The sequence below is a fragment of the Caloenas nicobarica genome, chromosome 2 (genome assembly GCF_036013445.1).
Source record: "Caloenas nicobarica isolate bCalNic1 chromosome 2, bCalNic1.hap1, whole genome shotgun sequence".
In the NCBI taxonomy this organism is placed as follows: domain Eukaryota; kingdom Metazoa; phylum Chordata; class Aves; order Columbiformes; family Columbidae; genus Caloenas; species Caloenas nicobarica.
In genome coordinates this window covers 95,640,354-95,712,442 of record NC_088246.1, presented here as the reverse complement: position 1 = coordinate 95,712,442, position 72,089 = coordinate 95,640,354, and the positions used below count along the sequence as shown (strand labels likewise).

Here is a 72,089-nt window from a genome sequence, read left to right as displayed (position 1 = left end):
TGTGTTTCTACCTGGAAAACAGATAAGCCATTTCTTAGCTGGATCTGGTTAATAACTAAACCAAATAAAATAAAAGGGACAGTGATGTATTGTAAACAAAATCCTCCTGACTGGAGGTCACTGTTTCTGCTCCATGTATGTTCATTGATAAAGTCACATTGCACATTAGAAGACCTCAGTTTGTGTGAGTTTTGGGAGGACAATACTGACATGGATTACAGACTTTTAAACATAACCATATAAAAATAAAAAAACAAACTGAAAATTTTCTTCAGAGAAGACTCGAATGATGATAGTTGTGGTACCAAACCTCTACTATATGGACACTGGAATTAATTCAGATTATCAAGGAGTAATGAATCTTGTTTAAATGAATAAAATAAACATGCTTTTAAAACTCCACATAAGGTGCTTCTAATTGCTGCTGCTAAGACTACAGGCTGTTAGCCAGGGAACATCTGATTGATTGTTCATTAAAATGTCAAGAAAGGAAGAAGGGGGATGATAAGACAAGAAAAAGTGCGTCCACGGTTGGTTTGCTCAGCACTTGAGATGTGTTGTTCTGAAAAAGCTTTCCAGGGAAGAACTGACCTCATTTGTGACCTCTGTGACCCCTGGTGATAATCGCAGGGCTCTGCTGCTTCAATCTGCTTAAAAGGTAGTAAAGAGCCCAGGAGAAAAACTACTATGGGCAGGGGCAGCAGGGGGGCAAAACAACACAGATGGTAAATATGTAATATGTCACTCCTTGAAGGATGAGGTGTTGATACAAGCACCTATCTACATCACCAGGTGGTGGAGTGGGGAGGGAGTTGAGGTCAGATTCTCATGTTTAAAATGGAGATTCAGTTTTACGTGGAGCTAGAAGCATACATTTTACGTTCCATAGTTCTTTGGGCGTAAAATTCAGCATGGTATGCAATTTATAACTTATGCCATGTTCCAGTAAATAGTTTGCATTATTTAATTTAAAAACCAAGTATTAATAAGAATATTACAAGGGAGGAGGGAGGCTTCTAATTATTATTGTAGTGCTAGCTTTCATTAAAGTAACACAGCTAGAGTTACAGTGCTGACAACAATAAAATAGGTAAGCAATTAGAAAAAAATCATGCCAGCATTGTCTATCCTGGGGTTATATATATATATGTTTGTGGTGGGTTGACCTTAAATCTGTTTTTGACCTTTTAAAAATTTGCTCATCCAGATATCCCCTACAGGCCAGGATTTCCAAAAAGTTAAAAGCTACAAGTCTGTCTGAATGACCGCAGCTGACCCTGTCTCCATTACAGAAAAAAAAAAAATAAATAGCCAAACACCAACAGAGTAAGTTCTGTGAGCTGCGAGGAGGCTCTACTGAGTCAAAAACGCTCTTTCACAAGCTCATATTCTGGAGGGCGCTCTCAGTTTCATACTCAGAATGAGTGTCATAACCAGCACATCTGCTCCCTGGGCTGACCTCTGTAGAGCTAAGATTTTATAAACTGAAATGAAAGTGAGTACACTGTTCTGAGCATGGTCTGCCCCTCCTTTGCTTTTGCTCCATTGCAGTTCTGTCAGTGAGACTTAGCTACTGTAAGCCGCAGGTTTCTTCCCATAGTCTGAGGACAATTTAGTCATTTATCGGTGTAATGGAGCTTAAACAGAAGATTCAGTCTTTTAAAGTTGAAGCTTGGTAGCATTGAGCACTTTCATTTCCTCCTTTCAAACATGCCATCACTTCTCAAAAGCCCTTTGTGGGAAATTCTTCATCTCTTTTTATGTGATCTGAGTAAGAAGATATGGCCCGAGTCTATCATCAAGTTAATATATGAGAGGTGTAATTTCATCTACATAATTTGTGTGCCTGCAAGAAGTCACTTTCCTAGGAGTATCAGAGGCAGTTCTAGGCAGCAGTACCTTAAGGCCTGTGCTTTCTAATTTAAAGATAAAGAACAAAGGCACTTGGTGGCAATTTGTGCCTTAAAGCTAGTACTTCAAAGGACAGAGAAATCCTTAATGTCATAAGACTCTCAGGACTCATCCCTTTGTGTAATATTAAGTGTTTATTCTTGCAATACGTTTTACTTTATATGTATAAATACATGTACATTTGTACGTATGTATTTGCAGCAAAGGATGCTGAAAAGATGAAGGTCTGTGGACTTCAGATAATTAAACTATAAAAAGACCATAACACCTCGCATTCACGTTATCACCGTCTCAAAGCCAAAAATATATAAAAGAAAACAAACCAAGAATGCTGCAAATTTCTCTTAGTCTTGGCTCAAGTACTAACTTTGGAGTTTTTCAGAGGCCCCTATTAATAAAAAGTTTATGTAGCTTTTTCTTCTTCAAGTAAGTTCTCATTTCTTGATGGTTTTATCTTAAGAGGTAACTGTTAGAGAGCCTCCACCACCCTCATCCTCTGGAAAAAGAGACCACGGCAACCTGAACTTCCAGCCTCATATCGTTACCAAATTCTAGGTGTTGTGAAACGACCCAAGTACTTTTACAGAGCTTTTGAAGGGTGTGCAAATAGAAATGAAGGAGCTGAGCGAATTCAGAGAAACAGCCCTGCTAAAGTGAACTCCTGCCCCTGTCTTGATTCAGTCCTGCTGATATGCAGGGCAGGAGCAGCAGGGGTCTTTGCCGGGCAGGACATCCTGAGCATCACCAGACCTCAGCTCCAGGGGGTTGCTGGGGAGGATCCCATCCCTGCATGAGGCTGTTGCTGCTATTCTGTGGCAAAAGCACTCCCATCTCACAGAAAGCACAGCACACAGGTCAGCCTGAACCTACCCAGCTTCATATTTGCATCAATCTGGCCGTTTAAACCTTGGCTGTAAAGGCTCCGCCAGGAATTAGCTGGGCTGGGTGTGATGCTTGAGCTGGCTTGCTTGCCTGTGACCCATATAAATTGCAGTCTCAGCATTCCTGCAGCACACAAAGCTAGAAATCACCGAATCTGCTTCTAATGAATGCAGGCTCTGTCCACACTTGGCAGATTTCTTCAACTCTGCCCGTTAGACTAATAAAAGATATTATCTCTCTCTCTGAGTTTTACCTTGCTTATTTCCTGAGATTATTGCAGCTCTGCCACTTGGAGGTCAGACAGAGTAACTCTTTGAGATTAGGTAAAGCTATGGTGGTACCAGAAGAAATAACTTGAGAATTATGCTCTTAAACTGGTATAAAGTTTTAAGGCCAGGGAGTGGGAAGTTTACAGGGCTTTGCAGCCCCTAAGTGTGTTCTGCTTTCATTTAGTGACACGATGCACTGCCAGAGGTTTCCTACCCGTGAAGTCCTTTGGCATCATGCTACGCAATGTTTCCTCCTGGGCTGTGTGCTGTGCCTGCTCGTGGGCAGGGGCAGCTGCTTCTTTTATAACACCCTGACTATTTCTGCTAGACTTTCAAGTAAGCTGGTCTTCTTAGAGCAATGCCAGCATGATCTCTTGGAAGCACTTCTGTGGACTGAGTGTGATTTTGAAAGCTATTTTGTGCATTTCTTGCATGGATTTTTACCTCTCTCCACTTCTTACTTGCTAAATCGTAAAAAAAAATGAGGATTGTGTTTCATACTCTTTACTGACTTGGTCAGTATTATAAACAAACGAAACAACCTGCCTTGCCTTTTCATATCTACACCCCACCTCTCCCAAAGTTTGCAAAACACTGCAGCAGCCTAACAAAATATAGCATGTGATGTTTCCTGCTGTGACCTGAAATACTCACTCATGTGCTCTAGCCCAGCCGTGATCCTTTGCTGCTTTTGGCTATGAACAGTGGATGCTTTATAGCAGTTAACTATTACATTCTGTATATGCGCATTATCCTATCCACATTCCTTGCCAAGGCAGTTTCCTCTTGCAAAACTTCCTTCATCATTTTCCCTCATCTTTTCCATATTTTTTTTTTGTTTCCTCTTATCCAGCACGATTATCCGGTGTTTTGAAAAGCAAAACAAGCCCAATCCTCGTAAACTGTTCTTTCTTTTTCTCTTCTGGCGCACCTCGGTTGGATTTCATATTTGTAAGTCCTCATTTCCTATGTTTGATTTGTCATATTTCATTTCTGAAATACCCATGGTTCATGTCTCCTCTAGATGCCATGTACTATTTGTGTTATTTTTACACTTCCCACTTCTGTCTTTGCCCACTTGATCTTTAGCAATAAACAGTTGTTTGCAAGCATTGCAATAAAGATTCAGCTAAATTCCCAGTATTATCTGGCTAAGAAATGGTTGGATTTCCAGACATGTTCTTACATTAGGCAGTATGTCTCAATATTCTGGTAAAAGTCTTTATAGTACAATGTGTCATACAAATGACATCCTGCTTTTCCATTCCATGCCAATATCCATTGTCCATTAAAAAAAAAAAAAAAAAATCAAAACCAGCTCTTACTGAGTTTAATGCAAGTTAGCAGTAAACAAACCTCATACAGTGCAACAACTTGTAATGTCTTTTTTAGGATACAAAGTTTTTTGCAGGAGTGCTTTCTTTTGAGTCAAGTTAGGCAATAACAAGGGACTTGGTGGATAAAATAATTTGCCCTGTTACAGTGAGTTGCAGAGGTCTAAGCCACATTCAGTGCTCCGCACTGGGAAGGGTGCGGGAGGACTGTCTCTACTGGACGGGGAGTTGCCTAAGTGGCAGCTTGGGTAGTCTGACATAAGGTTTTGCTGGTGTCTCTCCAGTCCTCTCTATTTCTTTAAATTTATTGATATAGTTCTTTGAGTTACAAAATAAAACCCCTTCCTCAAACTTTTTATATGTGTTACGAAGCTGCTAGAGTACATAGAGTCTATCAGGCTTATGTAATAAGTAAGAGGAGGGGGAGAAGAAGAGGGAGGAAGATGTAACCACAAATACATTTCAAATTTGTCCATTAATGTATAAAATATTTCAAGAGATTTGTAATAGCGTGCAGACTGAAAAGTCAAACTGAATCATAAGAAAAACTTTGAAATATTTTGTAAAACATATATTTTGTAAAACATATATGAGCTTGAGTTCGTAAGTGGTGAGAAAGTTAATGTCGTACCAGCTTGCAATTGACTGCAGAGCAATGGTGTTACAAAGTCTGCAGATGTAAGTCAGCAGGACTGATACGGACATGGCACTTGCCAGAACTGTTCCAGTTTCTGAGCAGAAAATAGATCGTTTTGTAACACACAAACCCTCTGCAAATTCAGCTAAGCAGTAAAACCAGAGATCAATGAAAGGAATGCCTGAGTTCTAGTTACCTTGTATCCTGTGTCATTTGCACTGGTACTAAATCACATTAAAAATGTCACAGTTTGGACTATTCTGTCCACTTCTCAGAGCTGGAGCAAGTAACACAGGGTGTGATACACCAGAAGTTTCTGCAGAAGGACATTTAGTTTAATTGTGCCTTGCCAGTGAATTGTGCTTAGTCTTTGACATGGGATCACTGATTCTGGATCCCTGTTTACAGAGAATTGAGGTGCCCTACAAAATAAGATTAGACTTCCCTGTTCATCAGCTTTGTTCCATTCAGTTTCAGCGATCAAGAAAAGGCGGGGTGAAGCAGCTTCTTTTTGTTTGTTTGCACATCCCAACCAGATGTGCAAGGAGGTCAAACCCCCAGTACTATCAAAACCCTTGCTGGCCTTACTGGCAGAAGGGGCAGAAGAGAGGCACACCATGCAAGTGGTATCACATCAACCTCAGTAAGACCTGGGATCACCAGAGAAATTTGCAGAGTGGCTGAAAGTCAACACGTGCTCCCCTCTGTACTGTGGGTCTTACATGTGGCAGGAGTGCCAGTCACTGTATGTGCAGGCTGATGTACTAAATTTGCTTGCCAGGTATTTAAGGTTTTGTAAAACTTCAAGGCTTCTGGGTTTCACTCCAAAGTACCTTTCACGTATTTCAGGGCACAATTTACATTTATCAACAGGCTCTTCTTGGAAGAGCTGAGTAGGAGCTGGAAGTGACCCGCAAGGACAAGAGCAGTTTCTCCTCCCCAGAGCACAGGTCACCGGCAAGGAAACAGAAGATGTGAGTGGCCATAGCCCAAGTGGCCCTGCCTGGTCCTGAGTGACCAGGCAGCGGGACTCTGGCTCTGTCCCAGCTGCTCCTTTCTCCTTCATCACCTCGTGCTTCCATGGAAAAATAATTTCATACAAATTTTAGAGGCACATCCAGTTAACCAAAACATAGCAGGCTGCCAGCGCAGGTGGTGCTATCACACACTGTGGCACTTTCAATTCTGCTGCTTCATTCTCTTGACAGAAATATTAACAGAAAGAGGAAACGGGCTATTACCGTGACAGAGGCTTTGACAGCACGGGGAAAATGGCATGTTAACTCATCATCAGGGCAGTCGGCAGGCAGGCTGGAGCTGGCTGGTAACAACTACACTTCCCACTCTGTGCAGCTCCCGGCTCTCGAAACCTTCCTCTACTCCGTGTGGGTTTGCCTGCTGTGGTGCAGGGCACATTTTTCCATGCAGCGATACCCACCTGAATGCTTAGGCGCAGCAGCCAAGACCCCCACTTTTAATAGCACAGGCTATTAAAAGATCATTTTCAGTCTGTTTTGTTTCAGATCTCAAGCCCTGCAAGTTACATCCACTGATGTACGTATCAAGCAAGTGAAAAGTTACACTCTATTTAATGAAGGGGTGCTTTTATTTTAAGGGGAGTCAGCTTGCACTGTACATGTAGAAGCGCCGTCATCTGCTTTTATTGCGAGCAGATGTTGGAGTGTGTTTGACTTGGAAAAACCCACGAGACTCAGAATTAGCTACATTAATAGAGGTCATTTGGTAAACCGAGTATATTTTCCTTATTTCAAGGTCCAAATCAGATTGCAACACATGAGGATCAGTCTTCTCTGGGGTTCTAAGCAAGCTCTAGAAGAATGGTCACTCTCCCGTTCATTTCTCCCTGTTTGAGACCCGCTGATGATAGGTGTTTGGGAGGCTGCTGTGTTTGGTCTCTGCCCTTTCCATGCCATGGGCTGTGTGCTGTAGCAGTGACACACTATAGTTAGCTCTGATGTTGTGTGTTTAGCTAAAGGTGCACCGGGCAGCATCTCTCCACCCATGATCTGCCAAATCTCTATCATTGAACTAGATAAAAAATGAGCAATTATAGCTTTGGATGGTACTCTGGCCATCTTTCAGTTATGACTTCCATTGCTGTTGCTGTTCTCTGAAGTTCAATATCCAAAATAATTTTTCTGATCTCTTCTCTTCCAGTCTATTTGGGTCCTGAATTCCTTAAGCTAGAATCTGCTTTTCAGCCCATGGGCATAACTAGGCTTGCTGTCTTCTTTGTCAGTGTGAATAGTAACAGAGAGACTGCCTTCATATGAAAGTGTAACGTCTTATCTTACATCAGGTGATGTAAATGGAAAAGGTAGACAAGTCTTGAGATGTTTATCAGGTGATGTTGCTGACAAAGCAACAACAACAAAAAAGTTTATAAGCTCACGTTCACTGGAGGCTATTCAGCTGGCCAATCTTTATAAGTGATTTTTCTGGAAAATGAGTAAATGAACACAACCAGTAAGTCTGTTCTTGTTCTTTTTTGAAGTTCATTTGATTAAGGCAAACCAAGTCCAGGCTGCTGGCCTGGCCCTCTTCCCCTACCTTGTGTTCCTGCTTCCTCCACTGTGCAGGCACTGGTGCAGAGATGGACAACTTGAGACCTTGTTCAAGGAGCTGATCTGTCTCGAAAGCAATCACAATGGGCCCCACCTACTTGTTCCTGACCCTGGAGCAAATCTAATGTTAGTAGAAGTATTTCTGTGGCCATCCCATGGACCAAGTTGGGAAACTGATCCAGCTGAAAAATAATCAGAGAAACATAATGCTTTTTTCTCCCAGATGAAACAGTTTCTTAATCTGATGTGGTGAGCTGCTGCAAAAACACAGTTGCTGGCAGAATACGGTGCAGGGGAAAGAATGAGATCATTAGAGAAGAGGACAAAGTGAACCTGAAGACAAGTGGGTTGAGCTGTGTCCTCGGAGCTACAAGCAGACCTAGGCTAGGGGAGAAAGCAGGGCACTGTGACAGCTCTGGCTCACCCCAGGACGAGAGGGGAGTCTCCCACAGCAGCTCTGCGAGGAGATGCAATCTCTTCGGGAGACCCAATAATAGTTACACGCTCAGAGGCGAGGTCTTCAGAGCGGCTGTGGATGCGAGCAGAGAGGTGGTGATCCCAAGTAGGATCTCTACATAACACTGCCTTTTCTCCGTGTCACTGCCTGCACCTCACAGCTGTGTGCTTGGGGAATCAGATGTGTTAACACTCCCGCAAGGGAGGATGCTGTGGCATGACTCCCAGCTGCAGCTGGCCGGTGGCTTTGCTGCTGTCCCCAGGGCTATGAGGGGGAGCTCCTGTCAGTTTTGGTTTGCTTTCTTAGGCCCTGAAACAAGCAGGAGAGAGAGGGAACACCATCGGAGAAAGGTTTTGTGAACATAAGGAAGAAATAGGAACAGCCTTTGCTAGAGATGGCAGCAAATTCTTGGATCTAGAGAGGAGTTGGGCTCTGGCGTTAAGGTCTGATGTGGTGCCACCACCTCCCCTCTGCCCCCGGTGCTCTGTAGGGCAGCATGGGGCAGCAGGTATGTGGGTGCTGGCCACGGGTCTCCTTACACCCTTGGTACCCAAAAGGAGCTCACAAAGTTTCCATTAGCCCATGTGAGAAGCTTGGGCTTGCTGCTTTTTTGAAAAAGGAACCAAGCAGCTGAAAACTAGGTCTCACCTTCTTTTGGCAGCTGTGTTGGCTGCCAGCGTTGTCCTCTTAATATCATCTTATTCCAACCCAGCACAACTGCAGTTCAGGCAACAATGTCCAGCGTAACAATCAGAAACCTGTAGCTCCATGTTTTGTAAAAAATAAATAAATGGATAAAAAATACAAACCACAAAGGATAGAGCTAAGGCTTGGCTTTTGAAGTTTTTTCTGAATGTCACTCCCAAAAAGGAAAGTTTAACTCAGAGATAAATAGTGTTAATGATTGCACAATTACATGAATTACAAAGCAGGAGCCCATAAGATGTATTATAACATGAATGTTCATCTGGAAAGTATGTCAGGATCTTACAGGAAATCTGTCTATGGCAGGGTATTTCCCCAGACTGCTAAAATTCAACATGTAACTAGTAGCGTTTTCTTTTTATCTGCTTTTTACTTATACCACAAAAATAAAATATGGCAGAGACAATATTGACTGTTCAGAAATATAGCTACAGCTATCAATATAAGAAGAAAGATTAGTAGGAAACTTCCTTCTTGAATGTGAGCTTTGAGTGCCTGCAAAATATTTAATAACATTGACACTCAGATGGTCACAGTGAAGCTTCAGCGTGAATGTCTTCTGGAGAAGAATGAAGCTGTTTATGATTCAGAAATATTATTTCAGCTTATGAGAGGTGTTGTTTTCAGACACTATATCAATTACACCTTTTCTCCTGATAGAGATTTTCCTCTCAAGAAAAAGCATAAAGACTACACAAACCATCAATCAAAAAAAAGGTGATTCTATTTAAAAAAAAAAAAAAAAAAGACAGTGCCAAAGGGAAAAAAAATACTGGGGAGTTTTATTTTACTTTGGAGGAAAGTTTTGTTTAGCTATAATAAATGCTCTGCTAGCAAGTATATTCTCTCTACTTTCCTGCTGACACTGTATCCCCTATTTTACTTCTGTGGTCTTCCATCTAAAAGTTTGTCTTTATGGTTTTGCCTGGTTCTGTAGCTGCTCCAGGGTGTTGCAGAAATTTTGTGTCTGCCTGTTTCTGGTTAGTGATCCTGTGTTACCTGGAGCATGTGGGAACACCATCAAGCTTTCACCATTCCTTCTTTTTTTGTGTATCGTATTGTCTGTTTCTGTATAAAAAACAGTTTGCAAGTTAGTCATACAAAACCTAAAATTATAAAACGCTGTTGAAAGAAATTGCCCTGGCAGCCCCAAGTACCTGTTGTCCTGCCCTGCTGACTCAGGGTTACTCACCGGTGCAGGAGGGTGTGAAGTTCTCAGAAAAATAGTAAATGCGCTGCCTGCGACCTCTACGCAGCAGCCACTGCCCGAGGGTTTCGAGATGCTCATTCCAAATGTGTGTACAAAAGTTAGACTCCTAATGGCTATGAAACACTGTATATGTGCTATAAATATGGCCATGTGACAATGGAAAAGTATCTCTCCTTAGGATAGTTTTCCAAGGAGGAAAGAGGAGTACAGAATTCTCGGAGTTGGCATCCACAAGAAATATTGCTTTGAGTTATGCCATGAAAACCTGAACTGAGCAGCTAGGCTGTCTGCATATCGAAGAATAAGCAATTAAGGTGCACTTTGTTTTGAGTTGTCTGTTTCTGGATATTCTGTTTGGTTTGGGTTTTTTATGCAATCAGTGCATCTGCAAGGGATTGAATGCTGATGGTCGATGAAGCTATATTTACATGATACGAAATTACTTATTCAACAGGAAGGCAACCTAACCAATTCATCATTGTTAAAATTTTAATTCAGTTAAAATGTGACCTCTGGAAAACACTGTTTGCCTCTATAATTAATAGATTGTTATGCTCTGTAGTTTACAATTTGATGTAGTTTCCTCAAACTCTAAAAAGAAGTGTTTCTCTTTCTGAATGCATAACAGATGAAAATGGCCTGGCTGGTTTCATACAAAGAGGATCATTTGCAGGGAGATGCAGATCCAGTTTGCTGTTTGCAGTCTAATGCAATTTAGGCAGAGCAGCGCAGCACTCCCTTTTCCTCTCGACAGTGATTTTCCCTCCAAAATGTGGTTCTGGCAGTCTGCTTCCGTACAAAGTAGACTCAAATGTAATTATGCTGCTATGACAACTTAGTCTTACAGCACTCACAGTCCTTTTTCTTCTCATTTTTGTAGTGCTGCTATGGGTAGAAAGCGATTCTGTTTTTTCTTCTTCCAATATAAATAGAAGTGCACATCAATGAAGCCTAAGTTGTACTGGTATAAGGTCGTGGTCAGCCCCAGTATATTAACCACTTCTCTCTTAAAAACAGAGGAGTGAAAAGAAGGGAAATATGTAAAGTGGTTGGTCCCCCAGCTTCATGTAATGTAAGCCAGGTTAACCACCCCTACCCATGCGGCTACACATGGAAGGAAAACTTCTCTGAGCCTCCATGGCCACATGAGAAGAGAGCAGCCATGGCCACATCTCTCCCCTCCTCAGTTCCCTCAGGAATAACCCACGTCATTTCTTCAGAGCCCCTCTGTGCAGTGTTCGGGCACTGCCAAGGGGTCCTGTTCGTGCCATCGCCCAGGCTGCTCCAAACAAATTTTTCTGGCCAGTGCACGAGGCCTCTGAAGGAAGGCAGACCAAGGGGCTGGGTTACACATGGGAAGAGTTGGTGAGGGGAAGCCGGCTTGAAGAATCACGCTGGTCACTCGGGTTGCTGGAGGGAGCAGCTGCTCTGGTGGGAGGACATCACGGGAAATGTTTGATAGCTGAGCAGTGCTTTACAGAGCATGGGTTCCCGCTTTCTGTTCCCTGCTGCCTGCGTCCAGTCCTCACATGGGGTCTGAGCCTGCTAGCGCCTGCTATAAAAGCAGAACCTCTGTTCCATCAAGCTTTAGGTTCCCCTTCGATCCTCTCGTCCAGCCTTTGAGGCAGGCGGTAGAAAGTGTCATTTGAGGGTCACTTCAAAATTAGGCTCCTGGTGTGGGCACACTAATGCAGAATGCCTAGGGCCAGCCCTGAGGGAACATGTGGTTTCACGATCAAGATGTCTCCCTTAATTGCTACCAAAGCCAGAGGTTTTCTGTGGGTTTACCTTTGATGAGTTATGTTCAGCAAAAAATCGTAAGTGTAGCCAACATAACTTAATTTGCAGTGACACCCAGGGAGCTGTGGAGAGGCGCTAGAGGTGTGATAGAGAGCATTTTAGTTTCATGTGGCTTCCTGAAGCTCCCCAGAGCACACTGAAAAGAGTCCAGCCTTTTTTTTTTGTTTTCTTTAAGGCAAAAAATATTCCCCTTCCAGCTGTGAAAGCAACTGCATAGGCCAGAACAGAAGGTGTTTGTGGTAAAAAGACACACAGGCTTAGCCAGACTATTTTGAATTTTTTTCCTCCCTGAATTCTCCAGGGAGGAGAGAGGCCGGCATCACATGCTAGAAGAGAGACCCAGGACTTCTACTTAATTTCTTCCTTCTGTGCTGTGCCCTGGAAGAATTAGGGACTTCTGTTTGCCTTATGTCCTCTCTTGTCATTTAGGCTGAGACCTGAGGCCAGAAGAAGACTTTTCCTAGTCAGCATGGCTGAGAGAGCTGCCAGACCCAGAGGGGCAGGAGGGACTCTGTGGGTCACCACCTCTGAAACAGGCTCTCATTTAGAAGCAATGACCCACACCTTACTTGCTCCAGAGCCCCTGATGCCCCGTGTCCCTCGCCCTCATGTGCTCCCTCCTCACCACCTTGCTGTGGAGATATAATTCCCCAGCTACTCCCTGCCCCACCGCACCCACCCAACAGCTGACATTTTTGGAACTGGGTACAAGCACGATGAGCACCCAGGGTCTTATACAGTTGGAGGAAGCCCCTTCTACAGCTACCTGGGGTGCCACAATACAGCCTCAAAAACCAGCTAAGGAATAGATAACATAAATGGCGAGGAAGTCGTGGGCCTGGGTAAGCCGTGTGGATTGCCACCTTGCCTGCGCAGGGCTGTTTCTAGGTTTAGGTCTCCAGAGCCCTGGAGCAGTGGTGGGACCTATTTCCCCAGACGAGAGAACTGTGACAGCCACAGTGGGTCTGGATCTCTTCTGACACGCTTCCCCACCCCGAGTGCTTGACTCCGGGTGATCCTGGGCGCTGTGACACCCGTGCCTCCTTCCCTGGCTTGACCCCTCAGCGAGGCCTGTCAGCATGGCTGCAGCCTGGGGCCCTGTATGTCTGGTAACACCAGACACAGAAAAGCTGCTTTCAAAATGGCATCTGGCAGCCCTTTCTCTTCCCCTCTGCCCTTGCCTCGCAAACAGAGAACAGACACCACCGCAGGTGTTTTGCCTCTGTCATTTCGACAGCTTTGAAGTGGCAGCCTCGGAGAGACGCCTTTTCTGTGAAGAAACACCTCCTTTTCTGCTCGATCCTTGACATTTAAAAGATGTATAGATGAGGCTCTTAGGGACATGGTTTAGTGCTAGATTTAGGTTATGGTTGGACTCAATGACCCTAAAGGTCTTTTCCAACCAAAATGACTCTATGATTTCCATGGATGAACTGAGGAGGTTCTGGCCTCTATTTTAATCAAGCAAAGCAGATTTCATATACAGGCTGGTCGCCCTAGAGCTCATGAGAGCATATGAGAGATTTAATGTCTGAAACAGCAACCCAAACCCTGACTTCACAAACACTGTTTTTGTCTCAAGCCCCACGTTTGCTTGGGCAGGTGTTTCTGGTCAGCCATGCTGCTGTCTGCTAAGCACCTCCTGGCTGAGACCTCACGTTTTCTCTAGTGGGTGGCTCTTTCACTGTCTTGCTGTCTAGATTTCTTGTGTCTTGCAGGTTAAGAGTTTGTCTGAGACTCTTACTAAAGCCCACGCAAATCCCTGATAAAGTAATGTTGGTTGTGGGACTTGTCTGTAGCTGGTTGAAATGGAACGGGAAGGGTAACTTTCTGTGTTTCCACTGACCTCCTGGTGAGACAGTTGCCAGCTACAGCCTTCCTGCTGTAGAGGTTCCTGGGGAACCTTTCCTGGGGGAAAGTCTTAATGCACCTCTACTTGCATGGCAGCTGCTCTCCCCTAGGCAATCAGTTTTCCAAAGACAATTTTATATCATGTCCATATTCCACTCAACCTCTCTCCCCTCTTGCACATACTGCTCCCCACACATCCCTATTCCCAACGGATGTCCTGCTCAGCACCAGTCTGCTTTACTTCTCCAGTTTGTCCTCAGCTCTGAGGGTGCTTGTGCTGTAGCACGCTAGGTCTCCCAAATTGGGATCTGCGTGTGCCCCCACACTTGGTAGCAGGTCACTGCTGTACTGCCCATCCGCCCCAGGCATTGGCTGCTTGAAACTGTTCACCCTCTGATGTTTCTCTCAGAAGTAAACCCCCTGCTCCTGCTTCTGTCTGGGATGAAAACACCTGAGCATGTTCATCACTAAAAGTAAGCCAAGTTCACAAGAAAAAAAAAAAAAAGGCATATGAAAGCTTTATGTTCTCACAGTCCAGTTTCTTATGCAGTAAACTCTCTTGTGCCATCAGTCATACCCCCGCAGAGAGTGCAAAACAATGCTCGATGCTGTCTCTTGGATTTACTTTGTGAAGATGCTAATGACTGTGGGACCGAAATGAAGTGGGCTGTCCCTGAGAAGATAACACCATTTTGTTCTGAGAGGCAGGGCATAGCAGATGGGATGTATGTGCTTGCTTTCTCATGTACACTTCTCATTTCTTCTTTCCTGTTTTCTTACAGAAGCAAAGACTCACTCATACTGACTGGTTGTTGTCAGTAGGATAAACACTCTGTTTTGAAGGTTTCATAAGAGACAAAATGGGACTCACACTCTTCCCTCCTTCCCTGTATCTCACATCACAGGCTTTTGGGAAGTGGTGTCGTTCTTCTAGGTGATGCTCAAACGATAAAGATTTGCTATTGATAAACTAGAAGTTGAGTGATTCAGCATCATAAAAAGAGCTTAGAGGTCATTTGGATCCTTGTTTCATCTCCTTTGTTGGCTTATATAGTGGTTGGACAAACCATGTTGCCTGGTTCCTGATTCCATATTAGATTCTATGGCTCTGTATTTCACAGCTCCTATAAAAGCAGGTACAGCAGTGATGGGAGCCATATAAGTACCTGGATAGATGATAAAAATATTGTTGCTGAGCCCTTCAGGGCGTGCTTTGTGAGAGAAGACACTTAATCTAAAGAATAAGGGATTGTTAAATTTTACTATATAGCATATGCAATACTAGAATTTATTGGTCTGTTGTTCAATACAGTAACTGATGTGCTGTGTAAGTGGTTTTTTTTAAATCTGTGAGATGAAAGAATTTCCCAAACCTGCTGCCTCAGTTTTCTGGTGCACAATATGTGAATGCTGGTGATACTAAGTCAAAGTGTTGCAAATTAAACACCAGTATACATATAGAGCCCACACGTGGAACATTATTCACATGTGTCCTTGAGAAGGCTTAGGCTTTTCCTGGATCAATAAAAGACTGATTTCTAGTTTAGCTACAGTAATGTAACTGAGTACAGTGGACACCACCCATACCACGCCACAATTGCTGCACTTGAGACCTGGTAGGAGGCTTGGTCAGGGTTATTGCACTGTAGCACTCTTCAAGCAGTTTGTAACAAATAACAAAACACTGTTGTGTTGATGTCCAGCCCTGTCCCCAACAAAATAACCTGCATGAAGGAATAACACAATCCCTTTTTGTGTTCACACAGGCCCTGAAGCGGGTTAGGACTGCTGCACGGCCAGGTGTGGTCACTGCTGGGAGGAGCTCACTGCGGCCTGTGCAGGGCCATGACGGTGGGTGACAAACAGAAAGAAAATAAACATAAAGAAGGTGGTGTCGCCACTAGAGAAGATTCAGGAGTGCAATTTCAGGGAGCTGTGCATTCATTACTTGCCATATATAAAGGTAATTAGTAGAAAGTATTGACAATCCTTTGTGTGTGTGTCATCCAATATATTTTGTATTTTTGCATTTATATTCAGTTTCTTTTTTAAACTGAGTAGGAAATGACAGGTTTATCCCATAGCTGCTTTCAGCACACTGGGAGGGAGAATGCCATTTCTTTACCTTTCCGCTGTTTGAGGAAAAAGCAGCCATTCTTTACACAAAATCTGCATCAGCGGCAGCTTTTATAGACTTCCTTGTTTGATGTCTGCATTTAGTTTTTAAAAATTTTGAAGTGCCAGCTTTTTCTGCACAAAAGCTGCTTATCCCTCAACTGCAAGAACTTCAAACAGTTTGCTGACAGCACCTAGACAGCCCCAACTAAAATAACTTGAGATGGTTGGCAAGTGGGGGAGATTACGAGCGAAATCCTACGGCGATGAAGATCGTTACTCTCAAGTCCATCTCTGCTGTTGATCTCTGCACATCTTCAGGCATGATTGCCACTTTCCACGTTTTCCCCGCCGTGCAGTGAGCACATGTTGCCGCTGTGCAGATCCATCTGCAGGAGCAGCCTGTCCCGCTGAGCTCTCTTGATGTTGGATCTCGGCTCAGCCGAGAGGCAGCCTGTGCTCCGCAGCGGTGCTTACACGTGGCTGGTGGTTGTCTCACGCTGCTTCACACCAGTTTGCGAAGCCGAAGTGGCTGCTTCTCCCATTTCAGCCTCTGACATTAATTTGTCTCTCCTCCATGCCTCCAGAGTAGTAGAGGAGCACAGTGCATTTGTGCTTTGTTAAATCTGTACAACGGGCAGTGAGATGCATTTTCAGCGTTTTCATCTGGATCTGTGCAGCATGGAGAGACAGTGTATTGGTTTTTCCGTTTATTTTCTCATCTCTCAGCAAACAAATGTTGTTTGCTGAGCAGCTGTAGGCTGATAACCTCAGATTCGTGGACAATGGTCTTTTCAGTTGATTCATCCTTGCAGCTTTCACTTAGCTATTGCATACCTCGGACATGTAACTTTACTCTAGATGGTACTGGGAGGCATGAAATTAAGATCCATGTTAGGATACACATTGATACCTGTTTGCTAGGATCTGAAAGGAGAAAGCCACTACAAGAATAGCGGTCTGGGGCAGTTAGGAAGCTGACCCCTGTGACTGCACCTTGTACAAAACGCCAGAGTACCTTTGGAATATGAACCCTGGTGTCTGTGTAAATGGCCTGCTGCAATACCCATACCAGGGTCTACAGCATCTGTCTGTCCATCCGTGCCCAGTTTCTACTGTAATAAACAGAAGCTACATCAGTCAGTGGATCCAGGCAAGGAATTTTTACTGTGGGCTTTTGGAGGCAGCTTTTGGATGCAGAGCTCCACATATTAGGCAAAAACAAGGCCGGAACTAACATAACACATTTTCAAGTGGTAGGTGCTGTGATCCTTCTGCATCTTTCCATCCTTTCAGCAGCTCAACCCTGCATGTGCACACAGGCAGCGGGTAACAAAACAGCATTGCAGGCTCGGGGCAAGTTGTTAGTCTCTTTTTTAACACAGTGCAAGCACTGTATGTCTAAGGAAATGGAAACTCCTTTCTTATAGCTGGCTTAGTCTCAAAATACTGTTTATATGGATCCTAATTATAGGAACTGTATTTTTCACCTGGCTCTGGTTTTTGTGCTCAAGCTGATGGACTAGACTGAGAATATCTGATGGTCCTTGCCTAGCTCCAAGACCTCCTGCAAGCTCCAGCAGTTTTGCTGCAAGCTGTTGCTTTAAACCTGGAGGAAAGGAGCACCTGCAGCCTTTTGGGGCTTATTTTGTAACAGCTGCTATTTGCTGGGGCGCTCTGTTTTCCAAATTGCAAGTACTCCTTTCCTTCTCACCCGCCTTCCCTCCCTGTCCTGAGGTTACTTTGAGCTCCTTTCTGCTTCCCTTTTCATGCCCTCTGTGTTTTAAAATAATTGCTCATGAGAAAGGTTGGGTGAAGAACTCCAGCAACTTTCTTCCCAGCACCCTTTTGCATGACACTGTGCTGGGAAACCTATGTGAAGCCCTTTAGCCCTGTCAGAAGGTAAAGATTTGCAAAGCACCAAGTCTTACCGTGCTCCCCTATTTTATCTTCTTCCACCCTATGCATGCTATGAGGTCATGGGTATGAAGGTGGCCCCACGAGCAAAATCTCCTTCCCTTTCTCCCCCATTTGCTGGCACCCCACGTGCAGACATCCCCAGGCACAGCCGTGCCAATGCCACCACAGGGGAAATCTCTGTGCTGGCAGAAGATGTTTTGGCAGCAGCTTTCCTTGCCAAGGCCCTACACATGCCAGTCACTGGTGGCAGCTCGGTTTTGATTTGCTTTTCCTCTCTTTCTGCCAGCTCAACATATGAGATTGTGGTACTTTTTGTGATATTTTAGTAGTTAACAAACGTTACGTGCATACCGTGAGGAAAATCCTACATGGAAATGAGACAGATGAGTGTGCAATATATGTCTTCCTTCCTTTACAGCACCTTTTACATTATTTTTTTTTTTTTAAGAAGCCTGTGGAACTGGAGCATAACAGAGAAAGAAAGGACAGGCTGAGAAGAAACCACGGAGAGGAAAATCTTTGAGTTTGTGGCCATCAGAGTGAAAGGCAAAAAGGTAGGATTGCATCTATGTAATTGTTAATCCTTCATCCGCTCAGACCGGCTGTAAAACGTTGGTTCGGTTTGTACCACTGCCCATATACTGTCATTGGACCTCCGCTTCATAAAGGTGCAAGTGGACATTAGAAAGCTCCAGAAGATCAGGGAGAGAGGAGGGATATTCAGGCAGACTTTAGCAGGCTTGTACTCCAAAGGGCTTGGCTCTGGGTGAGCAAGCAAGGGGCTGTACTGCTCTGCACCTGAGTTGGCCCTCACAACCCCTTTCCCCCACCCCAAAGTGTAACTACCTCATTGAGACCAGCCCAATTTCACCACCACCTCACATACAAATACATTAAAAAGAGCGGACCCTGGGTTTATTTGCTGAAGCAGCTACCTGCTTAGTGTTTAAAACCACGGTTTCATTTCCACAGTATTATATGGCAACATCATAACCTTTAGCAGCCCATGAATCAAAAGTTGTCGGCTTTTCCCCTTCTGCCATGAGCCTTGTGATTCTTGCCGTGTGCTTTAGTTTCTTGTGGTTAGCCAAAGCTTGCTTGCAAATTTTTCCGGTTTAGAAATGTCCATCGTTTCCTGTGCTTTTCAACAACAGAGGAATGCCAGCCAAGCCAGGCAGCCTTTCCGCGCAGCTCCTGGCTTGCACGCACCGAGGGTGCTCTTGGTAAACAGGGTCACTGCCTCTCCCTGTTTGGAAGCAGACTGCAGCGAGACTCCGCTTTATGCCTTTCTTCTGGTGGGAGTGAGGGATTGGGAGGCTGGAGGGGGAAACTGGCCTGAAAATGTCAAAAAAACAAACCAAATCCCAAACAACTGCAGAGAACCCCACAACTATTTGACCAGTTGTTGAAAAAAAGTCGTATATATACTTAGGTGGAAATTTTCCTATTATTGTTATTATTTCAGCTTGTAGTTGGCCATGGGAACATTTCCAAAGAAACCAGTACTCTGGGAAACCTTTTGTTTTCCAGAAAGGCTGTTATTCAAAAGCAATTAACATAAAAACATTAAAATTGTCTAACTTCAGAGATGGGGGAATGGAGGAAGGAAATCTGAGAGTGTGCGTGTGTGTGTGCAGGAGGGAATACCGCAGGCTGGGGTAATGTAAGAGGCAGAGGGGGAGGCCAGGGGGCTCAGGTCAGGACGTGGCTGGGCACAATTGCCCAGGAGGGTCAGGATGGGGAGACCACACGCACGGGGGATGCAGGAGCAGAGAGGACATCCGGGGGCTGCAGTGACCTTGGAGGGCAAGACAAACTGAGGAGAGGTGCAAGGTCAGGGGCAGCAGTAGACCCAGGAGCGAGAGTGGAGATACCCAAGTGTCTCTACTTTCTTCAGACCAGGTATGAAATCTGTGCTATGTGTTTTGGCAGCTCTGGGTGCCTGTTGTGATAAGGAGCAGCTGTGCGTTCAAGACCAGGCTTGTGCTCTGGCAGCCCAGGGAAATGCTCCCGAGTCGGCTCGCTTGCCACCCCGAAATCTGGGTGAGGGCAGCAGCAGCTACAGTGCAGGTGGTTTTATTTTACATAGTGCAACTTTTATCCACCATTTCTCCAGTGGGTTTTGAACCAGCTGGCTGATTTCAGTCTCACTTGAAAGGGCAGAGGGTCACTAGATATTAAGGTAGTGTCTAGTTGTGTAGAAATGGAGGTCAACCAGAGGGACTTTCCAGTTACCCCGAGGCAGAACTCTCTGCCTTCCTCAAAAGAGCACAACTATTTTAAATTCTGAACTGCACCACATGCAGCCTGAAGTTAGGCACTTTCTTTTGCAAGGGGTTGTGCCAGCTGTAAATTTACAGATTATCTTTTTAGGCCTTTTGACCTTTCTAGCCGTCTTTCCTCTCACAGTTTTTCCTCATCTCTTACCCTGCTCATGTCCACATGCGTCACACTCAGCCAGCCAGAAATGTGGAAGAGAGCTCAGTTCTCTTCAGGGGGGACCTAGGGGACTTGGGAGGCAGCCAGAGGTAACTTTGGAGGCAGGAGACCTGTGGAAAAGGAGAAGTGACAGTAAATACTGTGAAGGCTGAGATTGCCGGGGATGGGAGAGATGAACTGGAGTCACTGCGGTGGAGGGAAAGGGCATGGAAATTGACTAAATATCCCAAACCAGCCAGGATTCCCGAGCTCAGCAACAGTCAGAAGAACCTACCTGTGTCCCAAAAACATATTTGAAACAGAAATCCTCAAAGGCTTTTGCTTAAAGAAAAGTCTGAAATAGGAAATCTTGTCCTAGAGAGTGGTCTCGGATTCTGAAAATCCCAGAGAACTGGCGCAAGAAGCATTGCATGAGAAGGCAAAAGGCGTGTGAAGGGCAGGGAAGTGACTCCCAACAGGCAGAGGTTTTGGGGAGCACTGTGCACCGGGGTCGTAGCAGGAGGTATCCAGGACTGTTCTCCTGCTGCAGAAGGCTTTCCAGGTTTTTGCGGCAGTCTCTCTGTGCTGGTGTTTTCCTGCAAGCCTTCTCTTCCATTCAAAGTGCAGCACAAACTTTTAATAGATCATCAGTAGCCGGTGCCACAGGGTCGCCCCACTTGCATCCTTCTGTCTTGTTTCAAGATCAGATTTTAATTGAAATAAGATGTGGCAGACAGGATGAGTTTCTATAAATAGGCTCCAAAATGTCACCTTAAGAGGAATGTATGTGACCCAGTTCAAATGCCAATATTAAGAAAAAAATTGTTAAACACATAGCCCCATTAGACACAGGAAGATCTGTTTGTAAATTGTTTTATTATTTGGCAGATATTTTTTTAGGCTGGTTCCAGCAAATGATAACATTTTTTCTGCTTTGGTGCCCAGTAAATGTATTTTACTAAGACTTTCCATCCATATTACACTTTGTATTGTCATTGAATTTGTTTCACAGATAACATGCTCTCTTACTAGTTTCTTCTTCTTCCACAATTTTTAAAGAGTTTAATTTATGTAATCTATTACCCGGTATGCCGAAGAGATTTTGTTTGGGTTTTTAACCAAATCATAATTTAAAATGTGTAATTTTTCATGATATATCATTCTAGGCTGACCGTATGATTTATCTGAGAAACCACTTAGGACACGGTAGAGGTGGAGACGGAGGATTTGAAACCTATGTAGGGTATTGAAACTTCCAGTGGCATTTATGTAACGCAGTATTTAAGTAGTCTGAGCCCTCCCCCCCTCCAAAAAAATTTACCTGTATAAGTAGCAGAAGCAGCCAAGATTCAGCTTTTGTTATTCAATTTCTTTTCAACATATGACATGCTCTCAAACAGCTGGTTGTGTAAGTCGAGGTTTGGTGAGGTTATGTTTTTCAGTACTTGCTTCTCTACACTGCATGTTTTCTCATTTGGTTTGGGGGTTTTTGCCTCACTTTCTGAGGGGCTGCACGTATTATCCGTATTGCTGAAGTTCTGCAGCAGCATGTGTATTTTGAGGAACGTGTATGTTAGTAGTGTAAATATGTTTTCACTATAAAAATATAAAGTTAAGAGTGGCTAAAATAAGAGCCCAATGTACCATTCACTCACTGAGCTTGACAAAGTATTACTTATAGATAGCACTCAGAGCCGGCTACCTGTTAAAGACCAGTAACAACAGTACTGTGTTTCTAGGCGTTATATTAAAAATGAACTGCTCCTTATCTGTTCTGGGAGGTTGAAAGAAAACTTTACCCCATACAGCAGTGCTGGCTGTTTATGTACATGCCACAGAACTTTCCCCATATTTTGAAACCTGTGTTATATCTGTGTGAAAGCCATTAGTACCACATCAAGGTTAAGAAACAACACATTCGCCAGTCATAAATGCAGAGTGCAGGCTGTAATGTTCAAAATATAGTTGCTTCATTTTCTTCTTCTTTTTTTTTTTTTTTTTTTTCCAAACTGGTGGGTTTAGACATAACACACTAGTGGAAATTTTGAGTTTAAATATCCTAGGCAGTCTCTAGCATGAGAAGTCACAGAGACTATATTACAAAATGAAATATAAAGTTGCCTCAAGCCACAGACAATGAGCAGTTTGTTTTGATAAGGTTTTGGGGACAGTCTGATAGTTTAGTTCACTGTGGCATTGCTATTGCTTGAATTTGGACATTAATCTTGCTATCTAGTGGATACATCTTAAAACGTGTTTTAAAACTTGTTATCCTGAGTACCAGGATATAGGAAAGCAGCATAAGCGGCTGAGGGAACTGGGGCTGTTTAGCCTGGACAAAAGGAGGCTGAGAGGAGACCTGATCGCTGTCTACAGCCACCTGAAAGGAGGTTGTAGCATGGAGTGTGTTGGTCTCTTCTCCCAAGCAGCAAGTGATAGGACAAGAGGAAATGGCCTCAAGTCGTGCCAGGAGAGGTTTAGATCGGATATTAGGAAAAAAATGTTCACGGAAAGTGTTGTCAGGCATTGGAACAGGCTGCCCGGGGAAGTGGTGGAGTCACCATCCCTGCAGGGGTTTAAAAGGCAATTAGACGAGGTTCTTAGGGACACGGTTTAGTGCTAGAGTTAGGTTATGGCTGGACTCGATGATCCTGAGGGTCTCTTCCAACTGAAATGATTTTATGATTCTCTGATAGCGGGTTTTGGTTGTGGAGGAGCGAAAGAGAGGTCTTCTGCCTAAGAGCATGTGGTATGTCTCCTCTCCCTTGAGCATGTTCTTCAATAGCATAACTCTGAGGACAGAAACCTCAGGAGAAAACCACGTGCCTGTCACAGGCCTCCTGTTTGGCTTTCTCACCAGTTTGGAGACTTCTGTCTGGGCACAACATCAAAGAGCCTCAGTTGCTTCCATCTCATTGTGGTTCTTCGTGGTGGCAAGAAGTGGGTGATAGAGGAAGGTGACAGGTGACGCCTGAAGGTCCCAGGAACCAAGCAGGTCCCCAGGCTCCTGGACCATCTTGTGCCCTTTACACACCTGGAGTGCTGTACTCAACCAGCCACACCACAATATACAGCAAACATGACCCACATGTTGAACCAGTAATTACATGAAATAATATGAGGTACGTGCCATATGGAAGTATGCATCTCTGTGAACCTTCGAGTTGGCATTTAGAATTTAAAGCAGTAAACTGAGCCAAACGAGACCTGTCCACACCTTTTGCAATAAAATACTCAAAGCATACGTGCACAAGGCAGGACTTGGAGTAGATGTGCTGAGTAAAACACCATCTAGACAGGTCTATCTGCAAATGGGGAAAGAATATAAATTAAAGCCTGAACTGCACATGTACAGCCTTATATGAGGTACTTTGTTTTGCAAGAGGAGAGAAGATTGCTGAATTTTCTAAATTTGCCTCTCTCCCTATATCCCTTTTCAATGGCTTTTTGATTTTTTCCAGATAGTCCTGGCCTTTATGGGAATCTGGTTAGGGAATAGAAACAATATTGTTTAACATGGGTGACCAGTCACACAGCATATTCGAATCCTGAACAAAAATGTTTGGAGATATTGGTACATTCAGCAGCCCATAGACAAAAATTGCTTTTATTGAACCTCTTCACTACATGGTTATAAGAACAGACTGTAAAAAATGTTATCCATTTGTGGTCAGAAGAAGTATCAAGTACAACAAATTGCTCTTACTGAATACTTCAGTTACTGTACTTGTCAGTGAATTTGCCTTAACTCCAGAAGAGCATTGCAAATGAAATCTTTAGCAGAGGCGCAAACCAGTTGTGCAATACTGGGCTTTCTATTCCTTGTGCCACAGTCCCGCTCCCAGTCCCAGATTTACTATGCCGACCAAGAAATATGTTCTATTGAGGCAGCAGAAACTTTAAGCAGCTCCTAACTGCAAAAGCCAGCATAGCAGCTGAGCTATTTGGGATGAAATCACCATGAGACAACCGCAGTTCCAGCAGGTTTTGGCTCAGGGATCATGTGGGAAGCCTTTCCACTGCCAGACCAGTGATGAAAAAGAGAGAAGGAGTGAGGGTGACACGAGCTCCAAGTTGTGAATCACCGCTCGTGTTGGCCAAGGAGGGTTCGAGTCTGCAGACAGAAAGGAGGGGGGAAGCAACCGCTGAAGCTGAGCTCTGCAGCCTCACCTCCTCTGCTCCCTGCTAGGAGCAACTGCTTTTTTTTATTTTTCCCTCTCTGAGATACACCTTCTCATATGGCATTTGCCATCATTAATCGGAGCATTTCCCTCCTGCATCCTGATCAAATGGCGATGTCACTGCAGAGTCAGTGTTAAGAGCAGCTTCTGACATGCTGGCCAAGTCAGCCGGTGGGTTGTTTGCCTCAGGCCTGGTGAGTAGAGGTCTCCATCTAATTTTAGTCAGGATAAAGGGATTAACAGCAATGAAGCACGTGCAGACTGTCGAGTAAAGGAAAGAGCTTCATATTGTTGAGGGAGAGCTTGACTCTAGGCTTTTCTTTTTTCCCTCAAATGCATTTAAAACATTGACTCTCTTCTCCCACTGGAGCAAAATACCACCAGGTAAAAGATGTCAGTGAACACACTAAAATGGGTGTTACACCAAAAGTCAACAAGAGATTGAAAAAAACAGCTGAGGAAGAGGAGTTTAAAATCAAAACTGCATGCATCCTGAGATGTCCCTCATCCTAGTGAGTACATCTTTCAGCTAGCTACTTTGGAAGTGATTTCCTACTGCAAAGGACAGGAATCTGTCCAGCTCTACACCAGACCCAAACATCCTGCACCTGCAGTCGGGCAGGAGTGGGATTTTGGCTGAGCCTGCAGTGAAAATGCATATCAGCCACAAAGTCACTTCCAAATCGGGGTTGTAATTTTCACCCAATGTGGTACAGAAGAGAGATTTTTACCTCTCCCTGATGTTGGGGCCTGGGCTGATTTATCAAGAAACGCCAGGGAGCTGCACACATACCCATGGCGTGAACTTTAATATAATTTAATTCCAGCGAGGGACCTGCTTTTCACCCTGTTTCCTGGTCCCTAAGGAAACAACGGGGGAAAGCAGGACCCTTTGCAGCAGGCTCGACCCTGTGTCGCAATAGATGGAGCCACCTGTGTCTGTGTCACTGTGCCCGCGTCCAAGTCAAACAGCTCGTTTCCTGGAGTCCCCGGCCGGAGGGGAATGTCGCGGTGCGTCATGGCTTGGAGCGGAAAGCGGATGGTGCTGCGGGGAGCACACGCTGTGACCGGCTGGGATTGCTCCTGTCAGCTCACAGCAGCAGATGGCTTGTTCCTCTACTTGACAGCAGGAGAGACGCAGGGAAGCAGGAGGGAGAGAGGGGGGAGCAATTTTTCCCCGGAAACCTATCTCTCTGGCAGGTATCAAGCCCAGCACCTGCGTGTCCTGGGAAGTTCAGATAGACATGTTACGCCGCTGATGCAGCCCCTGAGCTCCCCAGCTGCTTGGCTGGGGGTGGGTTTGGCAGACAGTCCTATTGAAAAAGTTAAGAAGTTATTTTCTCAGCTCGTCCCTCTTCCCCATCCCCTGCCGAGGCACCAAACCTCTGTTTTTTTTCTCAGAAACCAATTAAAGCTTTGCTGCACCAAAGCTTGGCCACCATGGAAAAAAAGTTTTAAAAATATAACGCTCAATACAATAAAATGGATTTTCTCTACAGAAGTATGTTGCACATTGGATGACAGTCATGTTTCTTTCCCTTTTCAGTATTTCTCCCTTTTTGCAGTGCACACACGTTTTCTCTGCGATGGGGTTCCCGTCAGGGCAGGTCTGGGCAAGCTCCGTCGCGCAGCGCAGTGCTGGGACTGGGCTCAGACAGCCGGCAGCACATCAGCTGCCCTTTGTGTTCCCCCCCAGGTCAAGAGAGAGAGAAGCGGGACAACACGCCTCTTTACTTGTCTAAATTGGCTGATCTGTGGTGATAGAAAACGATAAGGCATGCTGAATAAGCATGGAAGTCTTTTCATCCAAGATTACCACTACGCGTTTGTGAAATAGCAGCTTTAATGAGCTGCACTGGCTCTGGGTGGAAGAGAGGAGGTTTTTCAGTACTTCTGCCTACCCCCGCTCATCCAGCCTGGCTTCCTGCAGGATAATGTGTGTTCGGGGTGTATGAATGGAGATGCCACCTCCTTCCTCCAAAGCTCAGTAGCTGGCTGATTGCTTTTTCAGTGTGAGTGTTCAGAAAAACATTTTAAACCATGGTGTCTCCAGAGGTTTGTGGTAAGAAAACAATGTTAAATTGCCCAGTCTAGAAGAAGAAAGATGAAAAAGGAGTAAAATACACTGTGTTCTTTGTTCTAAATACCTGGGATTACAGTCCTTGCTGGAAACAAGTGCCCAAAATGGCTTTAATGTTTGGGTTTTTTTCTTTTATTTATGGAGCAATGCAGTATTGCTGCTACAGCACTGGTGTGCTGTACAGCACAATCCACCTATTTTCACTTTTTAATGAGCAATGACTTTAATTACATGGGTGTGCACCCATTCTTTATTGCATTTTCCAAAGGGGAGCGTGTCATATCAGCTTCTAGAAAAGTTCAGGATAGTTCCCTGTGTCACGGAAAAATAAGACTTGATTAGCAGAGCGTGTAGGAAGCCAAAGTAAATACTAGAAATGTGTAAAGCAGTTAAGGTGGTGTAGATTAGTACATATGAAGGGATATGTAAATCTGAGCACTTGACATGACTCATTTTACATTGAAAGGGAAGTCATTGTGTTACTGCATTTTTAGATGGAGGTCCCTCCTGACAGCATTGGAGCTGTTTCAATATCCCACTCAACTCAAAATCTCAGACGTCATGAAGATTAAGACCTGCATTCGGATCTTTCCTGACCTGCACATATAGAAGGACGAGTAACGAGAGAGTAAAATGAAACTTTAAAAAGTGTGCCCATCAGCAAAAAGTGCTGGTGTACACACACAGCACCTCTTGGTTGAACCACATAAGCAGTGCTTAAAAAAATCCATCCCCATGAGAGGCAGGGACGATGGCAGCTGGATAACAGGACCGGCCAAAAGGGAGGAGGAGCACTGTGCAAGCCTTTGAGTCTTGCCTTGGAGCTGCTCTTACCCCTTTTTTTGTCTTTGTTAGCGGGTTGGCAGAGACAGCTGCAGTAAACACATTGCAAAGAAGCAGGTGACAAGCTGCAGTTATTGAAATCAGTCACTGAGACACAGTCAGTTAACTCAGTTATACAGAAAACACGAATTTTCGTGTTCTTACCGTGTCATTTAAAGACAAATGTTTTACAGCACAAACCCCATCATTATGTGTACATTTTAAAAAAATAAGGTTGGTTGGTTGGTTTGCCTTTTTTTTTTTTTTCAGCAATCGTAAGACTTTTAGACTTGCTAAGAGGTGAGTCCAACTTGTGGTTAAATCCTACAGACGACAGTCTTGCTGATCTCAGGATTTTCCAAAGATTAAAATGCAGATGTCTGGATTTCTCAAAAGGCCACAAAACTTCAAAAGCATTAGGCCCATTTCACTCTTCCCCATATATCTGAGATGGCCATAAACCACCTGAGCATCCTGGCAAGTTTTCCTGTAAAAGACCATCTGTTGAATAGTTCTTAGTGTCTTATTAACAATTTTTGGTGTTACATCTTAGCAAACAAAATCAAAGTGTAACCCTTTGCTTTTGTTAACTACAATAAATTATTTATGAGGTGCACCTCCAAGTGTGTGCATGTACAATAGTTTTTCCAGTTGTGCTATTCTTGTAACAGAGTGCCATTCAAAACCTGCACACATAGGAGGTGTTCTATAGAGATATAGGTAACGTCTGGGCCAAGAAAAATAAAGAAATCTCCCCGTAAAGCCTGGCGCTTGTGTGACGGTGATCACCGTGCCATCCACAGCGCTGCTTCCTGCAGGAGCCTCAGGCCAGGGCGTGGAGGTCGGTACCTGCCCGTCCCGCACAGCCCTGCACCTGGCTCGTCCAGGTGGGAATTCGTGTTCGCTGAATCAAATGGAAGTCGCTACCCAGAGATAAGCCTGAAGTGCTCACGCACTCCGGGTTCCTGGCAAAAGCTTCCCCGTGCATATATTTACATTAAGGGTTTGTACATATATTTACACTCAGGTTTGTAGATAGAGTTACAGAGTGGCAAATATCCCTAATCTGGATAAGTTGGCAGGAAAGAGACAGTCTTAAGAACAGAAGTGCCCGTGTGCCTGCTTGAGTGAAATCTGGAAGGTCTCAGTTTGTGCATGAGTCTTTTTTTCGTTCACTTAAGCTGTTTTAAGTTTCTCAGATGATAACTGTGAGCCTTGGGTAGCCATACAGTTCAAGAAACAGAAACACGCTTGCTGATGGAAAGCATTTTGTATATCAGGATAGCTGGCTGGATCCAGGGCAAGCCGTTTTTTATTTTCTGGTGAACTCATTCCGTTTTAAGGTTTGCTTCAATGGCCCCTTTGACAGAAAGACTTCTGTAGAGGATGCTTCTGGTTTTGGCCCACCCTAGAGTTTTGATTATCCTCTGTAGAAGGCTGCCTTTTTGGCAACATGGGCCAATAGCTTTCCTCTTGTGGTTTCAGCTTTTCTCTTGCTTTTCCACTTCAGATTTTTCTTCTTCCACTGCTTCTTTTCTGTTTTCAGTAAGCAGTTTCTGCAGCTCTTCACGTGAATTCCACTGATTTTACATAAACACCTTCCTTTGTTTAACTTGGTATTTTATTTTTCAGTCCTCATCTTGAAGATAAATATCACCAGGCTGTGATGGTTTGGGGCTTTTTGGTTGGCTGATTGTTAGGTTTTTTTGGAGTAGTGGGGGAAGTGGAAGGTGAAGGGAATCACATCTCCTAGGGAAGGTGCTATTGCTATTTATGCCCTGGAGATTATTTTTAGTGGCTTAGATATAGTTACTATGTGATCAAACTTGTATGTGCTATTTAGGACAAAATAAAGCCTCACCTTCTGTATGACCCAAAACCAAGCTGTTACTACAAATATTCATTTTTAGGGGGTCAGGAAACTGCATCTGTAATTCTTATGCATCCTACAGCCTCTGAACCTCTTCTGACAGAGGATGCTCTTGCAGCCCCCTTCCTACCAAAACCATGCCACCTACAGCCAGAACAGAGGTACAAAGGAGGACTTTTAGGACACCTGTTACTGCTGTATTCTGGTTATGTCTATTGAGAACTGCTTAGAAATGTTTGTTACACCACAGGTTTTTTAACCTTGTCCAGTTTCTTGGCTTGAGCTTGTGACATAAATTCAGAAAAGCTGGAGGTAATGAGTAATGTTAAACAGGTCATGAAGAGAACACACGTGGCTGGAAAGGCAGAGAAATTCTGGGACAATGACAAGAGGGCTCCTGTCTGCCTTAGATTAATTTTTTCTCCATGGATGCTCATGCTTTCACAACTTCAGATCCAGTACTAGTGGCAATATCAGGATCTTCTGGTGACAAGAAGTGCATGCTATGTGAGCTGGTCAGATGATACAGGTGTTGAGTCAAAATCCACTGAATCGGTAAGACTCATTCCCAAGTCTTTGGAGAGGAGCAGATCCCTGAAAGGGATCTGGGCTGAGTTTAAACAGTCTATGCCCAAACCTGCAGCCCTCCGTATCCTCACACAGCTGCTGGGTCCTGGATGGCTCCCCCGACATCTGAAGCTCTCCATTTCAATGTGCCCAGAGATGTGTCAGACTCCACAAAGCCGAGCAGCTCGGTGCCAGCCTCCTGACCACTTTCTGTCCTGCAGTGGCAGATGCATTGTCCTTCCCAGCCACGCTCTGCAAAAAAGGCTATTCTAGGTTATTGCCTTCATCTCAAATGCAGCCAGTACAGGGATACTGCTGCAGTTTCTGGCTTCTTTATCCAACCACCCAGGGGTGAGGGTGCTTCCTCCCCACTCTCTGATTTGGGCAGGGTCTCCTCTTTACCCTAGCAGTTTCAAAGCACTTCTCCCATTCTCTGGAGAGTGTCTGAACTTCTAGGGCTGTAGAACTCTTTTGCAGGAGGTGCAATCCCATGATTTGTAGAGTCGGAGGGATTAATCGAGAGACTGTTAAGCGCAGCAAGCAGAGCATCTGTGTGAAAGGAGGAAGAGAAAGGTTCCACAGCTTGTTCAAAAATCATCCATGTGACCTATGTGTATTTTTTATGAAAGATATAAAAGACCTTGGGGTGAGAGTCACTGCCCAAAGGCTCCGGAAAGATCTGCTTGTCCCGGTGGTAGTGAATACAGGAAATGTACAGGAAGAATGGCTTTTGCATCCTCTGTCCCTGTGTGATCCTTCTGAAGGACATCTCAAGGTCCATGGAGAATTTGGGTTCCAGTTCATTATTAGGTAAATTATAAGAATGTAGAAAGAGCTGCTGAAATAAAGCATTTGCAAGTGGTATTTCATAGTGAGGTTCAACACGCTGTTTTCCAAGGATTCAGGAAACATGGGGCTAAACCAGGGTACTGGCATGGAACATCTCATACTTCGCTAAAATGGTGGTAATTATTCCCAATCAAAGCTCGTGGGAAGGGCGCGCATAACACTGGAAAGGAGTTGCTGGTATTTACTTCTTAGCTGTCTGATTTTGTGTAGCCTGGTACAAGAGATGAAGCATGACAAACAAACAAATTCTTGGTTGTTAGAGGCCAAAAAGACTTGGCTGGTTGTGCTTTGCAATCAGCTTCAATAACAAAAGCCCCGTTAATATGAGGAGAACAAGGTTTGTGCCTGTTAGCTGCTGTCACTTGTACACATGAGACTGATGGCAGCCATTGGCTCCACATCATCAGCTATGACACACCTTCCAGAAAGGCACAATTTGGAGTAGTGAGTTATGCTCTATTTATGTTCTTTATTCCAAATATAAAAGCACTGTAGCACCGCATGTATTATTTCAGAGGATTAAGAATCACCCACAGAGTGTTTTATAAATTATTTCTCTTCAGCATAGCTTTATATTGTCAGGGCAATTGCTTCTGTAGTCCCAGTTCCAGTCCTCTCACCTTGTTCTAAGTCCAGCTCTTGTTGAAATTCCTGAGATTTCCACTTTTATTAAGGTTATTATCAGCCCCCACACTGTCTCCGGTGTCCTCCACGCAAGAACTGCTATTCAGGCACACTCCTAGAGGCTGCTGGCTTTTTTCAGTTGTTTGAATGTGCGTGCCTGCATTTTGGTCCTGGGCTGGAAGGCAGGCGTCCACCAGGAGATTCAGCTCCACCACGTTTGCTCAGCCCCCCGGGGAAGGATGCTGCTGCAGGCACAGGACAGGGGAGGCACACACTGCACAGCCAGCCCTCTGCTGCCCAGGTGAACAGCCATGGCCTGAAGGTTCCACACAATTAACCGCTCTAATTGTTTGGGTGGAGTTCAGACCACAGCCCTTCAGCGAGCACACAGGCAGATTCACAGAATCACACAGAATCACAGAATGTCAGGGATTGGAATGGACCTCAAAAGATCATCTAGTCCAATAACCGGGCCAGAGCAGGAACACCCGGATGAGGTTACACAGGAAGGTGTCCAGGTGGGTTTTGAATGTCCGCAGAGAAGGAGACTCCACAACCTCCCTGGGCAGCCTGTTCCAGTGCTCTGTTACCTCACTGTGAAGAAGTTTCTTCTCAAATTTAAATGGAACCTCCTGTGTTCCAGTTTATACCCATTGCCCCTTGTCCTGTCATTGGTTGTCACCGAGAAGAGCCTGGCTCCTGGTTGCTAGCATCCAAGTTATCTAAGCTGGAAGATGAGAGAGGAGGCGGGCCAACAGACAATTAGATCCTTAATTCTGTCCCCTCCGTGTCATCTTGATGCATTAGTTGTGAAATGAATGACCTGACACACAGTATGTAAGCAAAGTGTCTGTGTGGTGTTTGTGGTGTCCTTCTAGAGGTGTCTCCTCCTCCTGAAAGAAAAGTATCTTGTAAATCTGCCGTCCCTCTGGTTATAAATGGGATCAGAGCCAGAATTCATTCCCCGTTACCCTTGCTTAGCCAGTGCCCAACACCCGCCAAGTATTGACCCAGCAGACCAGGCCCGCATCTCTGCTCATAGGGGTGTATTGTTGTAGATTTATTAGATCTATACAGAAGCACTGAATGTGCATGGATACTGATTTATTTTAATAGGATGAGGCAGGAAATGCTTTCTTCCCATGCATGGGTAGGCAGCTGTCTTCACGAATTCCAAAACCTGATGCTGAGAACTTGCTTGTGTGTGACCCGTGTTGAAACAGAAGTACCCGGACGAAGGGCACCTGTTCTCCTTTTATGCAAACTGTGCTTTGGATTCAAGACTTGCAGAGCAGAGGGACACCGTTCACATGCGCTGTGTGAGGTTAGCGGCTTGCAAATGATTTCTTCACTTGAGAGAAGAGGAACGTGAGCAACTGACAGGAGCTCTTGCCCAGAGGAGAACAAGCTGGCAAACAGGAGCCACTGCCAGCCTCAAAACCAACTTATTGTCTAGTCCACTAGTACTATGATTTTTATGTAGAGATTATTGATTTTAGGCTACGGTGTCAGAAAAAGCTGTGTTCTCTACTTAACACATGATCTCATAGGTTATAAACTGTGTGCAACGACACAAGCACTACTTACCAGTAGTTTAAACAGTATTTGTTAGTTGTTATTATTATCGGTCTCCCAAGAGTTTACTGCTATTGTTGTTCATAGGTTGTGATTTACATTAGTGTAATCATCTGAAAAGACTGGATTTGTTGAGCTCCTAAGATAATATAAAACCAAGTCAAGCAATACTTACAGATACCAAATGGACTTAATCAGAATGTTTTTCTTACCTGAAGATGTATTATTTTATTATGTTCCACCTATCCACTCTCCAACAGGCAAAGTGGTTTTTAATTGGGAGGCAAAGTGGTTTTTAATTGGCGAACACATATTAAAATGAGAAAAATATGAATATTCTGTGAATTCTACTAGTGGCATCCTCACCTTAGTGTGACTCAAGTGTTCAGTAACAATACAGATACTGTTTGATTCTTCCTGTTTAAAAGAGCACTAAGTCAAGGTTTTTTTCCCCAGAACCTCACATCAAGTCTGTGAAAGTCTTCTTTCCTCAACTGACTCAGAAAGAAAAACTGTGCGCTATCTTGTCTCAAGTATGTAAACCATGTACATTGTTAGAGACCTTAAAACCCACCGGTAATTTTTCTAGTAACAAGTTATTGTTGTAGTAATTTTTTAAAGAATACTCAGCCCTTCAGAAAAAAGATTGTAATCATGTAGGGAGTTTGAACTTTTTTCTTAACAGAGCGGACTTACAAAACCTTTTTAACCTTACACTAGTTAATTTTTGCTTTGACATTCTTCACCAGCAAAAAGTCCTGCCATTTGCTTACCTTCGTTTTCTTGTGCTTTGGTGGAGTTTGACACTTACAGGCCTCTGTCAAAGGAGATCAAAGCACATCTCCCTGCATGCGCCTGCTTCTCCTGTCCTCCATGGAAGCCCATTATGTACCAACTCCATAAGGATCCAGAACGCTATGATGGGAGAAAGCAGCGAAATAACAGGACAGCGAAATGCAAGGGCTCCCAAATGAGCTGGCCCAAGGCCTCTCTGAATTGAATTTTGCTGCTTTCCAGGACGGGGGGCCAAGGTCATTCCTAGCACAGGCGCAGCAGAGGGCAGGGCTGGGGCAGGAACCTGCCGCCGGTACAGACCTGCTGCACAAACCAGCAGCAAATAATCAAGGCAAGAGCCCAGGCGCTCCAGCACCCTGCTCTCCCATCGCTAGCGAGGGCCGGAAGGTGGAGGCTGCAGCTGCTGAGAGCTTCTCTCCTCTCATTGCCCCCAGCTCACCCCTTCCCTCAGGAGCAGCTGCACCCCCGCTCCTGCAGCCCCGTGCGACCCTGCCCCAGCACAGCGTCCTTGCAGCTCCGGGGCTGGGGCCAAACCAGACACTTCGGCTACAGCAGTTTTGCTGCCCTGCGCTCAACGCTTTGCCCAGGCCTAGAGAACAAGTAGATCCACCCAAAGCGTGGGGTGAATACAAGCTACTGCAGTCTTAAAAATGAAAAACCACCTGCAAAACCCCACAGTAAGCTGGAGGGAACCCCTATGTCCCGTGTTTGCTGGCCCAGCAGTGTGTGGGGCAGGCGGCTGCACCGGCAAACAGGAGCTTGGCCGCTGGTGAACATCCTCATTCTTTCTGAGAGATAGGACAGATGAAGCAAGGAAAACATACTTTCTGCCTGCCAAAAAGACTAAGAGTAGAGCTCTGCCAGTTGGACTGTGCCTTGCGAGTTGCTGGACAAGCTCACTTCCCATCACTGTCAGTGGGATTTCTGTGGGAGCTCAGCAACCGGCATGCTGCAAGCCATTACGGGGGTAATGGAGGGGGATGACAGGGCAAAATATTAATGCAAGCGCATGTGAGGTCGAAGCCACCCGTGGTCTGTATGAAATAGTGCATTCAGGTGATGCTTCACAGACAGTAACGGTTATACTTGAACAAATTAGTCCTTACCCTGACTGCTGGCTTTCTGCTTTACAGATGTGGCAGTCCTGTCAGTCAAAATACATTCTCCCCAAGTCTGAAATGGTATTCATTGCTGCTTCGCTTTTCAAATGCCTTTCTTTTGTCCTCTTTGCGGTTTAAATTCAAGTTGTTTGTTGAGATAATACCTCATACATTCTTTTAAATATAAATGTACTCCTCAATTTTTCACTTCTCCTAAAGCTGGCACTATTTCATGGCACAGACTAGCTCTTCACTCATCCGTATTTTCTCTTAATGCAGCAAGCTAGGTATTGCTCAGTTCTCTCATAGAAGGCATTGATGAGAGCAGCAGGGCCACAGGCTGTTCCCAAAAAAAGAACCTAGTTGGACTGAACGACGTTCTACATGTTGGCTGCTAGATCTTTTCTGTCCTCAGCTTCCTGCTAAAACAAATTTGTTTTGATTGTTCCGCATAGTAAATAGTTGTTGATCAATGTAAGGTGGCATAGTGCTGGTGGCTGACTCATCACTCTTGGCTTGACCACTGCACAGCCTAAAGAGCGAAAGCGAGGTACTACCGACCAGGAAAAAAAGGGCCAGTGGCTACCAAAGGCTGAAATAAGGAAGGAAAGGAAAGAATCTAGCAGCCATGGGATGGATAGAGAGCACTGAGAGCAGAGGCACGAATGTTTTTTGCCAAATCTTAACTGTATTTACTTTTCTGATGCTGATTTATTCAATAAGACATTTAGGTTTTGAAAATGGAATGCACAAACACTGCATGGTGGTGGAATGTAGCTGAGAAGCAACATCTTAATATATAGCACAGGAGTGCATGGAGCACTTCTGATGGTGAGGGAGCCTGGGTTCCTAAACAGTCATTCCCAAAGAATGTTAAAAATATTTGTGGGAGGGAACAAGCTGGTGAAATACGATTTTCTGAGCTGCTGTCTGCTTATTTAAAGCATAAATGATCTTAGAGCAGTTCTATGCGTTTTCTTTTCATATCAGTGTTAAGCTTATCTTATAAACACATCTTCAGTACATAAAGTAAGTTAAAAACATCAATTCTAAAACTCAGATGCAAAGAGAATGTGGCTTGGATGTTTACTGGCATGAAGAGAGATATGCTGTCTTATTCTTTTTTGTTTTGTGATACAGTTGTAGCATTATCTGGTATCCAGACCTTTGAAGGGTCTATTGTAAGCATGTCAAATACTTTTTAAAATTACTTTGTTTTTGTAAATATTAGATCACAAAAAACTGAGGAACGAGTCCCACAGACTTTCGTTAAATAGTATGTCCCGTTATTGTTTTTCCTGTTTTGGAGTTGAAATTAAACTAGCACTAGTAACACTCTGCATATTTATTCTTTCAATGAGAAAAAAAAATCTAATAATTATCATGTCTATAGAAATGTGCATTCAAGGTGTAGCTCAGACACTAACTAGTCACCACGGCATGCAGCTTGCGCAGCCAGAGAGAGGAGGTGCCTTGCACAAGGTCCCGATGCCCACGATGGAGCTTGGGTGGAACAGGACCGCTGTTCTGTAACCAGTGTCTCACCTCCTCAGTGACCTGGGCAGTCCAGGACTAACAAGCTATGGGCCAAGTCTTCCCCTTGGCAATTTTACACATGGGAAGAGAGCATTTCTACGGCAAGCCGTAACTCTCCTAGCAGCCTTTCTGGCTAACATCCACCGGCTCAGAGAGCTCAGGAAGGTAAGTCCCACCGTCATGGGGCAGCTGGCAGAGTATGGGCGTGAAGGCTGTGTGGTTGGAGGCTACGAACGGCTGAGCCTGAACTTGGGAGTCTTGATTAAAACTTGACAAGAGTCTAAGCCTGGGAAAAAGATGCAGAAGTGGGAAGGCAACAAATCAGCAGCTTGTCATAAGAAAGAGGACAAGATGAAAGAATGGGCAGAAAACCCTCAGCCCTCTTGGCCCTAGACTTAGTTTCAGGAAATCATGGTCATTCTGAAGCTGGCTTGTACCTGTCAGCCCACCCCAGCAAGAGTCCAAACTCTCTCTCAGTCTCCTTCTTCTAAAGGGCGACAGCATTCAGTTGCTATCTCCTGGTACCTCATGGTGCAAAGGTCAGTCTCCTGATGCAGGAGGTCTTGCCTTGCTGAAGATCATCTGGGCATAAGAACACCACCAGATAGCTTTTTTAGCGCTGTTTTTAAAAAACTCTGGGAAATCAGTACTTTTTTGTACTAATATTGTACTAACTAGGAAAGGTAGAAGAATAATCAGCTTGTGAAATGAAGCACTCAAAAACTACAAGGTGTCATGGTTAAGAGTTGCCTGGTGATTTGATCACGTTATGCATAGTCATTAGGATATTTTAAAAACAAGTCTGAGTCCAACTTTATTTATGCTGACAGGTCTTCAATGCAAATATTTGTGTGAAGCTGTTCATTTCCACAGTGCTCAGTACCATAAACAATCCTCACAACAGCAGCACTTGCTAGGTATTTTAGCTTCATTTTACAAATGGGACAAACTTCTTCATAGCCAAGTGGCAAGCACATCTGGCAAGGCAGGTTTAGAAGCTGGGATATCTTGGTACCTTTTCCTTAATTCAAATGACTGTTTCTTCTGAGCCAAAGCAGTACATAACATATACAGGGTGGGGATGAAATTCTGTCTGTACAGAAATTAATATAACTCAGACATTAGGGTGCAGATATGTATCCTTATGGTCTAAGTTATTCTGTTCACCAAACCAAATTGCCTACAAATTGGCAAACTAACAAATATCAGCATTTATCAAAATTAAATCCATATGTTCTTGAAATCCATGTATCATCAACTACTTCCAGATGTAAATATCCATGGACAGTTTTAAGGAACCTCAGTCCCACAGCCAGTTGCCATCACGATTCTCAAAATTAGCGCTCTTCATAGGCAGCATACATAATCTTTGGTCTCTTCAGGAAACAATACTTGTTGCTTTCCTCAGAGCCAGGTATCCTGTAACCACATCTGAAGGGAGCATCCGAATATAGGCAAATTCTTCAATAGTGCTAAATCGTAGCTTGCTCTGGGGATCTGTGTAATTTGCCTGAAAAAGAAACAATGGCAGACACTGCTGAAAGAACAGCTCGAAACAGAATACTAAGAGAAGTGTCTAATTACAAGGCCACAAAATACTGACTTTTTTTTCCCAGTAACAGCACTGCTGTTCTACCACGTGACCAAAAGTTTGTACTGTATTTCTCCTCATGTCAGAACGTACGAGATGTTAATAGACCTCTATAAAATCACATTAGAAATGCACTAAACATAACAGAGGGCTGAAATAGTTTCATACAAAACACAGTGCAAAAGAAATTCCTCAACTCTCTAAACTCGCCCTAGCAACTCCGAGCCTTGCGCGGTCTCTCACAAGGCAGCTCTCCAAGGAGTCAGGCTGCTGCCAATAAATTACCCACAAAGAGGCTGAATTATGGGTGCTCTGATAGCTTTGGACTGATTTTCTCTTCCTGCATAGAACTTAGCTTTTAATTTACTTTAAAGCGGTTGTTAGAGCAAGGGAGTCTCAGCTTATGGTTCTGTGGCTGGACTGATAAGCAATTTGAACTGTGCGTCGTGCTTTGCTACAGATGCTGCTTTCAGGAGCGCAGCCTGGCCAGCTAACCCCGGGCTACGCTTGTGTCCTCGGCTGCATTTGCCCCGTGTGCCTGGGAGCGGTGCCAGGTTCCTTCCATCCTCTCCCCTTCCCTGTTGCTACAGAAACCTTGAGCTGGGCTGAGCTGGGGGGCCAGCGTGGGAGGCTGGGCTGGAAGCCGGCAGGCTTTAGGGGGGCACCTCTCCACCTTCTGCCCCCAGGACGCTCACCACCCGTTCAGCAGGGGATCACCAAGTGCCCGCCAAGGTCCTGGAAGTGTCTCCTGCACCTTTCCGTAACAGGGGGTGCTGGCAGGCTGCAAGGCACCGGCAGCTGCGATCCCTTAAACAGGGCTGTCAAACTCATTTTCACCAGGGGCCACATCAGCCTCACAGTTGCCTTCAAAGGGCCGAATGTAATTTTAGGACTGTATAAATGTAGGAGTAGCTACTGACGTGGCGCCCGGTAAAAATGAGTTTGACACCCCTGGCTTAAGACACTGCTGCTAAAAAAGGCCAGGGAGAGCTGAAGGATTCCCCCCATCCACACTGTTGAAGTGCAGAGCTCTCTACCATTTTTATGTTGGAAAGGATCTGTTGAACATGGTAATAATCCAGTTAATTGTCTGGCCTGATAAGACTTAGCAGAAAATTACGTGTTGTTTGTAGCTTGTTTCTTTACAAAGAAGTGGCATGAGGTTAATTACATGTAGTCAGCTAACAATCGAGCCATCAATTCATTTTCAAACAAATGGCAAAGTTAGGACATTAGGAGTGAATTTATACCTGGTTGTAACTGCATCGTTGCAGCAGGTATAAATTTATTTTTATTTCAAAAACAAGCTTACCAAGTAGACTGCTTTTCAAATGTGCATGACTCTGTAATAAACTAGCCAAGCAATATCTGCAGTTTGTATTGTGCTCCTATGTAGGTTAAAAATATTCTAGCAGTTCTTCTCCATTCTGATACTTCATATTGGGCTGCATTGTTTGCATACACTAATGGTAGCTACCCATTTGTGCCATGACTTCAGCCTGAAAACAAACTTTACCACTACTTCAGCAATAGCTAAAACAGATTAGAAAAGTGAAGGTGATTTTGCAAAGAAAAAACTCTGTCATGTTTAGCAACTAAGTCAAAGGCCACAGATACATGTTCTTCAAATACAATAAGCTAGCTATCTCAATCTGTTTCTGTAGTAACAAGGCTGATCCATTTTCAGAAAAACGAAGAGAAATATAAACATTTGAAGGTTTGTTTGTTTCTGGTTTTTTGTTTGTTCGGTTTTTAATCTGGTTTACAATAAATTACTCTGTTTTACATGTTAAAATATCTAAATACTCATCTTGCAAGTTTGGAAATAATAGTTTAATAGTTTGATTTTGCACTGCCAACATAGTAGATAATAGCTTTTTATTTGTACACTGGCTTACATATATAAATTGGCTGCTCTGCTTAGACCATATGTAAATTTAATTTCACTTGTGTTACACACAGAAAGAGAAGAGGATCAGTAGAATTTAATTGTGGCATTTAATATAGCTGCAGGTATACTGATGACAGTGTTCTAATATACTTATCTTTTTTTCTTTTTTTTTGACCCACTAGATCATTTTATTCTTCCCTAAATGGGTAATGCTAAGGAATTTATTTTTCTTTTCCCCCCATGGGGAATCCAGCATTGCCATCAAAAATATATTCTTACACAAATGCTTTCAGATTTTACACAAAAAATACAGGGACATTATTCTTATACTAGATTTCTAAAATGTTCTATTACCCTACATATCTTCCTACTAGGAAATTATCTTGAAAATGTATTTAGTGCTTCTTATGAAACATTTCTAGCTTGGCAATTTAAAGGACACGCTGTCTCAGACATCTTAACAAAACAAAAAGATTTTTTTTTAAACACGTTATTTTTATCATAGTCTGGAGAAACTTTGCAGGCCAGGTAAAATAGGAAACTTGACTCACGCTGCAATTAGAGGATGGAAAATTAAGGAAAAGAAAAGAAAAGAAAAGAAAAGAAAAGAAAAGAAAAGAAAAGAAAAGAAAAGAAAAGAAAAGAAAAGAAAAGAAAAGAAAAGAAAAGAAAAGAAAAGAAAAGAAAAGAAAAGAAAAGAAAAAAGAAAGTGGAAAGACCAAAAAAAGGAAACAAAAGTAGCACTGAATGGATTCATATAGAAGGGAGAGTATGTATACCAAGCTAGAATAGCTGGAGTACATAAATCCATGATGAAGAGGAGAAGCTGGTAAGGAAGAACCAAAGAACTGAGAGAAAGACTTTCATCTCCTATGGCTAAAGTGACCCTTAGCTGGTAGGGACTCGGCCTTCACTCCCGTCTATAACCTGCATCATCATCTCGCTATAGGTGCGAGGACTGACTAGCTCTGAAATGCATCCAAGGCCAGCACTGGAAAGCTTTACTTGGTTTCTTGGAGATGGGGCAGTGAAAGGGACCTGTGTCCTTGTGCCTCCTGCCCCACAGAAAAACCCCCTCACAGGTCAGAGGTGTCGCAGCAACTCAAATAACACCTGCTGTAAATGCTACTAACGCTTGCAAAGCAGCTCTAAAGGGAAGGAATAGGAAACAGACGAACACCATTAAGTGATCCAGTATGGATTTTCTGCTATTTTGGTGAAATCTACTGATTATTATTTCGCACGTCCACCTATCCCCCATTCTTCCATCCACTGCACCCATAGAGATGGGTACTTACGCAAAGTTCCTTATTCAGCTGATCCCTGCTCCTTGTCTGAAAACAAGTTGCTATTATATCAAAGCAATACTCTTACAAGACAGTAAGTCTGCCTGGCTGGAGGGAATTATTATCCCTGGGTTTGTGAGCAGTCTCTTCCATTTGCTGTCTGCCCACTCGTCTGCAAGGGAGATGCTGCTTTCCCATTCCCCCTGGAACACCAAGAGTTACCAGCCTCGATCCCAGCAACCCACTCCCTTTCCAAATCCTGCTGGAAACACGCCACCCCCTAGTTGCCTTATTTAAATGTGTTACTTAAAAAATAAAAAAATCAAATAAAACATATGCTACCAAATCAAGAATTCAAATGTTACGATGTCAGCATTACAGCTGGTGCTATAGCTGTTCTTTGATGCCTTGCACTGTATATCCACTACAAGACAGTCCTTAATTAAGCGCTCACCCATTTTTTTTTTTCCCAGTGGGGACTTTCACCTAATTCAGTGTACAGAATGCAAGGTGCTCTGTTAACCTGCATCAGCATAACAAATATGTATATTTACAGGCATCTCTATGAGGCGATATCAAACCTGTGAAGTGGGCTAGTGCTCTATAGATGAGAAACAGATTAAACTGAGGGAAAGGACCCAGAAATTCTATCTAAGGCTCTTCGACTTTACAAAGTTTCCATTATTGTAGTTATTTAGTGTAACCATTACTTAACCCTTGCTATAGTCCAAAATACAACATTCCACTTCATTTCAATTGTAATAAATGCACAGGCTTCAGCAAAATAAACCATTGGGAGCTAAAGGTGAAAAGTGAAGAGAAACACTGTTACTAACGCCTGTTTTGCTTTAAGTAAAATTATTCATGTCACATATGAACAGTGTCAGTAGCATATATACAATTTTTGTTGGGCACAATTCAATTACTTTACTCCTGGATTTTGCCAACAGAATCTCTGGGGAATTCAGGTGCCGAATTGTAACTACCAAGACTTTTTGGAGTTTGTGCAAACCATATCTAAGTCTAATGTGGGGTGTTGTGGTTTTTTTGTGGTTTTTGATTTGGTGGGGTTTTTTAAAATTTATTTTATTTTTATTTTTTCTTTAACAAAACCATGTGAAAGATCCCATCTGTGACACACAGGCAATACATCTGACAAACTCTAAGTTCCAGCTCTGAGACATGGGGCTATTTGAAATTCCCAAAAGTCCAGGCCAAGTGTCTATCTCAGGCTGATTTGTTTGAGGGAAAGTTTGGAAGCAATGATAACAGGTTGGGGTTTGTTTTTTTGTTTGTTTGGTTTGGTTTTTTTTAACCTGGGCCAATCAATATAATTTTGCCTAATCTCATTCTTGGAAATTGCTGAGCCATCTTTTGGATACTTTCCCTAAAAGATATCATGAAATAAATCAGCCTCAGACAAACACTCAGCATGGGAAGTTTCATTCTGTGTGGTTAAAGCTTGAAAAATCAGCAGTCACAGAAATTGTGGGCCACCAGGTTTCACTGTAGCAATCTAAAGAATTACAAATTACAGGGACCAATGCAGACTCTAGAGCTGGGAAAGCGGTGGGACAGGAGCCACTTGGCAGGACAAGGTATTTATCTGTCCTGAGATCTATTAACGACCTAAGGATTTTGTGATGTAGTGACAGTACTTGGGGCTTGGCCGTAAATCACTGGACCACTACTAAGCCCAGGAACCTCAGTAAGTAGATGTTCTACAAAAGCATGCACCAGCTTTATTTCATTGTGGAAAGTGAGATGCCAATTTTGAAAAGAAAAATAAAACACTTACCGGAAGTCCTGAAATGTCCGAATATTTCTTGGCTGGCTTAAAGGAAGGAGGAGCATCAATATTAAAATCTAGAGAGAAACAAAGGGATAAATTCAGTGTGCTATATATATTTTAAAACGTAAACCCAAAGTGTAAATAGGTAACCATACTTCTTTAAAATGCTCCCTTGACTTCCTGAGTTCTCTATTAACTAGCAGCACTAAGGCAAAGAAATTCTAAGCAGAATTACCTCTGAAAACACTTGGCCTGTTAACACTGTAAACAGCAGCCTGACTCTACTCACCTCTCTAACATGAGTTCAGTAAGCAGAACTGCCCTCCCCAAAAGGAAAAATGTGAGAGCTATTCAAAATGTGTCGATTTCTTCCAAGTTTTGGTGAATTCCCTTGCAGTCAGTTATTTGCAAAGAACAGCCATTATCATACACATGCTGTATGTTAGGACCACAAAACATTGCTCAAGATTGCAGCTCTGAAATACTGTAATCCAAAAAAGCAAAGTAATCGTTTAAATCAGTTAAATCTTTAAGCATGTACCACTTAAAGCCTAGTCAATGACCTAGAAAATTGTCTGAATGTTTAAATTAAATGATGGAAATTGCTGTTCTTTGGTGCCCTTTAGATAGCAACTCTCATTCATAAACATTTTTAAGGTATGGTTGGTATGTTTAAGTAGTTAAATGCCCAATTTTAGATGTTTACAAAAATATCTTGTTCCTGACTCATTTCTTTCTTCCTTCCTGATCTCCCTTGCACCTCATTCAGATACTATGATCAATTCAAATGCTCCATGCATATTAGATTTCTAACTCATCATCTCATAATTCAAAAGACACTAATGCCACAGACAGCTGGTTTTAAATACACAACCGAGTTTCTTTTCCCACCTTCTTAAAAAAAATCCTGTAAATTTACTGTTGCAAACAGAGCGCAATAGAAACAGCAGTATCAGCAGATTGTCAGTTACAATACCCAGGAACACACAGTAGTCTGCATTTTCCTGTAACAGTTGCGTCTAAAACACTTCAAAAAATGGCAAGCTATTTTTGGATAAAGCACCAAGTCTGACAAAAAGTATATGCATATGCTCAATTCCGAAATGCCTCCACTTGCTTGAGGAAAATCTGAGGATCGCATTCTGCCTCTAGCTATTTTACATTCAATAGTATCCTACTTCATGAGTAGACTCGAATTGTATCTAGATTAAAACCACTGCCATAACTGTGTGCCTGTAGATGTACACCAGCTAGGACTGCTAATCAGGACTCCTAATAGTATAGTTCCAGCTGTGCTGAACTAAATAGGGGATGTAGGATTTAAATCTCCCAAGAATCTAGGATAAAGAGCTGGATAGGAAGCTCGGGTTGAGGTCTAAGCTACTGCAGGTACGTGGCTTAGCAGAATCTATTTGAAAATAGTCCAAATAGAGCTAATCAAGCAGCAGCCACCTGTCAGAAGACATTTGGGCTGTAGGCACGGGAGGAGGCTCGTCAGCAGTGAAGAAGCAACAAAAACCTGATGGGAATAAGGAGTTTCTCACCTGGTTTGGATAAATACATTTTCTTTATTAAACTCTCTCCCCAAATGTATTTGAACTTTGTCACAATACTCCAAATTATTTGCTTCCCTCTGCTTTCCACTTAGGGCTGGCAAGTGTGATTGGACTAGTCTTAAATGTACTGCTGGACCCTGTTCAAGCAGGATACTGCATGCACTGAAGAAATAATGTAGGTTTGTTTTAAAGAAAGTTATTTGTGTGGATTTTATTATTTATAAATACATGCAAAGCGTCTAAGCAGCTTACAGCTAGGATCATTTAGTTGCCATGGCAATGCCCTTTCAGAAGCAAGAATCTGTTTTAGGTTCTTCCAAGTTCTGTTCTTCTTGCCAGCTGCTGCTCCACCAATGCCGGAGTGCTAGAATTAAAAATATGGTGTTTAGAGAAAAAAGAAATAAAGAATATTATTTCAGAGCATGACTCTTCTATTTCATAGTCTTTCTGATACATCTCATCCTGTCACGAATGATTTGTTATCCTCACTTATTTCATCAGCAGGCTAATATACTGTACACTTTAATCTTGGCTGCAAGAAAAACAAAGCTTTTTGGACTGTATCAAAGCTACTATGTTTAGGATTAACTGAAGGAAATGAAAATCTGCTTTTTACATGGAAATAGAAAATCAATGTGGTTAGGTTTAGCCTGAGATTACAGGATTCTGTATGTACTTCCCATCGTATTAGAACTTATTACTATGAAGTTGTGTCTAAAATTGTGATTACATGGCTAAATTTTCTCTTTCCTTTTTATGGCATATTACAGGTGCAGCTCTGGCTCTTTTATAAATTATCCGTGACTGTAGAAAACACAACCGATCTTGTAAAATGTAATGAATATGATGAGAAACTTTCTGGAAATTTTCTTCTTTTTTTTCAAAGCACAGAAGAATTGAAAAAGAACAATAAATAGAATGTTGGCTGCCAAGACAATTTTGCGTTTTGAAAGGTACGCTAATGGAAAGCTTGCCACAGGTACTATAACAGTAGTTTCAGTTATCAAATGCGATTGCTACAGACTAATTTATTTATGTCCCTCCAGAGACAGAAACTGCACAACATACTGTACTGCTTCTAAATGATCAAAGGACAGAGATTTACAGCTTTACTTCAGAAAAGAAAATGTTCTTACAATTGGGGAGTTGTTGTTATTTCTGTTAATAATTGCTACCTGCCACATCAGTCTCACCAAAACTCAGCAAAGCTCTGCAAACTCACTTCTGTGGTTTTTTTCTAAATTAGCCTGTTAAATTGCTGAGAATGATAGAAGGAAGGATTCAATGATAAAGGTTTTTTTTCTGTAGACGTAAAATATATGCAGAAAAGATGCTCATGAGCTGATGATATACCGGGTTTTGGCAATGGATATCCAATACAGAAAATACATGCAAATATTTGCTCCGAGGGTAACACCTTAGTAATCTAGAGATCATTGTAAAATAGAGACTGGTTGAATATGAGACAAAATCAGATATATTACTATATTACTAATTCAAATTCTTTACATGAATTTTCCCCCAAATCATTGCAAAATTATTTTTTTTTCAGTAATCTGGTTTCTCAAAAGCAACTCTTGAGTTTACATTAACTTATGCCTCCTAGGAATGGGGCTGGGTATCAATCAAAAGGCAACAACTGCCAGGTGCCAATGAAGCAAGATACCTCTGCACTAGTGAAGTTCAGGGAAAGCTGGAGCTACTCATTGCCCTACGCGATTGTCAGAAAGTCTTCTTCCCCTTCTGCATCACCTAAGGATAAAAATTCCCCTCAGAAAGTTTAGAAAAAGGTAACTTCTTCCTTCTCTGCCTTTACGTCTACCCTCTGGAGTGAGCTAATGGTTCAATCTTGGGCATATTTATAAAAGACAGACATATATTTTCTTCCCTATATGGCAAATTAGGCTGGAAGGATGCAAAAAGTCATCCAGATCATTACTACCAGTTCATACTGACAAAAAGCTAGTTAAAACCCAATACAGTTCTTCTAAAATTAGTTACTGTATTGGGGAGGACAACATAATGTTTTTATTGTAACTGCCTATTATTTCTGCAGCAGTCACCAAGGGCCCTGTACATTCATTATAACTTCAAGCATGCAGACATTAGTATTGCCCCTTTGCAAATGGTGATGTCCCTCTAAGAACTGAAGCATCAGCACAAGGCCCCATGGCTATTTAAATCCTACATGGAAGCTACATGGAAGGCCCCTGGGAGCAAATGGAGCTTTTCAAATAAGCCCCATTTCTCAAAGATGCTGGTGCTCACTGGAGGACTAGAGAGAGCAGAGTATGCAGCCCACTGAATGCCCCTCTCCTGACAGAAGTTGTCTGCAAAGCAGACATAGAGCAACTTGGTCTATATCTAGAGATTAATTTGATAGCCCCTGTCAAACCTGTGCTTAGTGAGCTGCGTGATGCCCAATTACTCAGGTTTTATGCTGTGGGATATTGTATCTTATGTATCTTATTCATACAGAATGAAATCTGGGATAAAATCCTACTAAGTACTGGCTTAGGACCAGCAGTCTGAGCAGTTTGGCTGGTCTAGGAAGCATTTGTACAGTGTGCCAATGAGTTGGCCCTGGCATCGCAAGATAAAAAGATATTAAAAACAAACCCAGCAGTGATAGCATTACTAGCTGTAGTCTTCCTCCACCTTCTCCCTCAATTTAAACCTCAGAGTGTTTTGGCAGCCTTTATTTTGCCAGCTGTCAGAGCTTACACGACTTGTGCATGCCGGGAGGTCAGGCTGTGGGGAGCACAGGTTTGCTTCTGAACCCAGCAATTACTGGAACAACAGACACCACAGGTCTGTTAAGAGTTTCAGGGACCGGGAGAGGAGCAAAATGCAGTTCCTAATGACTCTCTGGCTGATTCCTAGTTCAGTTGCTTTGCTGCAGCCTGCCTCGGCTAGGAACCGGGAGGTGGCATTCCTACCATCGCAGCGGTATTAATTGTTCCTCTCTAGCTGTGGTAGTTTGTGAGATACCGCACCACCAAACTTCGGCACTTACCTTGATCTAGCAGGTTTTCTGACTCAGTTCCAGGATTTAATACAACAGTTCTGCATCTGGACTGGTGCCATTTTCATGCTATAACACAGTGTGCACTTTGGACCATAGCATGCCATGCACTTGAAGTGAATTTTTCAGAAAAAAACTGTCAACCTTTTATTTGGCTGTTAGAAGCTGACTTTCTTAATATTTACACTAGCAATATGGTTAAATAGAATCCTAGTTAGTGTTTTACTGGAAGAGTTTAGCATTTTGAATTGCTAAAACAACATACTTACGATGAAGTTTGGGTCTTTAAATGGTAACGGCTTGACGGTTGTTTCCACTGATCCTGTGCTGGAGTCTGTGTTCAGAAATTTGTTTTCATTCATGGCCTCTCCACCTGCACTCTGAAGAAAAAAATACAGTCTTACTGCTTGGTACTCTGAGCAAGTTGCACTGGAGACAGAGCTGTATTACCTACCTGTTGTCTTTTTAGCCTTCCTATCTGTTTTGAATCTTTAAAGATGTTGCGTGCCAGAGGTAGGGAAGCACGAAACAGAGTATTTGTCAGGCAGTTTACAACTGACACATAAATGGGAGAAGGGGAATAGAGTGGCCAAAGCCTACTAAGTAAAAACCACATCAAGTTTATTTCAATACTAATTAAAGCCATCTCTATAAAGTGCAAGGCAGCATGTGAAACCCGAAACAGCAGAAACGTACATTGGATCTATGTCAGAATGTTCCATATTAGAGCATTAACAGGAATATATAAAACTTATAAAAAGGTTTCTTTCAAGGTTCTAAAGAAAAATTGATTAATCAGTTTAGTCTCCATCTTTGGCTTCAATTGAGCCTGAGTAAGGACTGAGACAAAAAAATATTTTATTATATATATAATTTTTATACACAAGCCTCACAAAATCTACATAGGTACTAGTTGGTGTTTTCCAGGCTTTTCTTCATGGTCTATACATTTAGCAAGAAGAGCAGTTGGAGAAGATCTGTGTGTGACTGGAAAGCTAAAATAGTTGTGTGGCAGTCTAACCAATTTCTGATAGTTCTGCATAGCTGGGTTTATGTTGTTTTTTATTTTGTGGACACCCTGTATGTCTCCACACTACCAGAACTAGCCTATGCTACATACATAAATATTCCTTGTGAAATCCTGATCTATACTGAAGCCAGTGAGAATTTTGCCCTTTAGTTCAGCAGTTCAGTCAACAAGATTTCACACCTTAACTCTTTTTTCTTGAAGAACAAAAAGCCTGGCTAAAAGCTAAATCAATATTTACTGAATGGGTAGTTAAAAATGTTTCTTTACCTTCAGATGGGTAATACTTAGAACAAAAATATGTTTTCCTGTGAAAATTTGCACTGTAAAGCCTTCTGTGTTGATACAATACTCTTTTAACTAGGAGAAAAAAGCATCATTATTATTAGTGAATTATGGGAGTACCTCTAGAAACTGAGACTATACAGGAAAGGCCACGATTCAGCAGAGTCTTCTCCATGTGATTACAAGGGAAGTGTTTGTATTCTTAACCACATGCATAAGTAATTACAGGATTAGGAACTATGCAAGTTGAACTCTTCTTTGGGGAAATACATCAGCTATTCAACAGTGCCTGTTTTTAACATAGCAAAGAGAGGTCTTAAATACGCAAAGTATGGTATAAAGAAGCATTCAAGTAAGATAGTCATGTTTCTGGAGCCTTATTAAAATAAAATTTATAAATAGAAATGATCTATTTTCAAAACCACAGTCAGTCCTCTGTAAGCTCATCGTACAGGGGATACTGCCATAATAACATCAGTAGAAGCAACACTGAAGCCCGTAGCTTAAACTTGATTCTTTGCTTGCTGAGGACAAAACTAAAAGGCACTGACTGTCAGACAAACAGAAGAAATGCAGATGGATGTTTAGAAACACGTGCATTATGTGACAGTGAGCAGAGGAAAATACCTTCAGCAATCCTGAGTAAAGTCACTTTATACAATGAGTTGCTAGGTTTCAAAACATATTCTTGCACATGCATGCTTCCAGTACTTCGGGTTTCAGCAGCAAACATTAAAGTCAATCTTGAGAAAGACAAGGCTTGAGAAACAAGATTATTTTTGATGCATAAATTATCTCTGATGCTGATTATTATCAGTGTAAATTCTCTAAGTGGAAGTATCACCACTCGCAGTTATTCTTCAGAGTGCTCTTGCCTTTTATTTGGTACCATTCGGTCAGTTTTAAATCCAGCCCTACAGCTTTTTACAATTACTTAATCACTTTTGCCCCTCCAGTGATCTTCTGCAAAGGATTCTATTGTTTACAAAACAGGTTTTGAGTAGTATTTCAACAATATCTCAAAACAGTATCTAGTATTTTGAGACAGAGCAAATAAAAATGGTTAAACAGTAAAGAGAAAGAAGCTTCCTTATACATGTAGTCCTTCATTTCTGCAGCTGGGTGCATTTACATATTACACGCACTGCCTTCAGTGAGCTTCTCTGTGTGGGTTCAGTGCTAATCTTGCTGGCGCATTGGGAAGGAAAGTAAGGAACTGTTCCTGGCAGGACAATTCCTGAATGTAAATTCTACACGTCGTTTCTTTTCCGGACCAAACCCTAAGGGATTTCAGGTATTAGTGCTGCTAAGAGCTGGGATAACTCACGTTACAGGCCAGATGTTACTTTCGTTTGTGCCGGTGTCCCTTGCACAGTGGCAGAGGCAGCAGATGTGGAGCAGCAGCTGCTGCTTTTCTGGGCCACGTGGACACCCAAACCATCCTCCAGTCTCACAGAGACATAATGCCAGCAGGAGCTTCTGGATCTGTCATGGACAATTGAGAGCAGTGGTTTCCTCTCCAAGGCAAAGGGTAGAGGCTGGTGTGCAACTTGCATACCATAGTAGCATACAATTCATACCATTATTTCAGAGGCATGTGATATACTGGGAAGCAAATAAGACTGAGTACTATGATCCCAGTTAAATGCTGGGAATGGATATAAAGACACACTATGGAATCACAGAATGGTTGGGGTTGGAAGGGACATCTGGAGATTACTTAGTCCAACCCACCTGCTAAAGCAGGTTCACCAGAGCAGATGGCACAGGAAGGTGTCCAGGCAGGTTTTGAATGTCTCCAGAGAAGGAGACTCCACAACCTCTCTGGGCAGCCTGTTGTGCTCTGGCACCCTCCAAGTACAGAAGTTTCTCCTCATATTCAGATGGAACCTCCTATGCTTCAGCCTGTGCCCGTTGCCCTTCATCCTATCGTTGGGCACCACTGAAAAGAGTCTGGTCCCTTCCTCTTGACACCCACCCTTGAGATACTGATAAACATTGATGAGATTCCCTCTCAGCCTTCTCCAGGCTGAACAGACCCAGCTCTCTCAGTCTTTCCTCATAAGGAAGATGCTCCAGTCTCCTAAACATCTTTGTAGCTCGCCGCTGGACTCCCTCTAGTAATTCCTTGTCCTTCTTAAACTGGGGAGCCAGAACTGGACACAGTACTGCAGATGTGGCCTCACCAGAGCAGAAGAGAACCTCCCTCGACCTGCTGGTCACACTTTTCCTAATGCACCCCAGGATACCGTTGGCCTTCTTGGCCACAAGGGCACGTTGCTGACTCATGGTCAACCTGTTGTCGACCAGAACTCCCAAGTCCTTCTCTGCAGTGCTGTTTTCCAGCAGGTCTGCCCATAACCTGTACTGGTGCCTGGGGTCATTCCTCCCCAGGTGCAGGACCCTACACTTGCCCTTGTTGAACTTCATCAGGTTCTTCTCTGCCCAGTCCTCCAGCCTGTCCAGGTCTCACTGAATGGCAGCACAGCCTTCTGGTGTGTCAGCCCTTCTTCCCAGTTTGGTATCATCAGCAAACTTCCTGAAGGTGCACTCAGTCTCTTCATCCAGGTCACTGATGAACAGGTTGAACAGGACTGGACCTAACACTGATCCCTGGGGAACCCCACTAACTACAGGCCTCCAACCAGACTCTGCACCATTGATCACAACACTCTTGAGCTCTGCCATCCTGCCAGTTCATGATCCATCTCACTGTGCACTCATCCAGCACACACATCCTGAGCTTGCCTATGAGGAGGCTGTGAGAGATGGTGCTGAATGCCTCACTGAAGTCAAGGTAGACAACATCCACTGTTCTTCCCTCATCTACCCAGCCAGTCATACCACCATAGAAGGCTATCAGGTTGGTCAAACATGATTTCCCTTTGGTGAACCCATGCTGACTACTCCTGATAACCTGCTTTTCCTCCACATGCTTGGACATGATGTCCAGAATGAGCTGTTACATCACCTTTCCAGGGATGGAGGTGAGGCTGACTGGCCTGTAGTTTCCTGAGTCATCCTTCTTGCCCTTTTTGAAGACTGGAGTGACACTGGCTTTCTTCCAGTCCTCCTCCTGTTCTCCACAACCTTTCAAAGATGGTGGAGAGTGGCTTAGCAATAACATCTGCCAACTCTCTCAGCACGTGTGGGTGCATCCCATTGGGGCCCATGGATTTTTGGATGTCCAGTTTGTCTAAACCTCATCCTCCTTAACCAAGGGCAAGTCTTCCTTTTGCCAGACTTTGTCTCCAAGGGTCTGGGATACCTGAGGGCTGGTTTTAGCAGTGAAGATGGAAGCAAAGGCGGCATTCAGTAACTCTGCCTTCTTTCTATCATCCGTCACCAGGGCACCCACCCACCTTAATCAGCAGCAGACCTACATTTTCCCTGACCTTCCTTTTGCTGCTGATGTACTTGAAGAAGCCCTTCTTCTTGTCCTTGACATCCCTGGCCAGATTTAATTCTAAGTGGAACTTGGCCTTCCTCACCACATCCCTGCATACTCTAACAGCCACCTTATACTCCTCCCAGGTGGTCTGTCCCTTTTTCCACATTACATAAACATCCTTCTTCCACCTAGAGAGGCATGGCAGTTCCCTCATTCAGCATTGCTTGTATGAAAACTCTGATTTTTAGCCATAGCAGTAGCGTTATGGGAGATACTCAGTTAATGTGCTTTTCTTCCAGGAAGCACATTAAAGAGTGGAGTAGAAGCACTGCTTCCAGAATAACGTGCTATTGCACAGAGGAGTGAACTCCAGCAAGTACAGAGCTTTGAAATGCTCTTTCCATGCAGCCTGCAGAAGCCTCAGCTGATAGCAGTTTCATAGCCACAAACTGAAAGTGCCTCAACAATTTACAAATCTGTCCAGCCTATATTTTAAAATGCCAGGATTTGAAGCATAAAAAATATAATTTAATGTTTCAGGTTTGTTTTATTAAAAGCAGGGGGAGATGCCAAATGAATTTTAACCAATATGGATCTACCTTTGTACAACAAACTCCATGTTTCCTGAAAGTGAATAATACAGTGATAACACAAAACATTATTTACAGCCTGTAGATTCCTCAGTGAACAATTACTGTACAGTGAAGGTAATCTTTAATTTTTAACATTAGTCAGAGAAATCTCTCCCAAATGTGCTTGCTTGCTTGGTCATTTAGGCTGGAAGACAGTTCATTCTTCATGGTCGTGTGTTGGGGCAAACAAACAGGAATGAATTCAAATCCCCTTGGCAGGGCTATGAAGCAATGTCGGGTTCGTGAGCATAGTGAGGAAGCACCTGTCACCAGGATCACAAACTGCTCCATGTGTCCTGTCACCCCCAGTCACGGCCAGGGCAACTTCCTGCCCAATTCACAACCAGTTCCCAGCACGTTTTCCCTGCCCAGCCAGTCTCTTAGCTAACTCCCTCACCCCCAGTGTCCTATGATAATCCCAGATGCTTTGCAGTAGGGCTAGAGAGAAAGTGTAACCATGGCCTGAATCTCTCGATAGCTTCTTTACAGCTTCTTTTTAACTGATGTTGTAACGTAAACATCCTTTATGGGGAGCTCAATATGCACTTCAAGGAGAGACAGTGAAGCAGCTTTTAATGGGCACTTTATAACTAAACCGTGTCTCTTAAACAGTGGTTTATGTAACTAGGGCTACAAGGAATTTGTGCTAAAATAGTCACTAAGCAGTCTGTATTCCTCCACAGGCTGTTGAAGATTATTACAAAGACTTCGAAGTGGCTTCACATTTACAGGGTACACTTGCACTGGCAAATGAAGGTGTGATTTCAGTACAGCTGAACATGCTTATGCTAGGTTTTTTTTTTTTTTTTTTTCCCAAATAACAAACAAAAAGAACCCTAACGACTGCAGCTAAGCCATCAGTAACTATGTTCATCCTTCCCCATCGATTCTTCCCTTGGCCGTTAACCTCCACAGAGGTCCATGATGTTACCTCCCTCCTCCTCCTCCAGTATTCTCCTTAGCCAGGGCTACAGCAACCTTGACTGGAACAGCATGTACTAAAAGTTGTAGACAGCAGGTCAAAGCCCTCTTATAGGACCACTTGTGCAATTTCATTCCCCCTATAAAGTTGTGTTTATGTGCTTCAGCCGAATCCTAACTACAACCACGGTGTGACGGGTTGGCAACCTCTATCCCTCCCGGGACAGACGGGAGCAATGGTGAGGGGTGCCACTTCCCTTTTTGCTTTTCTTCTCACAAAACCATCTATTGAGCATTCAGTGCATGCCAGCTGGGTGGGACACAGTCCTCCCCATTATGTACTAGGACTGGGCGACAGTCACCGAATGAAGAAGCTGGCCAAGGACTTCACTTGGTTCAGAGACAGCAAAATTCAAGAGGGAGCTGAAGGCCTGCAGCAAACACTCAGGAGTCCTCAGAGGTTTGTTGTAAGAGCAGCCAAGTCTGGCGAAGAGACCTGAGCTGAGCTTTGCTACCTTAACACTGGTTTCTTTTGAATAAAGCCAAACCCCAGGAATGAGCCTAGTTTGGACCATACTGTATATGCTGTCTGCACTGGGAGAAAACACACATTGGGAAGCTGCCAATACCAGTTTCAATCTTAGGTTTTGGTAGATCTATTGATTTTTAAAATATATTCTGTTCCAAATTCCCTACCGCAGATGTATTGGTTTTCACATGATTTCCAAAGATCGCTCCATCTGTCTGGTTTTATTTAGGGAGAGGAGAAGCAAAACTTGTAGACCATGGAAGCCGAATTCTTTGTTTTGGCTATTTCTAAGTGGAATCAGCATTGTGGGGTTTGGGATGGGTGTCCGTGATGGGACTAAATACCAGGTGGAATTAGCTTATTATGAAAGTCCTTGTCTGAATCACCATTCTTTCTCTTTTTCTTTTTTTTTTTTTTCTCAGCAAGGATTAAAACTGCATAAAAGAATAACTGATATATGCTGAAGTATCTTTTAATATCTACTTACTTTTGGAGTGTATTCTATAATTTTTTTAATTATTTTAGACTAAGAGGTTTTTAGAAAGTATAAGAAACATAAAAAAATATAAAACATAAAAGTCAAAGATATAAATGTGTGCACTTCTGGCATCCTATCATTGCATATCATGCATGTCATGACTTACGAAAAAAAACAGATATGCACATCACTGAAGGTATACAGTCAGTGGCCACTTTCTCTAGGTGTAACATTTTTACACGGTAAAACAGAATTTAGAAGTAGAAGGTAAACTGAACAGTGTGTTGGTAAAGCAAAACTTAAGTGCATACATACATTCTGTAACAACTAGAAAGGGAATTTCTAGTTTTAAGGGAGCAAAACCAATACTGTAAACATTGATTTTCTCTGGGTTTTTTTCTGCAAATCATTCATCAGGTATTCAGTTTTAACACTATATTGAGTACAGCAACTGCAGATTAAGGCGATTACATACACAGTTTTCTGGTTTGGTTTAGCTTCTACATTCAGCATTTCTGTTATTCTGTCTTTGTCTTAAAGTGGTGACTAGGGGGTTGTACATCACTGTTGAACAATAAGTAATAAGAAGGATCTGGTTCTAAATCAAACCCTCACACTTGCTGATAACTTTGTCCCAAGCACTGCATTTGGCTGCCCGAGGAAACCACTTCCCTCCAACCTTTGTATGTGAAGCTCAATGAACAGTTTAAGTTATTTTAACTTACTTTTGGCAGCTGATTTGCATAATTGCAATAATACCACAATAACATCCTTAATTTCACTGACACTATTGTTTTAACTCAGCCTCAGTAATGGTATTTGTCTAATTATTCCAGTAGTAGGTTACTTCTAAAGCAGCAATATCCAACTTGTATCACCCTACCTAGCTAAGTCCTGTGACATCCTAACAAAGCTGTGGCATGCAGCCAGGGAAGAAAATGATAATTTCTAAAATAGATGAATACCTGTATTTTCACTAGCAGCCAATTACTGTGAGTGAGAATGTCGTGTGGAAACAGAGTACGATTGTCAGTAGATGACAGCAGCAATGATACGAGCAGACTTTTCAAAATTGGGAGTAGACTTTGAATGTCAGCTACTTAACAGTCCCTGCTAATACTGCTCATAGTGGAACATATATTGAGCTGTTTGATTAAAATATTACGCCTCACAGTATAACAAGCCTGGTACAGGCTCTTGTGCATTCTGAATATTTAATTTGTTTAACTTTGCATGATGACACAACAGGAGCCATTTCAATGTGAACACATACACTCTGGCAGGCAGAAATGCAGCTGTGTTGCTGGGAACAATTCACATAGAAAGGTGTCAGAATTAGATGTGCTCACGCTCAAGTTAAAATGACAGCTAAAAAATTTCTCATCACTGACATCATTAGCACAGTGTATTTCAGAAAGCAAACTCACTGAAGACTCAATAACCATGTAAGACTGAAGAAACAGAGCTCTCTTGAAAAATATTAACTCTCTCCACATCTGTGGTAGAAAGACTTGCTGGAATGACTTAATCAGTAACATGTATAAACACGTCGTCCCCATCTGGTTGCATTTTACTGGTTCTTGGATTCAGCAGGAAAAACTTTTTCCTTCTTCCTTTCCACCCACTAAAATGAAGCCCAATACAATTTCCCCAGCATTTTCTCTCGCATTTTACGAAAGTTTTCCCTTCACAAGAGGTCCTGCCTTATTTTGGGGTAGGACAAAAAACATTTCAGCTTGAAAATGTCCAAATGCCAGGAAGGAAAAAAAAAATCTTGCATATTAACAGAAAAATTTGATCTGCAGGGTGCTGAAAAACTAATTTACTTAACAAAAGAAAAAAACCTGAGCAGTAGCCAGCTGAAAACAGGTACTAAGTACAGTGCAGATCAACGTCCTTGATTTTAAGCAGCTAGTAGGGTGGGCAAAACAGTAATGTATACAGTGCGAATTGTGGGTAAATGCATTTAAGTCGATGGGTTTCATCACTGCCAACTCATCTTAAAAGACAAGTTTCCTGGTACAGGTTTCTGCTTCCATTGACATCAAAAGTAAATCTCCCAAATGGTCGACAACAATAATATTTTTGTTTAAATTACTACATCGCCCTCAGATGCTGATGCTGCTTTTGCTTATAAAGACAGCTGAGGGAGGGTTGTTAAAAACAAACATAAGAACAAAAAGCTTGAAATTAGATTGTTGAATTATTATAATAATGGTTTGTAATTCCAAGTACATGTCACTCAGTGTACTTCAGCTTCTTCTAAGCATTCCCCTGAGGACTTCTGAGTCATGTATCAAACTCCTCTTCCATGCAAGACTTACGAAATCTGCCCTTCCTAAAGCAGCAGTTCTTTCCCTCCAACTTGCTGAGTATTTCTGCTGAGCATCAAGAGTTAATCAACTATGCAAATTAACTCCAAACATATGACTAAAATTTAGAAATAATCTCACCTGTTGGTTGTATAGGAGGAAGGGGCGAGGTGTTTGAAGCAGGACACGGAAAACATTTCAATTGCAATGTAAATAAACAAAGATAACACATAAAGACACATATGCTGTCCAGAAAGCAATCTGTACATTATGCTTTCGAACTTTTACACTGCTGTTTTGAGGTGGGTTAAAACATCTTATATTCCAACTGCCTTAGGAAGGCTGAATAAAAACTTGCTCATGCACTAAAAGATTGGACTGTCACCAAGTGATGGATGGCTTTTCTATGTTCTCTGTAGGGCATTTCAATACCATAGACTCCAAGTGCTCTTGATTAAAAGGCGACATTCTCATTTAGGGTCCCGTCACTGCCTGAGCTTCAAACCATTATCATTCACCTGCACTGGTGCTTTCAGTGACAAAATACTTAGCAAAATGTATAAAATACTAATTACTTCAGTCACTTTGATAGAGGTATGAAACACCCTAAAGCAAAGCTCTATTACACTGTGGGAGGGTTTGAATTCAAAATTAAAAATCCAGCCAAAGGGAGAATAAGATTTTAACTACATTCCCACTTCTCAAACTTTTCTTGAAAACCTGGGGGAAAAAGACTTAGCAATTTCATAACACAAGAACTCCCTTCTTACCGGTACTGCTCACTTAAGAAAAAAGAAAAAAATCCAGAAAACCTCAGAATTACTTGGTTCTCTTCAAAATTATTAAACTTTCAAACATAGAAAGAGGCTAACAATCTTTAATAAAAAGCTCTGACTTCTTCTCAAGAGATTTCAGATGCCAAACATGTTTTTCCATTTAAAAACTTTCAAGCACTATGACAGACAAAGTTTTATAACTTACAGATATTTCAAGGAAAAAAAAAATACTATTTTCTATGGGGAAAAGCCTCAAATAAAATGTAAGTGGGACGCAACTGTGAATAGCTTCCCACTATCCCAGAAAAGCTTGGTTTAATTTGCATTTGCCACAAAGCTCCCTTCGGCTTAAATAATTGCAAAGTATCTCTCACTTTCAGATTTCATTTGCTGGACTGAGACTACTCCTTGTTTATAATGTTTGACAGTTTTCTTTATTAAGAAAATTGTAACTTGGACAAATTCATAAGCTGAATGGCATTCTGAAGCAGCTCTGGAGCTAAAAATGTCAGTATATATGGAGTGAAAAAGCACGTGTTAGTTCATACTTTCACCAAGGGTAAAACAGAGCCCAGGTAACAGAATATTTTGATTCCCCAAGAGAAAAAAAAGTCTTCTAAATTGATGGGCCTTAAGACTGAAAATGGATGGAAGCATGCTAGCAAAAAAGACTAGAGTAAATCACAATTGAATTTTTATAAAAACTGCCAGTACATTCCTTTCTCTATCAGAAAAATTCAATTCAGTCAAGGACTTCAGCTACACTGCTTCTTAAAGTTTAAAATACATCATTTGATATAGAACAGTTAAGGTCAAAGTATTTCAGGAGAAAAGACTGGAGGATTACAATATGCTCATGTGCTGTTAACATTGTAATGCTGCTCAGGGAGCGCATCAAAATCCCTCTGTCCAATATGAGGCTTCAGCCAAGGTAGGAGAAGGATGCAAGTCCATTCATCTGCGTGTGACTGAACCAGGGATGAGGAAAGCAGAAAGATATCAGCTCCTATGGCCGACAGGAAAGCAATTCCATTCTGCAAAAAATACTCAGTTTCCTGATTCTAGTTTATTCTGTAAAACATTATCCATTTTCACAGGAAACAACGTTTGAGAAACACGCAAAACCAAAACAACATTACTTCAGGAAAAGGCGATTAATTAGTTTCAAGTAAAGACGGGGTGTATGTTTCTTCCAGAGCTCCTACTCTATTTTTCTTACGAAAAATAGACCTGAATTAGAATAGTAATTTTACATTCAGATGTTATAGGCTAACTGGTAAACAGATACAGAAAACAAAACTTTACTTTTGTATTTTCCCTATTTTTTGCACAGTTTAGCACTTCCTTCTGTCTCTCGTCACTTTAGGTAGATAAAAATTCTATTTCTATTACGTTTCTGCTAACTACTCTACTGCTGCCATGATGCACTAGTACATACTAGCAGTTGTACTGAGAAGGCTTAGCACTCCACTCTGAAGTTACTCAGAAGATATTTTTTCCATTTGTGTCCAGGTACTTAAGACTATCATACCCAGACACAATGTCAAAAAGACAAATGTTAGCTACAGTGACGTATGGAACATTCCACTTCTAAAGCAATGGAGAATAAAAATATTCTTTCTACAAACCTTCAAAAAGTTATCAAAAGCATAACATATCAGAGAGCAGTAATTGTATCAGATGCTCCAAAGGTCTTTAAATGAGGAAAAGAAAAAGAAAAAAACCTATACTATAGTTTTTAAAAATCTTCAGACTACAAATGTCATCCTTACTGTTCGCCTCATATTATGGGACAAAAAAAATTCTGGCTGAACATGCCCTGAATACTACATCCACCTGCCTTCATCTAGCAAACTCGACACCAACTATTCCTGCTTTGAATAGCACACCAAGTCTTCTGTACTCAGCAAAATTGTAGGTGCATTATCCTATGGATACCTAAATTTAACTGGATAATGAAAAAAACCTGGTGACCGAACCAAAAGAAACACACAGCAAATTCTAATTTACATGAAAATAAAGTAATACAAGTATCTAATGAAGACTATTTTGAGGCTGCTCAGGAGGAAAAGGGAGGAGAGAATTGTATAGTAATGCTAATTTCAAGTCAAATTTCTGAATTATCCCTGCAGAAACATTTTTACAACTAGGTGCTTGTTTACTCAACTGTATAAGTTCTGTGGCCATATACTTCACCCTGATACTATATATTGAAGTTGAGGAACTGCAGCACATCTGAAAAGCACTAGACAGTTCAGTGGTTTGAATATAAACTTGTACCCCGACTACCTTTTTTGCTGGACTTGAAATGGAACTGTTAAAAGACTTTACTTTTCCACTACATTAGAATTAGTGAAGTTTTGGTATCATGTTCATGATCGTAAGTATGAGGGAAACCTAGTATTTAATATTTTGTGATGGGCCTAAAGGGATATTTTGAGAGGTTTCCCACAGTAAATTATTTATCGAATAAAAAAATACCTTCTGGACAGATGGAAAGGAGAAGGATTAAAAGGGCAGTTCTGTGGCTGCAACAAAAGGCAATTCTGGCTGCAACAAATATGTTTAACAAAAATTAAGGAGAAAATTGGATTTCTGACTTGAGAAAATTAAGGGTCATTAATGTAAGACTCAATCTAGCATTGCTAATTCTAGACTATGTAAGCAAAGATCACCAACTTAAGGAACAGGACTTTCCCGATAGCTATTTTGGTTCGAGGAGCCCAAACATGCTGTGCACATGTCGAGGAAATATTCCTATTCCAGTCTGTTGATTTTAAGAGTTAATTTTGCTGTAAGAACGTTGTGCTGTTCCTCCCAGGGAAAAACAGCTCTACTAAAACATAACCACTGTTACAGCGTAGGGGAATTAATACTGTCTACATGTAGTCATTGAGTTTTTAGGCTTCATTAACACATTGTGAGGAAAAGTACCCAACTGAGGGACCCTGACCTGCCTATGGAAGGAGCGTACGACTGTTCGTCTAGGGAGAGCGCACCCACCTTGATCACATAAATCAATCAGCTGTCTGAAACAAGACACGGTAACACTGCATCACTGCGGCTGGATGGGGTTTCAGAAGGTGACTGGCCCACCTGCTGCTCAAAGGAGTCAACACCGACCTTGGACCAGGCTGCTCAGGGCTTTGTCCCAGCAGGTCTTGGACACCTCCAAGGACAGAGACTCCATAGCTCTCTGGGCAACATTCCATCTCCCTAGTTAGAAATCAATATCGTATAAAATAGAAAATACTGGTTTTATTAACAAAAAAGCTCTCTTGGTCATGAGCAGTCACATAACTCACATTAATTACTGCCCTAATTTCTGCATGTTCCATTTCAGCAGTATTTTGCTGTAGTCCTGATGGTTTCAGGGCATAAATGTAAAAAAGTTTCTAAGCCCAGGGGTCACCTTTTATTAAATGTACCTGTTTATCTGGAAAATTAAGACAAGCTTCTGGATGGACTGCATACCAATACACCACTGACTCAAAGAAAGTCTGGGTTTATGGCACATAACTTTCATGCAGTTTCCTACAGGGTTTTAACTCCCTCCTCCTCTCTCCTAGGTGATGAGTGTTTTCATAATAGTTTCTCCCTTCCCTGATTAACATCTCCTGTACTCCTGGGATGCCACTAACCTTTTCTTCAAAGATGGTCTATTTGATACATACCTAACCAAACTCTAAGCAGTTGTTCTGTATTTAGCTTGGGAAGTTGCCCTTTCATTTCCAGATTTGAAAGACTTGTATGCTTGAAAGCTTATTTGATTTTTCCAGCTGTAACACTTAAGTGACACTATCCATAGCTTTAAACCTTGTTTAATTTATGCAGAAACTATCATAGGCATCTCAGCCTTTTCTGCCCTTCTCCTCATTCTTTTGCTAACTCAGAAAAGCATAAATCTGAGGAAGCAGTAAATAAGGCTGTTGTGATAAGCATATTACATCCTTATGAACACAGGGGTAAGTAGAGCTACAAGCAAGCCAACACTGTAAGGGCAGAAAAGTAAAAAAAAACTAACTCGCTTGAAACTGTGTTGAAGGTTTCACCTCTAGAGCTGTGGATGTTTGCAAAATGAGGTGTCTTTTTACATTATGTCAGATTTAATATAATTCACATATTACGCAGGTTGTGCACGGAAGCACACAGAAGTGCAATATTTTGTCTGTTTAATGAAAATTAAGGTCATATGACAGAAAATAAATCATTTTTCCCTGTTTAATAAATGACAGAAGGACAGATATGATACTGGACGTCTTTCTTCATGTGGTAAATCTTAGCAATGGCTTGCAATGCTTTACAGAAGGATTTTTCTTTTAGTTCCCCAAAAAGCTCCTTATCCACAGCACAGTCTTATAATTAGCAAGGACAATTTTTTTTCCTAAGTCAGCCAACACTCACATCCTGAGGCAGGATGATTCAAACCATGTAACTACAGATATTTGCCCCTCCCAGAATGATGGACTCTACAGTTTAATTATGTATTACTCACAAAATTGTTTCCTTCTACCCATTTCAAAGTTGTTGCTTGAATTAACAGTGATGTATTTTTTTTTACAACATAAATGCACGTTATTAGACGGCATGACCATATAGGTTTTTTGGCTAGAGTTTTGGAAGGAAATGATTTCTGATCCCTGTTTGCACAACTGTGCATTTTGGATTAAAATTATCATTAGACAAAACACGTAACAGAAATAAATACCTAAAATACATAAGCAGACCATTTTGACAACTGTGTTCAATACCAGCCTACAGAGTTGTCCTGTGTGGAACAGATAGAACCTCCATCCTCAGCTGTAGAGGAGAAAACATTGACACACTCCCCTCCCACCACACCAGCCTGGTTTCCAGCCTGGTGGTTAGAGAGGGTGTGCCTGGGGAAAAAGAGGGTTTGAATCCCCTCTGGCAGCAGCAGGAACAGGACTAACTCCAAGTGGAGCACAGAGCAAGCACTTGTAAGGACACGTGATATAAAAAGCAAGTGTCAGGGCCGTGTGACTTCTGTTCAACTTTTGAAAGATGGGGTTTAGTACCTGCTTTCAGAAAGGCAGATGTTCATGGTTCTGAATCCCAAGTGGAAAGAGACGCCTGTATCTTCAGAGAGAAGTGGAATTAGGACTAGTGCCTAGTATTTCCTGCTAGCTTACTTTGGTGGCATCTCACAGAGCTTGCTAGAGCTTGTAGAATCCGTTCTATGGTACTTAGAGACTGACAGACAAGCAGCATAACAGCTGAAGCTGTTACTCTCCAGGTCTTCCCACAGACAGGGACACTGGATCTACAAATGAATCAGACCTTGAACTGCTCCAGTTTTCATTTAGTTTGTTAAGGAAAACTAATAAAACCTGCAGTTAAGAGTCTCTTAGCTCATGAAATAGCTCACTTGTAGCATAAGAGTGGTTTTCCTTGCCATGTGGTCCCTTTTCTTCCTTGTGCTACCTCTGACACCTGTTAGACATCCCTGTGAATCAGCCCACTCCACCAGTGCCACAGGAGATGATGCAGCTTCCCGGGAGAGAGGGAAGGTTTGGCAAGCCAGTCTTCTGACCGATGACCTCTGTCAGTGGCTGAGCAGGTCTGGTGTGATGCAGGCAGCAGGAGCACATAGCTGAGACTTGTGGAGGTGGGAAAGAGTGAAGAAGATAGGAGAAGAAGGGGACTCTCTCCTTTTCGATCGTGAGAAGCCAACAGGTTGCATAACTGTGCCTCTTGAGGTTGCAGGTGTGAGTTGCGATGAGGCAAGACATGCTGATCATGGAAATGAATTCTGCTGGGAGGACGAGGCATATTTCACAACGTGGAGTGTCACAACTTTTATGGCTTTCTGTAGGTCTAAATAAATTGCCAATGTCTCAATTCTATCTTCTTGGAATGCTTAAAAAATGTTTTCAAAACCCTCCCAGGCTACCAAATTAATATTTCTATTAGCATTTCTAATCCAAAATTAATACATTTATATAACTACTAATGTCTTGCTAAAGCAAGAACTGAAGTTATTACCAAACAGAAGCATTACACTTTACAAAAATGTGAAGAAGTCTGACATCTCTTCAAATCTGCAATAACTAGACAGTTACGTTATTCCAAGTTTTCTTTTGTTAATCTGAACCTTTTAATGTGTTATATGGATTCTGAGATCGCTTTTTAGGAGCGCTACCTCTCAGATGAAATGGCATGCTAAAGCACATGCATGCACTTTTTTAGATTGCTTTCTCTTTCAAAAAATAACCTGTCCTATTTTATCTCCTTATGATAGAAGAAGTGAACCATCTTTACTATCTCTCCTAACTTTCTTGAAAGTTTATTATGAACCCTGAAATGAAGTGTGATCATAGTAAGACTCTCCATTGTCTGTTAGCTAAAGGAAAAAATAAAATTCTCTACTAGGATAAGGGGAGAAGGGTAAAAAAACCATGACGCCAGCATACTGACGCCTGTAGTAAAAGTCAATACACATATGCTTTTGCCTTTCTACAACATAACACATCTGTGTTTACTCTAAATCTAAAACTAATCACATTTGCTTGGGGGGTTGGTAATTCTCTGAGACTGGCATAGACTGGTTTGGAAATTCACATACTTTTATGATTACAGATCATCTAAAGCCTTCAATATGTGATAAATGTCAGGCAAAGTCAATGCTTGGCTCTAAGTTGTGACAGTTTCCCTTTTAATCTAGATTACCCTAAAAAAGAAATTCCTTTTCTTTTTTTAATAAAGCTAAATGTAAAACACACATAACTTTTGCCAGATTCCCCAACAAAATCTGCTAATTATCTTTTAATTATCATTTTTTCCCCATCGTGGACTGGAGGGATTCTCATTCTTTAACAGATTTGATTTCAAATGTGCAAGTGACAAAAACTGGTACCTCAGGATAACCCTGGCCCTCATTAGTGGACTGCCTGAAAATATGCTGTTTTTTTGGGAAGAGTACGAAAAACCCCATGAGAGAAGAGATGCTCAATTTTTCAGTTGTTCACTGTCTGCTTTGTTGCAGAAATTATCTTTGTAGTCATATGTTTGAAAGGATTAGGAGATGTAAGCAGTGACCCCCTGAGTCTTTCATGCAGAGACCAGCAAGTCTGGGGGAATTTTAGTGCTCTGTGGTATGGTCACATGCAGTGTGACGCCACAGCACATTACCTATCTGTGGGACAGCTATGCCAATATAAACACTTCCTGATAAAACTCTTATTAAGAAACAACAATTTGTTTTAAACTGGCTGAGCTAGTTTTGTAAGAGCCAAGACTCTTTGGTAGGGTTGTGAATAAAGGTGCAAGTGGCTGAACTTGAAGGGCTCACCTCAGCAGTTCTTATCAGTAACTACCAATCAACTGCACCGTATCATGATATCTGTGCTTTATCCAATGAAAGTGTCATTCAAATCAACTTAATTAGGTTTGAGTTAACATCCCCTGGGAGTACATTAAAGATATTTTTCCAGGCAAGCAGTATCTTCAGATTGGTACTGCTTCATTGGTTAAATTCATATATTTTCAGTTACTGTCATAACCTTAACGGCTGAGATGGTTAAAAAAAAACAAAGAAAAAGTGCAGTCTAGAGCATAATGACGTGATAGCTTTTTAATAAACTGGCAAATACATATGTACTTACATGTCCCTACTACCATGCTGTAACATGGTCCTGCTGTCTCTTTCAGGGCAGAAGGATTGGTAGAAATGCAACTTTATTAAATTTCTGACTACAAAGGAAAATCACACTTCTCTGTTACAGAAAGTCTTATCCGGAATAGTGTTGTAATAATCAGAGTAAGTCTGTAAACAAGGTCTAAACTTGTAAGTAGGTAATTTTTAATTTCAGCTCAGAAAGCTATTACACTGCAATGTACTAGAAGAGGTTCTTGTCCCAGAACATGGTAAGAGCAGCAGTTTGGCTCAGTAGTTGTAGTGGTACTGACTGATTCTGCAGTTAAACTCATGCTCCCTAACCTTTCAGGAAATTACAGCCAGATCAAATGGATTCTTTAAAACAAAGTTATTTTAAAATGATTTGATGGTTTCCTACATACAGTGATAGGCTTGACAAAATAGCAGAACAGGAGAACTGATCAAATTTACTGATGGTTTACAGTCCAATTCCATGCCATTTACGTATTAGGGTAAGCTCTCTGTTTTTACTGGACAGATTTTGAATACATAACAGTAACCATGTTTATACATATATACTTAAGTCTTCTTGTTGAACATACAGCTGTCAATCAGAACACTAATCTGATGATCTTCAGTTTACTATATAAAACATCATCGTTCAGTTACATTTAAAATAAAATTGAGTTCTAAGTGTATCTTAGAATAATTTGTTTTATTTTCAAGTTGTGCATGAGAGGACCTTATTTAAGAGGACAACAATTTTAAACCATTTTGACTTTTGTATTCTCTAATATTTTGCATAGCTTCTGTTTTTAAGCATACAACAAGAGATATAGAAAATGTGAAGTACACATATGAAAGCCAGTTACATAAAATGAAGGTTGCCACTAGCACTGCTGCAGTATTCATGATTTAGAGATAAAATCAATATATTTAATAATTTAACTCTTAAATACCGTTGCAGAAGAGGAAGTTCAGTCTTTGTTTTCTAAATGTTGTCACGACCTGCTGCTGCTACAACAATGGAGAGGAAGGAAGCAAAGAGCATTCTCTGTGTACTTCTGTAGTTTATAGGGCCATTTACATCAGTTCAAAATGTAAGATGAACCATGAGGTAATTCTCATATCTGAAGTTGTTTCACAAATAATGTAAGCAAATATGCATTTACCATATGTTGTGGTTTGATTGCTGGGTGACAATAAAACCGTGGCAGATGTATTGTTAACCCCCTCTCTCCCCTCTTCCCTCTTCAGCCCCTCCCTCTCCCTGCTTCCCACTAAGGACAGGCGTTTGGGAGCGAAAGAAGGACCAAGAGAGTTCGAAAAATTAAAAATCTTTTACTAATGCTACCAATAAAAATAGAGAAAATAATACAAAATATACAAAACCAATCTTGAAAGTCCCGGCAACTGCTCCGGCAGATGTAGGGCTGGCACCTGAAGTCCTGGACTGGACTCCGCAGCCAACCGGAACTGGATTCAGTCTGTCACTAGGCCTCAGTTTGCAGGGACAACTCGCAAGGTCCTCTCCCAATGTCGGCCATAAGGAAAAGGGACGAGATCCTCGTGATCTCCCACTTTTATACGAAGTATCACGTGAATGGGATGGAATACTTTAGTTGGTCAATTTTCAGTTCACCTCCTGCCTGCACATCTCGCGAGATGCATCATTATCAATGACCTCGCATTCCATTGCTATGTCTACCGAAACATGTATCTAACTTTCAGGAAAACTGCAGTTAGTAAGAAGACTTTAGCTGACGGGGAAATTCACTAAAAGAGAAACTTGTTTTTAACAAAACCAGGACACCATAATATTTAGCAGTTTTCTCTCCTTATTTGTCCTCTGCCAAAATCAGACATATTTTTCTTTTTTCCAGGTCACTCTCTATCTCACTGCAAATTCTGTCTTTTAAGCTTGCTAGATGCCATGGGTAAGCATTTTCTTTCATCAATTACATCTTGATGTAGAATATATTCTTTTAAAAGTTTCCCATTGCTGTATAATCTGTAAAAATAATGGTGTGAACAGTAAGGTAGAGGAATGGTGGCATTTTAAGATCAATGTCAAAGATTCTACCCAGGGTTAAGTGTTAGTAATTAAAAAGACAGGAGACCTGGAGACAAGTCTGCACAGGAGCCAGCGATGGAGCTGAACCAGCACAGCAGCTATTGGGAATCAGTGCGCAAGGACCTCTAACTGAATGGTGCTATGTAAACCGCTGAACAACATCGGTTTTGACAAATGAATGTTACCATTTAATATACATAACAATCCTCGGCATTAAAAATCTTCTGCTGGAGTAAAGACTGGGGTATTTTTAAGTGGCATGACTGCATGGGAGGAATAATTGTGTAAGGCGAATGAAACTGATGTAACCAATTTGCAATCATGCTTTCCTGTAAACTTGCTTTTAATTTTGCATATGGTAAATACAGGCATTATATCCAAAAAGCATATTTCTCCTTCTGTAGACATGACTGACAAGCTCTATGTGCAATGTGCTTCCAAAACAAACATGACTCAACACCTTCGGGCTGGTAACTCATACAAACGATGAAGAATGTTTTTTGGTAATGTCCTAAAGTGTATCTTAGAGAAAGTAGCAATTCATATGGTGGAGAAACATAATCAAAATCAGGTTTATAAAAATCTGTATGCTGTGTGATAATTGTGCCTTCTTGTAGGATACACGCAGCTACTCAAACTAGTTGATTACATTGTTATACTTAAGCAAATTTGTTATATAAAAAAATAAACACATTTTTGAAATCTACAGTTCTACCAGAGCAGCATGTCTGTCAGGGCGAGCACTGTGATAGCTACTTGTGACATAAAGCACATGAAATGAAAACAAACTATGTGATTTGCAGAACTTACAAAACCCCCTTTTTGTTTAATTCCACGGTGATGAAATCACAGATGTGGATAAATCTGCAGTTGGCACAATGAGAAGTTTATTTTCACATAGGCCAGGCACAAGTTTCTCAGCAGAAGTTACAGGTTAATATAATGGCAAGTCCTCCGATCCCAAGTTGATCCCTGCAAGTAGTTACAAAGCTCTCGGCAGGGATCCTCTTACCTATAGTTTGTTAGTTAACCAAGGAAATAATTCACTTTATCTATTTCACAATGTCAGTTTACTTAAAATAAAAATTATTTCATGCTAAGCTATGGCATGGTATATTTGGCTTACAAAAGGCTGAAAACAGCCTGCAAAAGGCTGTTAAAAAAAATAGCAAAAAGGTTAATTACGAAAGTGAACAGCCAGAGGAGTAACAAGTGCTACCTCAGACCTTTGCTGAAAGTGGTGTATATTAAAGGTGTGTACCTATCAGACCGCCAGATGAATGTTTGGAGTTAAAGTATTAAAATAAAATAAAAATCCCACAGTCACTCATTGTATTATATATTCAGAAAAAGTATTTACAACTCATGGATGATCTAGTCCCTGACTGGCTGAGCCACTTAAAAACTGGATAAATTACAAAAGAGAGCATCAAGTGCTTGTTGACTGGCTGTATTCTGAATAGTTCAGCAAACTAGAATTACTGAGTGTTTCATTGTCACAGGTTTCCTTATCCAGAAAAGGTGCCTTACTCAGCAATTAACTAAGGACTTTATAATGACTTCTGGAGTTTAAGATTAAATAAGGTACTGCACAAGAAAGTACCAAATGATCAATGTTTCTAACTCAAAAAAATGCAAAGCTCCTATTTAATTTCTGTTTGAACTGGCTCACTCCAGAGCTAGTCAGCAACACTGAATGTGATCGCCAGAAGGTGAATGAGCTGTTTCTTGTCCCATTCCCGAGGTTACACATTTTCTGAGACTCATTTTTCCTCTTCCTCATGGGACTGATCTGCACTGTTGAGGACAATGAACATGTATGTTGACTTGGACATAACGTTGAGAAATTACTCCTTTCTCCACTGAAATCACTTGTGAGAAGAACTGCAAAAATTATTTATCACGCACTATCAAAACTCAGTTTGAGTAAGAAATCATGGATTGTCCCATAACACTGGAAACTGTCCACAGGCTTAAGTTTGCTGTGAACTTCAGAAACCAGTATGAGACTGAAGGGTTTGGGAAAGTTTTTTTTCAAATATAAAAGATTTTATATGCATTTACATTATATATTAGTATATAATGTTTTATCTCTGCATAGACATACACACACATGTCCACATGCACAGAGCAGTCCTCTCCATGCTGGAAAATCCAGACTGTTGCCTCTAGCAGACCTTAAAAAGTTGTGAAACATGACCATGCCAGGCAGTAATTTTTTGCAATTTCAGTGCAGTTTGTTTAGCTACATTAAGCGCTATGGTTCATACTCCCTCTCCTAGGGACAAGCCCAGCAGAAAAGGAAAAGAAACTATGTAAATGCCACAGGGTGAAAACAAGTGTTACAAAAGCATCACTCAGAATGAGGAAGGGCTTGTGTCTGTGCCCTGGCATGTTCACAATGGCCTTCAATTGTCTGGAGAGAAGATCTGCTGAAAAACGAAGAAGTGGTCCCCTCATCTGATGGCTCATGTGAAAATAAGCAACTGGCAGAAGAGCATACTTTGTAGCTACATTACTGATACAGTTCACAAAATATTACTGAGAAGAATCATTTCAATGGGAAAAAACAAAGAAACAAAAAAACAAACAAAAAACCCCAACCAAAAAACAAAAACAAAACCAACAACAACGACGACCGTTTTTTCCAAGCCTTTTTGACCACTTTAGCTACCAAAATCTTTCTAAAAGAAGTAATCCAAGACACAGTGCACCTAAAGTCTATATACATGTCATATACACACTCACTCTGAACCTCTTCCAGGGCTTAATTTTGGAGCACAAGATGCTACCTCATGATCAAGGGGCAGATGTCATCAGCTGGGGATGGCTCTGTGGAGCTCACAGTGGTGTCACACAACGCATAGAAGCTCTTCCACCCACCATGACTGGGGGTAGGAGGTTAGGAGAAACTCAGATTAAGAGCCCTTCTCCCTCCGCTGAGCCCGTTACCCGAAACTCGGGCTCTGAGGTTACGTCTTCATTTCACATTTAACTCTTAGGTCCACTTAGCTCAAGTGAGAGAAGGCCATAATGCAAAACTGTGTTTCAGCTGCACACAAGAGAACTAGCAGCTGTTAAATTGTGTCGTTTGTGTACTAGTCCCCTCTCTGTGACAGATCAACTAGCACAAAATCATCATCATGCACAATTAGAGGCTTGTGCTCATACAGGACTCAACTGTGGCATAATGTCAGTTACAAAGGAAACTACTGAAGCATGGAAAAAAAAATAATGACTGCAAGATGGCTTCATCAGAAAGCGTCAACACATACAATCACAGAATCACAGAATGTCAGGGATTGGAAGGGACCTCAAAAGATCATCCAGTCCAATCCCCCTGCCGGAGCAGGAACAGCTAGATGAGGCTACACAGGAAGGCGTCCAGGCGGGTTTTGAATGTCTCCAGAGAAGGAGACTCCACAACCTCCCTGGGCAGCCTGTTCCAGTGTTCCGTCACCCTCACTGAGAAGAAGTTTCTTCTCAAATTTAAGTGGAACCTCCTGTGTTCCAGTTTATACCCATTGCCCCTTGTCCTATCATTGGTTGTCACCGAGAAGAGGAGCGATTTTAAACACAGTTTTAACTCAATCTCGGTTAAGCTTTGCCTCTTCATTACACATCCATCTAGAGAAAGCATGACAACTATACTAGCGGTCTAGTTCTTTACACTGAGAGGACACAACCTCCGCACCACAGAAAGATGAAAGAAGCGGCCTGACACTCGGGCCTTCAGGGGCCTGGCAACAAACTGCCGGCCCGAGGGCCACCGGAGCCCCAGGCTTAGCGGCAGGGACCCGGCGGCCGGCCCTTCCCTGGGGCCCGGCAGCTTCCAGCACGGACACAGGCGGGACTGCCGAGGAGGCGCGGCAAGCCCGGCGGGAGAAAACAGCGCGGCTCAGAGCAGCTGAGAGGCCACGGTCCCCACAGGGGGACACGCGGTACCGGCCACGCGGTACCGGACACGCGGTACCGGACACAGCGCCCCGCCCCCAGCCACGCCCCAACCGCCTTCCCCAACGGCGCGCGCGCTGCCGGCACGCCTCCCGCGAGCATGCGCAGAAGGGAAAAGGGGGAAAAAGGAGGTGGTCGCCGCGCAGGCGCGCTGGCCGCCCCGCCCCCATTACCTGCGAACCGCCCGGCCCCGTCGCTTTCTTTTTCTTGGCGGGGCCACTGCCGGTGCCTGGGCTCGCCGGGCGCTTCTTGCTACGGGATGGGGCGCCGGCGGGAGAAGAGGCCGCCGCGGGGATCAAAGCCGCCATTTCTCCCCGCCGCGGCCGGGCTGAGCACGTCGGTGGGCCGGAACCGGGAGCGAGCGCTCCCGCTCCCCCTCCCCCTCCCGGGCCGCCGGGCAGCCCCGCGCAGGCGCAGTGGCGGCGCGGGCGGTGTCCGGCGGCGGGGCAGGCGGGCATGCGCAGTAGCGGCGGCGCGACCTTCCCCTCCCCCCGGGCGGGCGCTGTCAGGGCGGCCGTTAGCGAGGGGGTGTCGGTGCGGTCGCGGCGGTTCGGTGTCTCTTTGTGAGGGTTTCCAGCGCGGGCGGGCGAGCCCGGTGCTGTAGCAGCTGGGCCGAAGCCCATAGGAAGCGGCCCGCCTCCTCATTGCCTCCCCACCCGGCCTGGGGCGGCCCGGGCCCCCGAGGGAGCTCAGCTCACCCCGCCTGGCTGCGCGGCTTCGGGCTCGGCCTGGCCCGTGTGCGTGGGAGGTGACAAAATGCGGCTGGATTTGGGTTCGCTCACCGTAGGAGGTGGTGGGTGTGCAAGGCTGGAAAGGGCGCTGTTGCTGAGCCCCAGGTGCCACCGAGGCTTTTGAGCC

The 72,089-nt window shown here is 42.6% G+C and overlaps 1 protein-coding gene across 1 annotated transcript; it reads right to left on the bottom strand.

Annotated features, from left to right (window-relative positions):
* Positions 1-36,881: 36,881 nt before the first annotated feature.
* INO80C (INO80 complex subunit C) lies at positions 36,882-71,640 on the bottom strand. The gene is made up of 5 exons (XM_065629052.1): positions 71,405-71,640; positions 47,504-47,614; positions 44,462-44,573; positions 42,660-42,727; positions 36,882-37,603 (listed from the first exon to the last, which is right to left on the bottom strand). Exons 1-5 carry the CDS (start codon positions 71,537-71,539, stop codon positions 37,472-37,474), a joined length of 558 nt encoding a protein of 185 aa, XP_065485124.1. The 5' UTR covers positions 71,540-71,640; the 3' UTR covers positions 36,882-37,471.
* Positions 71,641-72,089: the final 449 nt, after the last annotated feature.

Coding starts and splice junctions, on each gene's coding strand:
- INO80C (XM_065629052.1), bottom strand. CDS start 71,539: ATGGCGGCTTTGATCCCCGCGGCGGCCTCTTCTCCCGCCGGCGCCCCA. Junction 47,615..71,404: donor CGGGGCCGGGCGGTTCGCAG/GTAATGGGGGCG, acceptor TTTTTTCTTCAG/AGTGCAGGTGGAGAGGCCAT. Junction 42,728..44,461: donor GCAACTAAATGATCCTAGCT/GTAAGCTGCTTA, acceptor GTTTCTCTCTAG/ATTTTAATATTGATGCTCCT.